The sequence below is a fragment of the Cyprinus carpio genome, chromosome B9 (genome assembly GCF_018340385.1).
Source record: "Cyprinus carpio isolate SPL01 chromosome B9, ASM1834038v1, whole genome shotgun sequence".
NCBI classification, from domain to species: Eukaryota; Metazoa; Chordata; class Actinopteri; order Cypriniformes; family Cyprinidae; genus Cyprinus; species Cyprinus carpio.
This window is the reverse complement of record NC_056605.1, coordinates 27675579-27747667: the sequence shown is the minus strand read 5'-3', so window position 1 is coordinate 27747667 and position 72089 is coordinate 27675579. Positions and strand designations below refer to the sequence as shown.

Genomic DNA, 72089 nt, shown 5'->3' with positions numbered 1-72089 from the left:
CCAAAGATTCTCACTGGGGTAAAGGTCTGACTCTGGACTTTGTTCAATTAAGAGATGAACACATAGGATGGTTTTGTTTGAAGCAAGAGTGAGTGACTCTCAAAAAGTCATAAAAATAAGATCCAATGTCACAGGTAGTCTGAAAATTTGATGCTCAATAATTATCAACTGAAATTATCAGTTGCATCATGATGTAATATGTGAATAAAGATTTATGTTTCAAATTAAAATATGAATATTTATTCAATCAATCAATAAATCATCAATCATTTTCCCATACTTCATGAATTTCCATTACTTATCAAGGCAATGACTATTTTTTCTTTCTTTCAGATTTCATGATTGTGGCCTTTGGGAGCCATATTAGTTAAAGCACTGGCACAGCTTTCTCCACACTCCCTTACACATGAAAAGTATAAAATAATATTAATCATCATCATATGCTCATTTCAAATTCCCCTGCTGCCCTTAGTGTTAAACCCGACTACAATTTGCATGCTCATATAATTTGCATTGTTGTTAGGACAAGTAATTTTGCTTTAAATATGCTGCATTCTCCACAGACTCTTTCTGCGAGACCAACACAAAGGAGCGTCCTTAACAGAAGCCAAATGACCATAATTGCTCATAGCCACAACCCCACAAGATCTGGGAAAAGGTCACGTCTATTGTGGTAAAACTTTAATTTAACTTGATGAGAAGAAGTTGTATAAGAAACAAACTACAAGCATGACAAAATGAGCTGCTGTTTTTGCAGCATTAGATCACTGCAGGAGAAATCAAGAGTGGATGTTCAAGTCATTATACAGAAGAAAGCAAATTAAGGCCAGGTTTTGGCCACAGTTGTGCTGTCTGAGACAATAAGGTTGTTTAAGGTTCACATGCTCTCCGATCATTTGCCTTTACGATGAATCTCAACCTCAAACTAAGTTCTGACAGTGTTTTTGCAGTCAACTAATGAAGACCCAACAGAAGCACATCAATTATTGACATATCCATGTGAAAAAAAGAGATATGTTAATACTAGCTTATCTATATAATAAATATCTTAATATTTAGTTGGACTTTCCCATTGTAATTTAAAAGTAAAAATGCAGATTAACAGTGAGTTCCCTTACTCTATGTGGTGAAAAATTCTGATAGCTATAATGGGACATTTTATACAATTTTACAGTAAAATTACAGTAAAATATTTTATTTTTAGAAGTGAAAAAGAACAAATCATCTTGTAATTTACACTGAAAAAACATAAATTGACATTCCCATAATTCACTGACACCTCACATTTGCTGGTTTTTTCATTGAAATAAAATGTTTCTTCATTTTTTTTTCTTATAACGTAATGTACATTAGGGTTTTGTTACATCTTAGGTTGTTAAATTAATGTTTATTGCATTGTTTCGACGATGATGGTGTTTTGTATTTGTGTTTATGACATTGTAAACCTTCTAAAAAGCATTATTTCAGTTAATTAAATGTTTTTACTGTATATTTAAGCGCAATCTGTAAAAGTTAAACACTAAATAAAGTTTTTATAAAGTTGTAAAGTTCTAGCAACCACAGCTTCTACTTTTTACCATAAATTTCATGGATTTTGATCAAATACACCTCATGTTTACTCTGAAGAGTTCTCTCTTATTCACCCAATCATGACAGACTCCAGACACTCAAAATATTTCCAACATTAGCACAATGCTTTCTTGAGTTTGTGCTGTTATATTTCAGTTTAGCATGTCAAAATGAGGACGTCAGAAAGCCAAGTTGATGCTGTCAGTCATAAAAGCCTTACATCATACAATCTGATATAAAAATTAATGTTGCACAACCTGACTTTTACTCAAGATCTCACTGGAGTCATGAACTTTTTGAGAAGTAAAATATAGAAGAAAGAAAAAACAGTGTAGGACTACACCCAGCGTTAGATGACATAAGGCTTGTTTTATATGTAAATCAACAGCAGTCTGTCAGCGGTGGAAACATCATAAACTTATTACAGGGTTTATGGTCTTCTGTTCATGTACTACACAGACCTTCACACATGATCAGGTCTTCTGCTCTGAGACTCACAATCTGTTCAGAAGGTGTTTCTTTTCTAGTGTTTCAGTTGTTGCCAACCAAGTCAGGCTTTAATCCCACTGCTAAAAAGTAAATGGATTATAAGAACCAGATCACAAAAGGTAAACATGAATGAAAAAGAATGAGACATTTCACGATGCTCAGAGTGTGAGCCAGCTGAACAGACACAAGTCTTGCATAAACAGATTTTTGACATGTGGCATAAAGCCTGGTCCACATTACAGTGTATTCTGTCCCAGAAATGACTACTTAATCAGGAAAAGACTGCTTGATTGACACCTAAAGCGATACACCACGGTCGTTTTTGTGTTTTGTTTAGAGGCGGTTTAATCAGAAGTTGATAGCACAGTAATAGACCTATGTGAAACTCTTCCAATAATTGCAAAGCAGTGTTAGTTTCCGATTAGTTATAGAAAACATAAAACCGACCGTCACCTTCCACCCATTTCCCTTTGCCCGTAGGGCACAGGTTAAACTCAAGAGCGAATCCAAGTACTTTCTGTACATCTGTGGGTGATTTTACATGGCAGCAGGCCTAAGAGTTTACGTCTTGCCAAAAACCTGCATGAATTTCAGCGAAGAGCATACAGTAAGTGAAGGTGAGCTTGTGTGTCGATGTGTGATGATATTGTAATAAAATGCTAATCCTTTGTTGGCTGTAGACTCATGGGGATCATGGCAACAGCGCTTTTTTTCCACCGCCCGACATGCTCTGCTGACTGGTCAAAGGGGAATGTATGTGGGTAACCTACTTTAATGGTGACATTTATGTGAAGTCTGTAATAATTCAGTTTCAAGAAAATGCAAGGAAAACAAACTCTTCAAAAGAAACCGCAAGAGCAAAGAATGCTGCCGAAATGACACTCCAGGATTATTTGCAGTCACATTACGTCAAAAGTGACAGTTACGTGGATACAATAGAAAGAAAACCAACTACAAAGGGATAATATTGCACTTTATAATGCTCAAAAATCTTGAGACACGAAATCAATTGCTGTTTGCTTTGCTTTTTTATTTTTAAAAAGAAATAACTGCATTCAAAACACCTGAAGCTTAAGTGTAAATTGTGCACCACTAGTAAGCACCAAATTGAACTAGAATAACATACTCATATTATTATTTCTACAGTATATAGTATTAATACTGTATTACTCCGTTTCAGTCTGTGTGTTAGTGGGGGGATTTGTTCAGTGATATTTTCTACAGTTTACATCGATGCATGCGCCAGTAGGTGGCGACAAGTGCTGTCTTTATGAGTGAATCACTGAATCATTTGTCAATTGATTAGTTCAAAACACTGATTCATACTGGAATGACTCAAATAATGTCTTTTAAATGAGTCATTGATTCATTCATTCAACTGGGAGATGCCAAATGGTTCAGCTGAAACTATTTGCATTGACGGATCAAAAAACAGGGCTTTCATGTGAAATGTATTCTGTTACTCAATATTAACTCCCTGTTTACTGAACTGTTTTATAAATACAGTATCACACAATTGAGTTTTTTTTTTTTTTTTTTTTTTTTTTTACTCTTGCTCGGGTCAAACTGCTTAAACCTTTGAAACTATGAGTTATATATAACTGGACACAACAAAATGTTTTGAGGTGACAAAAATAGTGAGATAATGTGACCACAATGTAGAATATTGCACCTTGCAAAAAAAAAAAAAATGTAGACAGATTTGTGAGAGTTGACTTGTGACTGTAACCGAGTCTCTTTAATAGACTAGTCAAGTTAGATGTTGTATTTAACAATATGAAACGCAGATGAAAACAAGGTTGTGAGGGGATAAATAACACTGACAGCCGACTTAAAAGTGAGCACTGCGAGAATATAACTTATTTTTCCCATTTTAGTAGTTGTGTTGTTATAGCTTTGTAGTGTGGTACCTTTTGTTAAGGTAAGCATCAAACAAAAGCATTTTGTTGCAGTGCAGTTTCATATACTGAAACTGCATTTGTTATGGTAAGTGCAGGTATGTGAATTGAATTCTTGTTGAAGATCAGAACTATTCACTTCTATTGTGTCTCGGCAGGGTTAAAGGAAGCCTTCGGCCTGCCTGAGTGAGCAGAGGAGAGAGGACTTGGCATCACACCGGCAGAACGTAGAGCAACACCGCTTGGCAAGGCACTGCTCTTTCGGGGGCAATGAAAAATAATTTCCTCCTGAAAAAGCAGCACGAGGGAAGACTTCTTGGACTGGACACGAAGAATATGAGCCATGCTGAAAGAATGCGCGCATGACTGTGACCACCAGACTTAAATGTCAAAGACAGACGGCAATACTGCACATGCATGCCATGAAATGTTTACTCAACCTTGATTAGCATATGAAGAGAGTCGGTGCATCTCAGTGTCTGTCAGCCTGAAACGCTGGGAAAATAATAAAAACCTCAGAAACATACCATATACTGTATTTACAGACATTTAACCTGTGACCTTCCCTAGAGCCCATAAGAGAGTGAATGGGTAAATATATTTGGGTTCATACAAACATGCTATTTTTAATACTTTGTTTCCAAACATCTTACTTTTTTCTAAAAAAATAAATGCATTTCTAAGCAACCATAAGGGTCAGTTTAATCATTATAGAGGAAGGCGAGAAAGGACTGTCTGATCTTAAAGGGATAGTTAACCCCAAAAATAACATTTTGTTGATTTTTTCCCCCTCCTGTCTAACACAAAAGTATATTTTGGAATTTATTTTGCAATGAAAGGCAATATGAAAGCCTTTTTTTCACCATGGGATAAAAAGTCAAATCTGACTTTTTTCTTACAATTCTGAGAAAAAAAGTCAGAATTGCATGCTGTAAACTCAGAGAAAGTCAGAATCGCAAGACATGCCCTCACATCTAACATTTTTCTTTTTTTTGTTTTAGTTTATATCTTGCAATTGTAATTGCAACTTCTTACATTTTATCTCATAATTCCAACTTTTCTTCTAGAATTGTGAGTTTAAAGAAACTCTTTTATATCTTAAAATTCTGACTTGATCTCTCAAAAAAGGAAAAAAAAAATCAAAATTGTGAGAAAGTCTGAATTGTAAGATAAACAGACCCAATTACCCTTTTTTTCTTCTACGGTGAAAACAAGCCTTTGTGCAAGTCATCCAAACTTCTAGAAAAACTCTTCCACATATGCTTTTGTTCTGGTGTCTTTATTCTTTGTCTGGTCTTACATGTAAACGCTAACAGTTAACTTTAATGTCTTTGGTAATAGCATCTTGGTTTATGTTTCTGAGTTATTCTAGATTATCCTAGCAATTGTTTTGTTATATAAAACCGCTGAACTCGGGTTCTCAATCTCTGTGCTGGAGCATTACATTACAATCATGTCATCCGCTGTTATTAAGTCAGAGTTGGATCAAAGTCTTTGTATCTTGTCAAGACTAAAAGTTTTTGATGTGAACCATAGGCTTGCTGCAATCAGCCAGTCCAGGGAAAAGAAGGCACACATTTAAGACAAACACACACATACACACTCCACCTGAAATTATCATTTGAGAGTCTTCTGGGAGCTCGGCTGCCCTTACCCACATACAGAAGAATATTAAAAGCATTGACCTCCACCTGCCCTCCCTTCCCCTAAACATTCACCAAATGCTGCTCTCTCTCATGTCCTGGGCTGCTTTTGAGGACCGTATTTCTAACCTAAATGATCTTGTATGGAAATACGTCTGTCTGAAGTAGCAGACCTGTCTGTGATGGTAACTGGTTTTGACAGAGCAGATTCGAACGCCTGGTAGAGTCTCAAAGTTTGCTGCAGTTAAATCAGATGGACCCTTTAATGCTGGAAAATCATTCCGCAACATTTTCTAAAAGACTCATCCGTGCTCCCTGGAACGACAGCGGTGTGTCTCCAGAGTATGACTTTGGCAAGCAATTGGGAAATGGGATAGCAGATTGTCCTCGCTGATCGTGGAAGAACGCAGTGATCTTTTCGGACCACGTACAAGGTTTGGTCCGAAACGACCCTGACCCTAGAAACCAACGCTCTTTCTCAGAGCCCGTATAACCACGCAACATTCCCAGACGCTCAAAGCCCGTATAATGTCACAGACTTCAAAAGCGACATGAAAGGTGTAGATATCTTCTCAACTACAGTCCCTGCCAGGCTAGAAGGAAAACGGGGCAATCTGGTTCGTATTATTTGATAAGCATCCCATTTTCAGAGGTATTTTAATAGCTGAGAACTATTTCTTTTCAAGGCTGGGATGTTAACTCCATACGGCTGCAAAGGGGGCCCCGGCACGGCAGAGTTTGCAGGGGTCACTGTATCTTTTATTATGTAACGACACCACTCAGCAGGAAACCTGGTTGACGCTTTATGCCACTGCCATGGCTAGGCAGGATCAGCTTTTCCTCTTCCATCGTACTGCTGCTGTTCATTACACCGTCTCCTTTCAGCACTCTGTAAGGGGGTCGAGACAAATACACATGCCTGAAATGATGAAAAGGTGAATTATTATGTTTTTTTTTTTGTAATGTAGTTACAATGAAGTTCTTACACACACACACACACACACATATATAAATATAAAATTCTTTAAATAGTATTTTTAAACATGAATATGAACACGGACATCATTACATTTTTGGGGATTATTCACAATTTGAGAATATTGTCAAATTGTCTGAAAAAATAAGTAACACTGACCTTAACGCAAGATAAAGAGGGTCTTCTTGGTGATGTCATTCCCTGTTTTATGGTTTTATTAACACATTACAACAAATTATGTTTTTTATAATATATATATATATATATATATATATATATAAAACACAAAATTAGGTAATATTATTACAATTTAGAATAATTGTTTTCTATTTGAACATATTTAAAAAATGTAATTTATTTCTGTGATGCAAAGCTGAATTTTCTGAATCATTACTCCAGTCTTCAGTGAATCTTTTAGAAAACAGTTCTTTTAAATTGTAATAATTTTTCACAATTTTTCAGTTTTTACTGTGTTTTTGATTAAAAAAAAAAAAAAAAAATTGCATCCTTGGGTAGCATAAGAGAATGTTTCAAAAACATTAAAACAAATTCCAAACCTTTTCATGCAATATGATGAGGTCATAGTGAGATCATGTGACAAAGTAGCATTTAGCAAACTAGCATAATAATGCGTATTGTTTTTACCATTTAAAAACTGTGGTAGTCAAGCAGAGTCTTCGGTAAATAGTGTAAAAATCAGGCTGTGAAGTCTTGTTGTTTAGCTGTAATATGAGGCCTTTTCTGAACCCCTGCTCTCTGTCTGTTGGGTCAGAGAAGGATCTGCACAAGCAGGATCCATCATCACACTGTGGCGGCAGTGATCAAAATATATCAGCATCAACCACGCCACTCTGAAAATGGACCCTCTTCATTACCAGCCCATCCTTACAATGAAACGCCTGGCTTTTCTCATTCGCTTTGATGCACAAGGCCTCTTTCAGCATAAACTGTCACAACAGGTCAGAGGATCAGCATACGGTGCTGTTGTGCTCAGGGACAAACCACAAACCAAACGCCAGTTTTATTTTGTGCCCCAAATCATAAGTCTTTGGATCATTTACTGACATCAGAGTTTGTTTGCCGGATGAGTTATTGAATTACCCCACGGGTATGTCTTTTGTGGTAATTACAAAGACTTTGTGTGTGGAAACTGTCGCACAGTGCCTCTTTTGTGTTTAGGCAGGAATCGAGAGCTTGGGAAATAAACTTGTGTCAATTCTCAGCTCGTACAAAGTCAAACAATCAGTCGAGTTTACAATACGACAACTCTGGAGTATGTATTGCCCATTACGTTAATGTGTTTTTGTTGAACGGAGGGTTCGAAGATTCATTGTCCTCTTTGGGGAAAGTTAGTCATCGTGCGGTTTACGCGAAAAAATGAAAACCTGATATCTTTGATCCAGTGTAAAATAAATCTAAAACTATCCGTGTCTAGCTTCGCTTAATCTGTCGGATTTTCACTTTTACTTCTTTTACAAAGATGATCCGTTATGAAACTCTGTCAATCGAGTGTAAAACGACAGCGTTTAGGAAATTACGAGCACAGATGGATCACTCTGCAAGTATGCGCTGCGTGCAAAGTGGAGCTCCGGTCCAGTTACCCAGAATCCTCTGACGACGCGTGGCAGATGTCTATGTGATGGAAAAGACCTCACCCTTCAGTAAGATAATGTTGTCTGCTCAGCTGTGAGGCTAAATGAAGCCCATTATGTCAGTCCCTCGCAGCTGTGTTGAAGGATATCTTCGCAATGGTCACCAAATGTTCCTGCCCAGGCTGCGACGCCTTGAGAGCATTACTGACTTCCTGGTGGCCTGCACTTTATAATCGTTTATACGTCCGTGCCAACATCTGTCTTGGAGACCCCCATCTATACATGCATAAACACACACATACGTATTTCCTCAAAGGCTTGATAACAGCGAGTTATGAAAACGGCCCCATGCGCATACGCTCCATAGGAAAGAGCGCAGAGGCGCAAGGCGAGGCCTGCCAACAGTGTCCGCTCCATCAATCCGGTGCAGGCACGCGTTTGCCAGTGATCCGTTCCATGAGATATGTAGTCGGGATGTGGGATTTTTTTTTTTTTTTTTTTTTTTACATTTTTTTATGAAAGGCTCTTTACCCAGAAGGAATGGATTTGCAGGCCTGCTTTGATCCTTCCTTTATGATTCTTTTATTTGTTTTAGCCACATCCCCTCTCAAAGCCGCACTTGGTGAAATGTGCTTTGAATTAGGAGTTGGTGGAAGCAGGCCGTGCAGCATTTTCACTCTGCCGCAGGAGGCAATGTGGTGGGCCAGGGTGCAACTGATCGCCACGCTAGACTGATAATATATATATATATATATATATATATATTAGAATAAATTCTTCCTGCTTTATGGCAGATCGCAGACTTATACATGCATTACCGCCACCTATCTCTCAAATGGACCATTGACACGCCTAATTGAGATTGCAGATAGAGTGTCAATGGTCTATTTGAGAGATAGGTGGTGGTCAGTTATATGACTGATAGACTGCAACAGTTTGAGTTAAAAATCTTTGTTTGTGTCCTACTGAAGAAACAAAGTCACCTACATCTTGGATGCCCTGGGGGTAAGCAGATAAACATCAAATTTTTATTTTTGGATGAATTATCCCTTTAAACCATAAAGTACATAAAATAAAAACTTTTAAAAGTAATGCAGTTAAAATAAAAATTAATGATTCAAAAATCAAGAGAATCACTTTTTGTTTTTGTACTGAACACGTTAAAACTGTTAACAGTGCAATGCAAAGCACCAGTGAAAAAATGCTTCTATTTAGCTTGATTCAAAATCAGTGCAGAAAATTTATATATATATATATAAATGGCTGCCCACTGCTTCGGGTGTGTGTTCATGGTGTGTGTATCTTCACTGCTGTGTGTGTGCACTTTGGATGGGTTAAATGCAGAGCACAAATTCTGAGTATGGGTCACCATACTTGGCTGTATGTCACTTTCACTTTCATACATGCATACACATATATATATATATATATATATATATATATATATATATATATCACAAAACTCTGGACTTTTGATAGTACCTAGGATAGCAAAGTCCACTAAAGGAGGTAGAGCTTTTTCACATTTGGCTCCCAAACTCTGGAATAGCCTTCCTGATAATGTTCGGGGTTCAGACACACTTTCTCTGTTTAAATCTAGATTAAAAACACATATCTTTGGCCAAGCATTCAAATAACGCATCTCATAATCTTGGACTGCAGTTCTGATCAAATGCATTATTAAATTATTTAATTATATACATAATTAAACGCATTATTATTCGTAAGCTTCGGTTAAACAAATAAATTTTACTTGGTTGGAACAGCAGCTACGCTAATTATGTCTCTATTTGTTTCCCTGTTTTGTAACTAGGATTTACGCAAGCTTCAGTCTGGATCCAGAACACCTAAGAAAAGATGATGATAACCCTGAAACAACATACAGAACTACCAAATTTTGCTATAAGTTTGATTGCATCATATGCATATATATATATATATATATATATATATATATATATATATATATATATATAATGCAACTTTAAATATAGTATATATGTATATTATAACTATAAGGCCTATTAAGAATATGTCAACTGCTTGAATCTTTGCAAAATGTAAATATTTTTTTTGGCCCAGCTGTAATCTGCAAAAATGTAACTATAAGGCATGAAGATATTAAGATAATATAAACATTATCATCACGATTTTCTGTAAAACTGTTTGTACCATTGTGCATTGTAAAAAGTGCTATATATAAATGAACTTGACTTATACTGAAATAAAAATAAAAACTTGCAATCAAACACTTTTTTGTAACACTTCAACACTGTTGCTTCTTAAGAAAAACCACTGTTAAAAAGCAACACATTTCAAGTTTGTTACTGATGAATTTGCACTTGAGCCACACTGATGGATCTGTGGGTGTACATGACCAAATAGTTGGAAAACACTTAATTAAAAAAAAAGGCCTAGCTGGTGTTCAGTTCATGCCCCTGTTTGACATGTGTCAGGCCTTTCTGTAATCGCTCCCATCTTAGGAAGTGGTTTGCCATCACAGAGAGCAGCGTGTTTGCCTGCGCATGTGTGTTTACTTCAAAACTGCCCTGTAAACAAAATCATTTCTCAGCGGAAGTGAGCCTCTGGTGGATACTGTACAGACTAAAGAAATAAATAAACAAACTGCGTGTATACACAGACCGAAAAAATAAACCTTACCAAAGAAACACATCGCATCACAACATCTGCCCTTTGTCTGCGGCTGGCGTCCAGACTGTTGGAGAAGGGTAAATGAGAGCATCTGGGAAAGAGCCAAGACCTCGATCGCTCGTCTTCGGTTTCCACCGACTACACCCGGAGAGCTATGAAGTCAGAAAAAGACAAAATGCCATGAGATGCTGCTTTTATCATGGCCTGCTGGGCTTCCAGGCTTTGATGAAGCGGTGCTTTATGATACTGTCATACGCCACATTCTCCAGTGACTAAAATGAAAGAGTTTTAAAACTGGAGGTAAAGAACTTCAGTGGTTCTTGGCAGGGCGTAAATAAAATTTAAATAGGTACTGTTATCCTGAGTGGCTCAAACGTTGTGGCTCTACGCTCAGCGGTACACAAGCGGTGACGTCAGTTCAGTAAAGACAAGTATAGCAAGTTCAAAAGATGTCATTCAGTGTTATGTAACGTGAAAATAAGTACATTTAATTTTGTCCTGATCAGGTGAACTGTCAACATGTCAACTATGACCTTAACCATCTATATTCAAGAAACCCTGAAGCACTCAATCTTGAAGAACAGTCTGATATATGAATAAATAAATAAAAAATCTAATAATTAAAGCCAAATCTTACCTCATGATGCTCCTGATAGAACTGAAAGGAAAAAAAGAAGCAGCAGCAGCAGCGTTCATTAAGCTGAAATAACGATCTCTAAAATGGGAAGTCTGTGTAAACATTGTGAATTTAAAACTTGGAAAATTCTAGTTAACTTCAGAGAAGAGTGGCTTATTCGTGGCTTCAAAACCTAAAATGTATGACAGTATTTTCCCCATAAAATGAAGTCTCTTATGTTCATCAAGGCTGCATTTATTTGACCGAGCTAAAACAGAAAAATTGTGAAATATTATTACAGTTTAAAATAACTGATTAAAATAACTGATCTATTTTAATATTTTTTAAAAAGTAATTTATCCCTGTGATGCAAAACTGAATTTTCAGCATCATTACTCCAGTCACATGATTCTTCAGAAATCATTCTGATATGCTGATTTGCTGCTCAAGAAACATTTCTTATTATCAAATGCTGGAAAAAGTTTTTTATTTTATTTTTAGGAGTTTTATTCTTTGATGAATCAGAAATTCAAAAGAAGCCAATTTATTATTTTTATTTTTTTTGTAACAACATTATAAATGTCTTTACTGTCACTCACATTAATGCATCATTGCTGAACAAAAGTAATGATTTCTATAAAAAAAAAACATACAAAAAAGTACATTAAAAAGATCTGTATAACTTGTGCATTCAAGTTGCTAATAAATTATGTAAATAAATAAAAATTATTAATTTATTCAAAATAAAAATAGTATAATTTAGTATAGTAAATGAGTAAATTAACCCTTTTGGGCAACTGACTAAATTAACTTGTGTTTAATAACAGTATAGGGGTTTAAACCAACATGAGTAAATAATAATAGCATTTCCATTTATGGATAAGTTATTCCTTTAAAACCCCATTAATTCAACATTTAAAGCATATCATTTCATTTTTAGGTAGGACAGCTGCTGTACACAACTGACGCCCATGTACACAAGCCCACTTTAACTTAAAATAGCACTACCATCACCAAAACAGATGATGCATGAACTTCCCTACAGCCTGTCCATATAAATCACACTGGGATCCACCCTACTCCATTAGCTCTCTGGCACAGAGCTGTCCACTTAGCTTTTGTGTATCAAAACAAATCCATACTGAAATAATGAATGAAAGCCGGTTGGAAATGGTCTGTAAAAGTACTTGAGCACCACAAAGCAGGTGCACCACACTGCAGAGGAGGAGGAAGACAGGCTGATTACTCCTGTCTGCCATCAGGATGCTCTCCGAGAGAGAGACGGGGCCGAACCAGACCTGAGCATACATGTGGTACACATTTGAAACTATAAACACACACACACAAGCTCTCTGGCAAACCTCCCACCCATCAAACACCGAGAAAAGAATAACAGTGAGGAGTAGCCTGTTGCATGCAAAGCACACCCCACCTACACCCCGGCCCTCTTCCTCGCCCACTCACTTTTATCAAAGCAACATGCCGCCCGTTCACGGAGGATATGAAAGTGTGCTGTGATAAATAAAACGGCATCAGGGGTTGAAATGTTTATGCACAGAGTTTGGCTAGTTTACTTGTGCCAGACCACAGCTAACGTTTCACCAAACTGTCAGCTCTGACAAAACAATAAATAAATAAATAAAAAAAATAACACACACATATAAGCGCAAATAGGTCAAGAAAATGAACACAAAGCTCTGGTTTATAAAAAAATATTAGCTCTGGTTTATAAATAACATATTTTAATATATAATATATGTGTATGCTGTGTATATTTATTATGTATATATAAATACAAACACATGCATGTATATATTTAAGAAAAATAAGTTTTGTTTGTATATTAAATATATTTAATATAAAATACAATAATATAAATATATAAATGTACATGCATGTAAATATTTCCAAAATATATACTGTGTGTGTGTGTGTGTGTGTGTGTGTGTGTGTGTTTATATATGCATAGTAAATAAACACAGTACACACGTTATGTAAACAAAAACTTTTATTTTGGATGCGATAAATCGCGATTAATCGTTTGACAGCACTAAAATAAACAAAAAATAAACAAATAAATGACATCAAAAGCACAAGGAAAAATAAATGAAAAATAGATAAAATTTAAATAAAAATAATTATTCCCGAAAATTTTTCTAAATATTTCTATTAAGTTGAAATTGAATCTTTTACATACATAGGGTGAATACTGGTAAAGTGGGACACTTTCTGATAATTTATATTCTGCATACTTTTTTATTATGATCCAAATGTCTTAGCCGCTCATATGATACTATTCTAAATAGCTTAGGAGCTCTACTATACTATAGACAATAAAAAAAGAAAGAAACATTAAACACAGAATGGATGACTCTTCCTCAAACACACAATGACCCCAAACCACATTTTTCAAGGCGCTACTGTCAAACTGGGACACCTTTATTGGAAAACTGGGACACTTAAAACACATTCAGTTGTGATTCAAGTGTAGGCCTTATAAATTAAATACACAATAACAATATAAACAACAATATAAACAACAACAACAATAATATAAACATCACTTTTTTTAAGAAGGGGTGCAGGTACAGCAAATTCAACCATCCCCCTCCCTCGCCTACCCACAAAATTTTATATTGGGTTAAATTTATTTCATACAAATTTAAAAAAAAAAAAAAATAACCTTCATTAACATCTCTTCTTGTAGGAATTAATTGATTGCACACAGGCTTAATTTAATTTCTGTATGGTAGGTTAATCTACACGTCAATACAGCCAGTGCAAGTGAACGCCTCCCCGTCTTCAATGAGGCCATTCTCCTCGCCACACGTCTCATGGAACCAGTCCTCGCAAACAATGCACATGATCCAGTCCTCTCTGTCTTCTTTGGATCATTTGCAATCACCAAATTTGGCTTTACAAATATTGCAAATGTCCTGGCCATCCGAGCTTGTACCCTCCATCTTTCTTGTTTTTGGTTTTTTTTTTTTTTTGGTAGGCTTTGTTTTTGTTTTTTTGAGGCAATGTATGAAAAAATGTTCATCACTGGTTAGGTGGTAAGAGGGTGGTTTGGACCTCTTTCTCATCTTGCCTCTCTCTCTCTTTGGAATTGGGATTAGTGTGGCAAAAGACACTCCCTCTAACACCTCTTCTTGGCCTGTGTTAGTGGCATCCTCCCCAACAGCCACTTCTGCCCCAATCCTATCAGGGATCTCTGGCAAATTCAGATTTTCATGTTCCTGTGCACTTTCTTCAGGCTCCAGTGGCCTTTCGGTGGTCAGACTTGGCTCATACACATTGGGGTGTATAGCCATGGGATTTACTGGGTACATCCCAGTCCCCCTGAAGCCAGCTTGGGCAGTCTGGACTGTGCTTGCCCTCCTCCATGCCCTCCCAAACAAGGAAAAAAACTCCCCCCTTAAGGAGCTTTCTCCCTCCTGTTAGCCGCATGAAGCTCCTTCCCTCCTCATTCCAATGATGTTTCAGGGACTTGAAGAGGGACTTGTCGGCTGGTTGCAGACAGTGGGTGGTGTGGGAAGGATAGCACACCACATGTACCCTGTGTGACTGCATGAGCCTCAGGAAATCAATGTTGAATACATGACTGGTGTGGCTGTCCAGCAGCAGCACATGTGGTCTGAGGTCATCCTTAGGGAGCATGTTCACGAATTGCTTCCCCCAATCTAAAAACAGCTCAGTTGTTATCCAGCCATTATCGGACACCTTCACTACTGTGTTGGGAGTAACATTATAAAGCCACTCTGCTTTTAGCCTCTTGGCTTTGAAGATGACCAAGAGAGGACCGTAGTCCCCTGCAGCATTAAAGCTGGCCAAAGCTGTTGTCGTCTCCCCCTTTTCGCCTGACGTTATCTCGTAGCAAGCACTCCCCACCTCTGAAATCACAGTGGCTGATAGAAAATGGTCCTGCATTCCTGTCTCATCGCAATTCCAAATGTAGGAAGGCACATCCTTGATTTCCAGCTCAGTAAGAAGATCTTGATACTGCTGGAACCATTTCTCAATTGCTGTGGGGTTAATCCCTGCTGCTCTTGCAGCAGAGAGGGTCTCCGGTTTCCTTTGGCTGAGGTAAGGATTTCGGCGCATAAAATTTTCAAACCAGTACTGCTCAGCCCTCTTTTTTTTTTCTGAAAATCCAGGCAAGTTGTTTGCTTGTGCGTATTGGTAGGCAAGCAACTGGATCTCCTTTCTTCTAAGTGGGAAACCTCTCTTGGAAAGGGTCTTGATCATCTTAACCAACTCTGCCTCACTCTCTTTAGGTAAGACTGGTTTGCGACCCGAAGCATGCTTGTAGCCTTGTACATGATTCTTGACCCTCCGCTGGAGGGTGCTTTTTGGCACATTCCATGCACGTGCAATCATGCGAAGTTGAGGAGCCTGCCCTGTCTCCACCTGCTCCCTATACTCCATAATCGCACCCTTCATCCTATCCTCACTCCATTGGTTCAACTTTTGCCCTGGCTTCTGACCTAGCCTATTCTTTGCTTTCCTTATCTCCTTTCTCCCTGTCCTCTTTTCTGACATTGGATTCTGAAATATGTAAAAATATAACATTATTCATTCATGTTTTATTTACTATTAGCTAGTAGAGATGATCGGGGTCACGTGGCGCTATAGGGATCTGTCACGTCACATTTACAAGCGCCAAAACGGTATTTATTGTTTGAATTTCGTAATAAAAGTGACAGAATCTGAGAGCAGAATTTTTTTTTATATCATAAGTAAACCCGCTCTGTCTAGTCTGTCGGGTCTCCGTGTCCTCTTTGCTTCGCGATTTTTCTGTGCGTGAGAAAATGGATGTGTGGCGTGAGAGCGTGTGAAAAGTGTTAATTGCGTGTGTCTCACGGTTAATGCGTGAGAGCTGGCGTAGTTTAAGTCAGTCTTTGTTGAAATATCTAGCTAACTAACTATGTATGAGCGACATATAAAAAGGTAACTCAATTCCTCCCATTAGAATGACTTGAATGGCTGTCCCAGTTTGCCAGTAATACCCTGTCCCAATTTAACAATATGCTATTGGCAAACTGGGACAGTGTCAAAATCGCATATAAAAAAACTCCAAGAAGATTAATATGAATGTGATTTTTAAAAATTCTGATTCACCATTACATCCTATAACAAAATATGTAACAATTACGAATGATCCATGAGTTGTTTTATTTTTATAACCTTAACATTATTTACCTCAGAATGCTATGTCATTTTACTTACCATCACAGTTCACTGCAAGGTTGTTAAATATGATGTGCCACACCCCGGAAGTGATGTCATAGCCACAGAATTTTTTATTTTTTTTTATCACATACTTGCTACTGATGAGCTCAGTGTTGATTTTTAGTAAAAAAAACATATCCATGTAAAGATATAAATTATTAAGCTTAACTGTCCCACTTTACCCATTGTCCCACTTTACCAGTATTCACCCTATGATATATATATATATATATATGTATATATGTATATATATGTGTGTATATGTATATACATATATATATATACACACACACACACACATATATATATATATATATAGTATATATATATACACACACACACACTATATAAATATATATATATAATATATATACATATACATATACATATACAGATATATACATATACATATACAATATATATATCTATACATATATAAATATATTATAGAATACATATATATATATAATAACATATATACATATACAAATAGCATAGATAAATATATATACATATATAGATATATACAAATATACATATATATTATATACATATATATATATATCTACATATATATACATATACATATACATATATATACATATATATATAATATATACTATACATATATATATATATACATATATATATATATATATATATTATACATATACATATATATATATAACATATACTATATATATACATATATACATATAATAGATCGTATATACAATATATAGAATCCATATACATATAATACATATATATAACAATACATATATATATATCCTATACATATATATAGTATATACATATACATATAGACTATATACTATATATATATACATATACATATAGCATATATCAATATACATATACTATATATATATATATATACATATACATATACATATATTATATATATATATATATATATATATATATATAACATATACCTATATACATAGATATATATATATATTATATATATACATATATATATATATACATATATACATATATATACATATACATATCTATACATATATATATATATATACATTATATATATATATATATATATAACATATACATATATATACACATATACATATACAATATATTATATATATATATATATATATATTACATATACATATATTATATACATATACATATACATATACATATATATATATATACATATATATATATATACACATATATACATATATATACACACATATATACATATACATATACATATACATATATATACATATACATATACATATTAACTATACATATATATATATATATATAATAGATATATATATATATCTTTACACTTTTCCGCAGACCCCATTTGGAAAGCCCCATTACCACAGCATAATGTACTCTTTTGTATATCACATACGATTTATAATATTGTTTTGTCCACTGAATGGCTCTCTGCTCTCCCATACCACATAAAGCAGCTCTGCATATACACAAAAACACATAAAGTCAAGCTTGAGTGGATACAACTTTATAAAATGTCTGCATGATGTGAGCAGTTTGGACTCGCTCCTGATCATCAGCTTGATTTAGTGATGAGCGAAAAGTCAGATGCTGTTTGGCCACGTCGAGGGACGTCCATCGTGCGAGTGAGATCACAGGCCTGGGGACCACGCACAGTCCAGGCCTGTGAGCAGCTGTTTCTCTAGTTCCTGAAGAGCTGTCCTCCACTTCCTGCTGCAGCCTGTAATGCACTGAGCAGACGGTGCACAGCTTTAGCGAGGCTGCGTTGAAAACAAGCAAACAAACACATCAAATATCACATCCTCCTGAGGGGTAATCAGAGGAAGTCCTGTCAATCAATTCACATTTGCTGCACACTGCTGACATCCTCCTGTCGCTCGGGCCATCACTCACCCTCAAAGACTGTCAGTAAGAAATTCATGGTCTGAAACAATTACTTTTGACAATGTAGAAATGCTGGTTCTTCAATGGTAGAAATGTTTTTTTTTTGCTTCTAGATGAGAGATGACAAAAAAAGTTTATTTAACTCATGAAATATGTTAGTCAAAATCTAAATGAAAATTCACAAAAATAAAAATTAAATAAAATACCTTATTTTAATTACAATTGAGTCAAACAGATTTTGTATTTATTATACAATTCATAAATTTAATGATACCAAACAAATTTAAATATAAAATTCAAATGATCTAAAATATAAAATTTAAATGATGAAATTTGTGTTTGTTTATTTATTACTTTGGTGCATATAAACTAATAAATAAACACAAAATTCATAATTTATAGTTATTTAATTCTATTTATTTGATTATTATTTTTATTTTGATTATGATTATGTATTTTAATTACAACCAAGGCAAGCATATTTTTTTATTAATTATATAAATCATACATTTAATTATAACAAACTAATTTAAATATAAAATTCAAATGATCTAAAATATAATATAACATTTAAATGATTAAATGTGTTTATTTATTTATTTATTAGTTTGGTGCATATAAACTAATAAATAAACAAACGATAAAATTAATAATTTATAGTTATTTCATTATATTTATTTGATTATTGTATTTATTTTGATAATTAACTTTATCAATCACAATAGACAAATTATAAAAATTCAATATCAAAATATATTTTATATATTATTGTACATAGTATAAATTAACTTATATATATATATATATATATATATATATTATATATATATATATATATATAATATATATATATATCTATATACTGTTTGTAAAACAAACTAATAAATGAATAATAAATAAATAATTACAAATTTCATAATTTAAATTTATTTGAATATTAACAGTATAAAACATAATAAAATTAATAAACTATTTTATAAATTAAACTTTTTAATAACAAATATACTTATAAACTATAAACTAATTATAAAAATATTATATCAAAATATGTATACATCATTGTACATAATAGAAATTAACCATACATATTCTTTATGAAAACCAAAGTAATAAATAAACACATAAAAATATATTTTTTTGAATGTTTAAATTAATATAACATTTTATTTATTTGCTTGTTTGTTGGTTTGTTTGTTTTGAGAGTGTGTGTGAGAGAGAAACCAAACTAATGGATAAATAAACACATACAAATTTTAAAAATGTATATTTATTTGAGTATTTATTATAAGAGTATATTCTGTTAATAACGTTTAGATTCCAAAGGAAAAAAGTAATGCAGGTCTTAATGTTCATGATAGCCGGCAGATGATGACAGAATTTTTTTTAGTTGCAAGCAAATGGTAATAATCATTCAGCTCAGTGCAATTATGAAAGATTGAAAGTTGCTTTCAAAATCAACTAAAAGTCATGAGTTTTTAGTACTGATGTTAAACAGGGTCATTTTCAGGCCATCTCGACACCTGACAGCTTCTTTTGCTGAAGGTTCAGGGAGTTTATGCACATTGGCAATAAAAAATATGCCAAAAGATGACAAGCAAAACCAGCTCAGTATACTGGGGATGCTGCCCTCATGATGAGTAAATTACAGAGGATGTGGATACTAATGAGTGTATGAGTTTTTGACGAGAGGGAGGCGCATATCAGGGATGAAACACTGGAGGTTTGGAGCAACCGAGTCATAAAAAAGTGGTTGTTTGTGTCTCCATGTGCAATTGCCTAGGGCATACGGCGAGATACTCATCCACAACCAATCAGGGTGAGTCGGCTCTTCATTAATCATACACTACGGAGTTTCCCTCGCCACTTTGGCTCAAGCATACTGCCAGATACAACACGAGATGACTGCATACTAAAGTCAAATTCTGCTGTGATTAGAAGAGTACATCTACAGCACGTGCCTCGCTGAAGTCAACCCAAAGCTTTGGTGGAAGACTCAGTGCGCTTATTTCTACAGGAAGCATTCATGTCGAATGGGCTTGGAACGCAGGGTCTGTCTCAGCGGAGAGTCATTGTGAAGGATGACATCTGAGATTATAAATCAACAAGCCTCGCCATGACTTCAGAAACCATCTAAAACCACAAGAGCAATATACTTCATGATGGAATTCACCAAGGACCGGATTCTCACTCCGCTGTCACGCAATGCTGACGAGATCCAGCGAGAGATTGCCAGCTTTCTCAAAACACCTAGCAATCATTGCTCCAAATAAACATTCATGCAACTACTACATTCAACCGTCACGGGCTCTGCACTTCGTATTTTAGCACAGCCACCCAAGATAAATGTACCCTGCACTGTTTCAAAACAGGAATGTCAGGTATCTCTTGATTAAACTGGACACAGTTAGCCAAAAAATGAGTTTTGTAATAATATTTGGGTGTCAGGTAGAGGTGGCATCAGGCACACACCTGTCTCTCCTACTTAATGTCAGAAAAAAACAAGAAGCAGACAGGAAATGCGTGAACCTGACAGAAGGCTAAAGAGGTAAGGGCAGTCAGAGGCTTTTAGAGATGGAGCTGAGGTAAACGAGTATGTCTGGACCTCGCTCAGGGAGTATCAGGTTCTGCCACACGGTCAGCTAAGTCGACTTGTGTGTACCTTTCTTTTCATGTGCTGACTCTTCAAGTTTAGAGCCTCGTCACGGCCATCGATCCGATCCATCTGGGTTTCCTCGCAGAAGCCGGGGTCTTAGGATGCATCCAGTTCAATCTCTGCAAAAGGCGAGTGTGTATCTGCTTAAAAAACAAGCATGACATAGACTCTTAAAAATAAAGGTTCCAAAAGAGGGTTCCGGAGTAATGCCACTGAAGAACCATTTTTGGCCTTTCAGTCAAATGTTCTTAAAATAACCTTTTTTCTTCTTGAAAAAGAACCTTTAGTGGAATGGAAAGTTTCCATGAATGTTAAAGATCCTTCATGGACAGTGTTCACCAACTTTGTGACTTTTCAGAGCCCTTTAGTGACTTTTTTTCCAAAAAAGCACCTAGCGACAAATCAGCAGCGCATTCAGTTTAAACAGATATTCTGTTGCTTCTCAACCATTGTCCTTATCTGAATTTGAATTTGATTTCATCAGATGACGGCTCGATTAACATCTTGGAAGGGAGAGCTGGTTATAATCTTAAAAGGCCGCTTTCCGTCACTATTTCATATTCTTCTCATTTTTTTTGTTGTGTGACAGAAGAATAAGTAAGTTGCATCAATGAAAACAGATTTATTGCTGCATTAAAATACAGTATGTGAGCACAGAAAGGCAAACAAATGTAAAAAATGCAATATAATGTCATGAATATGCTAATTAATCTAGCGACATTTAGCGACTTTTTAAGCAGGCTTTAGCTACTTTCCATTAAAAGAAGTTGGAAACACTGTTCATGGAACAATAGATGCCAAACTGCTTTTGATTACAATTTACTTGATTTCTTTCGAATGCTACTGTTAAATCTTCAGCACCAATGCAAAAGAAATCGTATTTGTCCCATAATGGGAATTTGAATTTGAAGTCTGTATTTAATGCTTTGTAATAGAGTGCTCCAGGGATGACGTATTTATGTAGGCCAATACTCGAAAACAAGGTAGGATTATAGCACTTAGGGTTTCATCGTCCCTTGGGTTTGGGTTTTTGGTTGTTTTAATGAATCATTTTAATCAATAACATAGTGGACATTATAGCTGAAATGCGCCAAATCAAATTCGTAATTGTACTGAACTTGGAAATATATTCCCTGAAAAGTCAAAGTCCATTGTTGGAAATGAAGATGGCTGGGGCATGTGTGTCAGTATGCCTTCATTCAGAACAATGTGAGATTGAGGAGAATGTCTCTCGATGCTGAAGAAGAAACACAAGAGGCTTTAGTGGGAAGGAACAATGATGGCCAAAATCATCCTCCACCAGGACTGATCCTCTATACATCTCTTTTTCTCCTTATTGGAGATCTGGGAAGCTCGTCTGAGCCATCCTATCATGGGAGGAAATGGTTGATTTGATGTGGCGTCGGGCCGTGGGCTTGGATCCTTTCCCACCCTCTGTCAGAAGGGTCATACTAGGAGGAAGAGCCAAGGGAATGGCTGCAAGACACCCCATATCCTCGTTCCACGCTGTCCACGGTTCCACTTGGGGGGCACTCAATCCGAACTGCAGAAAGTGACACCGCTTTCAAAGTCTGCAAATGTGCTCAGAGTTACGTAATAGCATGATTCAGAAATCTAAAGGCATGCGGAGGATTTAGTGTCAGGGGTTTCGTGACACATGATGATGCAATCCTGTGAACCAGCACGCATGGTGTTCACAGGCCTCCAGGAAGGCCGCTTTCCACTCGTTTCTGTGCCTGCAGGTTTAACTGTGGGATTCCTGGCTGCAGGAAAACACATTTTACTGCATTTCCATAGTGGTCGTGGAATTGTTATTTTCCTCTTCTTTTCCAGGGCTCCTGCTGATGCTGTTGTCTGATGGCGGTTTGTCAGCCGGGTGACAATTCTTGCTTAATTTCAGGAGGAAGCTCGAATGCCCTCAAACATGTCTGCTGATAGCTTTGTTCCTTGGCCAAGAGCAAACCGTTCAGCTCAGCTGTGGAGCTGCTCCCCAGAGCCAAAGCTTCACAGAGGCAATTAACCATGGGTAGTTTGGCTTAATGAATACTATCAATTACAAATCCTCTGTACTTACAGAGCTGGAAAAACTCTGTGAGTGTGTGGTATTTCAGAGGGAAAAAAAACATACATAAAAACATTCATATTGAGATTATTTTTAGCAGTTTTGTGTTGCTCGAGATTGATGTTTAGCAATAAAACAGCAATCTACAGCTAATCTACATGATCTCTAAATCGACTAAGGTTAATGAGCACAAACCAAAGGCTACAAGGCTGTCGACCTGCAATACGAGTTGGCAAATGTTCTCAAAGATGTTTTCTGTTTGTTTAGTTTGCTTTTTGATTAGTTTCAGATCTGAACACTTCACAGGGCAGGATCTGAGAGTCTGGAACATTCATTTGCGATTCTATCTTCCGCTGTTCACCACAATTCACAACTGCCGGTGCTGTTGGAAAAAAGTCAAATTAAGTGGCATTAAGCAATTTTGGTTTCCTAATTAAAACAGATTTATTGGTAAATTTTCTCCATTCAATATTTCCTGTCTTAAACTAAGCCACGGATTTAAGTGTCGCCTTCCTTTACTGTTAACAGCACAGTCATGCTCTGAGACCAGACACGCAAACGGACGTTTGAGAGGAGAACTGTGCCGGAAATACTTTTGTAATTGATTTTGCATGTGTATGACACAGAAATGAAAAATTACCAATATTTATTTAATCGCTACCCTTCCTGTTATATTGACCTGACACAAAACAAGCAAAAATACTGTTTTACTTGGACTGTATATCAATAGTGTTTAATTTCTAGAAGTCTAGCGTGTTTTTCTGGCAGGAACGGCACAGCTTAAATAATACCTGATCTAAATCACATGTGATATACAAATCAGAAAAGAAAAAATGTGTTCTTTCTTTTCTTTATGTGAAATTCCCCACAGTATGAGAGAGAGAGAGAGAGAGAGAGAGAGCGAGAGAGAGAGAAAACACCACACAACAAAAAGAGCTAGTCAAAGGTAGGCCTATGAGATCACTGTTTCAAAAAATGCAATTAAAGAGGGAAAATAAAGTAAGAGTGCATGTGCAAATTAGTTTGATAGAAGGGGAGATGCGAGATTAAAATGAACTAAACAACATACAGCTGTAACTCAATTTTAACAAAAAGGAAAAAAGTAATTTTAAACCCGACACAAGCACACATGCACTTTTATAAGCTCATATAAAATCTTAAGATGCAGTTAACTGCATTTCCGTTAAAACCAAAATTAAATGCATGAGGAAATTGTCTGTTCGGTTGGAAACTTTTTTCTAATACATTTATAAGACAAGAATGCAATTAGCGGCATCATAAAACAACAGAAAAACTACATCTACAGCTGATCGGTTCAGAGAAAAACAATTCCAAATAACAGGAAAAATAAATGAAACCACACTTTCATCGATATATCCGACTGCATCTGAATCCCTGTTTTGGGAATCTGAAGGCAGCTAATGTACAAAACTTACAAAAAAAAGAAAAAGACCAAACAAAATTGTAAATTGCACTGGTTTGTTATAATATCAGCAAATTAACCTACATTTGGTGAATGCAAATGAGAGCAGAGGTATTGGTAAAGAAAAAAAAAACTCTGATGACCCCTAAAATAATGATATTTGTATGGATAAATGTTAGTTAAATAAATATATTTGTCAGATAATTAATTAATAAAAATGATGAAGAGTAGTTGTTTTTTGTTAGTTATTTTTTTTATGTGTCTGTGGAGAGAAAGAAGCCATGAGATGGTGAGGCTTCACATGAAGATAGTGCCATCTAGAGCCATCCTTCAGACAGCACTGAATCAATAAACCCATTAAACTTAAACTACTGCAGACAAATCATGTCTAGACAAAGTAAAAAGCACAATCCATCATCCACAGTGCACTTTAATCTTGACTGAACAAATAATGATATTTAATAATAAAATGAATTTTGCTGACAATTTGCTGACAAACACCTTCAGATTCTGAGAAAATGAGCATTTACATTGCTCCTCTGCGGTAAATGGGTGTCATCAGGATGAGAGTCCAAGCAGCTGATGAAAACATCACAACAATCCACAAGTGATCCACACGACTCCAGTTCATCAATTAAAGTCTGTGAATTAAAAGCTCTGTCGCCTCTGGACAAAATACCAATCCATAATTCATAATAACACTTCCTCCAGTTACAAAGACCATCCCCTGTTGTCTTCTCACATCGAAATCCACAGAGATTTTTGGACTGTTTAACCTGTAAATGTTGCTTGATCTGCGCATATTTCTCTCCTGATTCAGACTAAACTACGTTTTCATATGAAAAGCAACATTATGGATAGAGCGTAGAGGATAAAGGATTTATATTTTTATTGGTGGATGGAGTCATGTGGATTATTGTGATGTTTTTATCAGCTGTTTGGACTCTCATTCTGACGGTAACCATTCACTGCAGAGGATCTTTTGGTGAGCAAGTGCTAAATTTCTCCAAATCTTTTCCTACAAGGAAACAAACTCATCTACATCTTGGATGGTCTGAGAGTGAGTATATTTTCAACAAATTTTCTTTTTTGAGTTAACAATTCCAAGTTCCACGAAAAGTAAATAGGGACACTAGGGACAAAGAAAACTGATACTTGTAGGCCATATCATAAAGTGTACTTACATATTTATTTTGGATGGGAAATATCCAAATGAGTCTGTCATTTCTTGACATGGTTTCCCAACTCCAGTTCAAACCAAGGAGGTCATATTGGGTTTTAAAGAGGATCCCACCTCTGCCTTGGGAGATGGCCAATCACAGGTTAGAATTTTGAGATGACACCTGGACTGGCCAATCAAACTTTAGGGATTTAGTGCCCACCTATCTGGATACGCATCCTACTCTTGGAGTTTTGGGGTTGCTAAATGGCCTCCTTCCAGATCCGCTGTTGAAAACAATCGGAAAAAGATGACAGTCACGATCTGCTGCTGACATATTGACATTAAACATAGGGAGCTTTGATGAGGATTTTGATGGCAGCGTAACAGCAAAAATGCACCGAGGGGAGATTATTACAGAGTACCCACGTACAAGAGTGCACTTAGTAGTGTGTGAACCCACCTTTCCCCCAGATGCAGATAGAGGGACTGCAGTTCTCTACGAGCCCACTGGTGATTCGTTGGCAGAGTCCGGCCTTTCCCAGGCTTTGCTTTTTCCACAGTTTGTGGTTTTCAACAAGATGTGGTTTTAATGTCACAGCACACTAAAGTTATAGTCTGACAAGGAAAAAAGGCAGTTGTACCCAGAGAGTGATCCTGATGTATGAAGCCTGGGAAATCTGCGATATGGTTGAAAACCTCAGTGAAATCAGTGCACATCAGGGGTTATTATAGGATGGTGAGATGTGATAGCTTAACATGATATCTACTAAGATCCCTGAGAAACTTGTGGGCAGGGCCTCTGTGAAGACAGGCTCAGTCTTACAGGAAGTATAGATCACTTCCTGCGCTGAATGATAATTACATTTTTAATTTAGCAATAATTTAAACGCTCAGAGTAAAGAACAATAATGACCCATTAGGGTAAAGAAAAAAACATACAGCTAAATACAAACAATTAAAAAGCCAATGTAAGCATAGTGCTGTGTGCATATCAGTGTAATAAATAAAAGATACCGCATCAGTAAATTACTAAGTTATATTTTAATGCAAGACTTTTACTTAAATAAAACATAATACACACCTCGGGTTTCCTGTGTTGGAAAGCAATATTAGCGAGTACAGGTCAGCCCTCAAAGACCTTTAGAAATCAAACTGTAACTTGACAGTCACGAAAAGAATCATATTTGAAGTTATACCCTTAAATAAAAGAATCAAGTAATTTTGAATCTCCTAAATTTCCTGCATTGCCTTTTTCAAGTTCAATGTTTTACAGAATATTCTCCTGTTAAAAACATAACCTCGAAAAAATGTTCTTATCCTGTGTATGCCATAAAGTGCAGAATTCATTAAATCCGTTGATAATACTCACTAATGTCTGAGCTCTTGTTTTCCCTCCAAAATGATGTCACTTAAGGAAGTGGCTGTTGTTAGTTAAAATGATTTTACAGAAGACTAAAAATATGAAAAATAAGGTCAAAGACACATGGAAAAACTATGAATCCATAACAACTGAAAAAAACATTTCCAAAGAAAACAATTATCATTTAAAACCAGTGTTAACATTTTGAAATAGAATTAAATTTTCAGTTTTCATTTAAATTTTAGCTTTAGCTTTACTAATTTTATGTGCTTTGGCCATTTTGTTAGCTTTTATATTTTTATATAGCTTTGATTTTTTAATGTCATTTTATTATTATGATTATTTAATTTAAGACAAAAAATCTGGAATAATAACGATTTTTTAAAATGTTTTTGAAAGAAGTATGTTTTGCTCACCAAAACTTAATTTATTTGATCAAAACAGTAAAACACAAAACACAGTTTTCTATTTGAATATATTTAAAAATGAATTTATTCCTGTGATGCAGTGCTGTATTTTCAGCATCATTACTCCAGTTTTCAGTGTCACATGATCCTTCAGAAATCATTCTAATATGCTGATTTAGCGCTCAAGATTTCTTAGCAATGTTTATCAATGTTGGAAAAAGTTATCATACTAGATCAACATACTAGAATGATTTCTGAAGGATCATGTGATACTGAAATTAATTCAGCATGGTGAGCATTATTCCAAACTTTTGGCCGCCAGTGTAGAGTTGTAACTGAACTCCATTTTCAATCTAGTAATTATAGAATTTGCAAGATATATCCCCACCTGATCAGCTCTAATAGAATCGGCCCACTTGTACAGCGTGGTATATTGGGGTGCTCAACATGGTTTTACGTTAAACCAAAAAAAAAAAAAAAAAACACACATGGTTACTATAGTTTAACCATGGCAACCGCAAATTAACCATGGTCTTGCTACACTAACCATAGTTTAACTATGTAACTTATACAAATGGTAGGCTAATAAATGTGCTAAAAACCATGGTTACTACACTTTTACTATAATAAAACCATGGTTAAATTGTTTACTTGTTTATTGTCGTGTCTCTATATAAGAAAAAAAAAATATTTTAGTAAGTGTGTGTGAATTTTGTTTCAGTATAATTTCAGAAGTGTTTCTAAGAAGCTTTTCAGCGACCACACAAACTATCATACAGATTTACCCTTCGGAAAATTAACCTGGGTTTATTATAGTAAAAGTGTAGTAACCATGGTTTTTTGGCGTACTGATTACCATTTGTATAACCACAGTTTTACTACAAAAACCAGTTAGTGTAGCAAAACCATGCTTAATTTGTGGTTATCATGGTTTAACTATAGTAACCATGTTTTTTTGGTTTAATTTGTAGTAAAACCACAACTAATTTTTAAGCAATGAAATATGTTATGAAAATAATATGTTCTTGTACATAAAGCCTATAGCTGCACATATCCTAGGAAGTGTTTCTGGCTATAATGTGTAAAATTCCAACGTCATTCGGTGTTCCCCGAGAAACTGCTCGCAAAAACTTTGCAGTAGAACGCAAAGATTCTTTGGCGTTAACGTTAGGCCTACGGTACTTGCTTCAAAAAAGTAAATCTAGTTTCAGTAATTCAAGTGTTTTGAATATAAATATTGAGGCTTTTCAACATTTGTTCCTTCTGATGTAAATGTTTTGACATTTTTGTATTATATTATAAATATCAATAATTAGCTAATATAATATTTAGCTAATAATTAAAATGTTATCTTTTTAATTTTGTTTATAGTATTTATTTACACACACACACATATAAACAGTAATTATTAGTTATTAAATGCCATTTCAATAACAAATTATTAAATGATTAATAATTTAGCATTTCGATTATTAAATATATTTTCTTTTTTTGAATGATCGTTTTAGCTTTTTGAGTGGGGAGTCCTGAACATCAACATTTTTGACAGTTTTCTTGGGATGCATCCATATACTGTACTCACAGACCTTCTGCTCATTCGTTGAGAGACGTGATGAGACCCAGAGCAGAAGAGGTGAGTGTAGATCTCAGTCCAGTCTCTTGAGGTCGAAGACAAAGCTTGAATGTCTTTAACTGTGGTAGGTGACTTGAGTCTGTCATTGTTGGAAGTTTATATTGAAGAGCCGCAGACGCATGCCGTATTGCTGCATGACGACAGCTGAACCATGAGCACTGGCCTACAGGCCTGAAAAATAAACAGCGAGCCTGACGGCCTCATGTGTCTCTGAAGAGAACTGGACCGCAGGGAGATACAACACTCAACCCTCTAAAAAGTGTTCGGAGTGATTTGAACAAGTTGCTAGGGGACTTTGGGTGATTTTGAACATGGCTGAGGTGTTCTAAATTATTCTTTTTTTTAGGATTGTTATGCAGTTGCTTGTGCACTGCTACAGTGTTCTTGGGTAGTTACTAGGTGGTTTTTAGATCAGACTCTACTTTATGGTCTGCCAAGTCAAAAACTCTAACAGCTCCTTTGAACATGTCATGCAATTTGAGAACATGCTGAATTACATGCCTAAGTTTAATGCTTATGGTTAGTGGTTTGTTTAAACCCCTAACCCTGAATATGAGCAATAGCAATAACGAATTGAGTTTTGCTTTGTTAATAGCATTTTAATGACGGACTGGCTCTTCCTGGAGGTCACACACTAAAGCGTTTTCCTTGTTGGTTATGGTGCATTGAGCTCCTTTTGACCATAAGTCCCATTAATAAGGCATAAAATGAAAAAAGGATTTATTTTAATATAGGAAACACAAGTTCCACCTGTTCACTGTTTCTCTTGCTATAGCAGCACAATGATTTCTGACAGTCCCAAGGACCCTCAGGCTGGGGTTTTCTCCAGGGCCCACAGCGGGAGAACGCTCAGACAAAAGAGCCCCGCAGGGCACAGCCTGCTCACTCTGGTCTTATCCAAACGTTCGCTCAGGGATCTCAGGCAGGTGCCCAGGTTTTCAAGGGCCTCCGAATCCTGATCTGTTACTCAATAGGCTTTCAATAGGAGTGCTCCTGCAGTATGTGCGTGTAAGCCTGCGGTGCAGCTGTTTCAAGCTCTGCCAGAATAAAAATCAAAACTGATGTGCTGATACAGGCTTTTAAAATGTTATTCAATGTTTTCGCTGCGTCCCACCGGGTCAGCTTTCCAGAGCGTGGTGTGTGACACATTAAACACGTCCAGGCCTTTTTGTGAACTCATCAGAAACATTCACTTGGCATGTTTACCGCTGCTCTGAAATGCAAATCAAAACAGTCATTAAAATGTCGCAATGTTTACTTAACGGTGACGTGTGTAATTTTTGTGTCACTGGCGCCACCAAACAGAATTGGAAAAATAGTGGCAATATTCTCCGAACCGCATGCACTGTAAAATGGTCACAATTGACACTTTTAACAGAAATTTAACTGTTTATTAGACTTCACTACAAAATTAATATTCATTTGTGGACTATGATACAAACAACATATACATAAAATGTACAGCAAATGGTAAAAATCGTATACAGTGTAAATGGTCCGCTCTTTTACAAAGTAAATGGAAACGCAAATATATTTTATCGACATTAAGAAGCCGATTTTACTTAAATAGCAAACTGTATTTTGTGTCATGTTGCACAGCTGATAATACTGATGTAGTATAAGATCTGTATATTGAAGTCTGATTCTACTGACATTCATGCTGTGTAGTTTAGATGTAAAATTCATCTGGACACTGGTACAGTAACACAGTATCCATAAAGTGTGACTGGATATACATGCTGAAGATTTTCTAAATGTTGTGCTTGAGCAGCGGATTCAACTATTGCTTCATCTAACACAGTTTTTCCTCATAACCTTATCAAAATAGAAATAATAATTAATGTAATAATTGCTTCATGGATCTCAGTTTGCAGTAGAAAACGCTCTCAACAGCCCTCTAAAAAATTTCTCAGTCATGTTTCCTCAAATGAAATATCATTATTGATATGAATTTGAAATACACATACAGTTGATCAAGGTACATTTCTTGACTTAATAGACATTTATGCAATCTCATCTCGTTTCTTTGAACATTTATTAAGCTAACTGAGCGGTTTTGGATGTGTACAGGTAAATGATGCGCTGCATTACAGTTTCATTCTTCAAAGTGCAGAGGTGCGCGTGTAGTGTGTCTCTATTTTTTGGCAATTCTAATGCTCATCTGTAAAATTCTATTGCTTACTAGCAGCTTTAGAAAGTTACATGAAAATATATCTATACATATATATGTCATATTTCCATGAAAGCTTGTTTCAGCCACAGCATAAATAAATAAATAAAAAAATATAAATGTGACTTTTTATCTCCAAAAAAATTTCCCTCACAATTTTGAGAATTCTGACTTACTTTCTCGCTATTCCTTTTATCTGAATTCTAAATCTCGCAACTGTTTTTTTTTTGCGCTAAATAAAAAAACCTTAACTTTCTCACAATTCTGACTCCAATTGCAAGTTTATATCTTACATTCTGCCTTCTCAGAATTTCATGAAAAACTTCAAACTGTGAGATAAAAAGTTGTAATTACCTATTTTATTATTTAATCCCAGAAAAAAAAAATGGCAGAAACAAGCTTCCATAGTTTCTATGCACACATATACATATATAAATAATTATATGTACATATATGATATATTGCCAATGTTCTCCTGTGAGACAAAAACACCTGTCAGTCTGAATGGAAAAAAGCTAAATAAAAAAAATAATTAAAATAAACCAGCCAGTCTGTTTTCCTAAGAAAACATGGAAAGCACTTAAAGTCCTATTTAAAAAATACAGGACACATCAGTATGGTGACCACACACATTTATCTTTCAAGCAAGTGACGAGTGCAAATCTACTGCAGACGTGCGAGTGTGTTTGAGAATCCCAATGGACCAGCGCAAACAGATCCTGGGTCTAACAGAAGGCACCTTACATGAAGGGGGTTTGAGGAGAGTGACTCCTGACTGTACCTGCACCTTCTGAACTCTTTCCAGTGCGGCTCAAAGACATCGGGGTCTATTAACAGGAGTTCTCCCTGCTGCTCAGTGCTTCAGGTTTCTTTTGGGATGTGCTGGTATTCACGTTTGTGAGGAGAAGCTAATGCTGGATACCATCTTCTGGATCTTCTCCTCGTTCTTCAGGATGTTGGACTTGACTGCGCAGGTCTTGTCCTGCTGGTCTTTGATTAACTGCTCCAGTTCAGCGAGCTCAGCCTTCAGAGGTTCCATAACGCTGTCTGTGATTCTGAGATATAGACAGAGAAACGGATTGACGCACAAGAACAAGACTACTCAAGAGTAGCTGGATATCTCAATCATGATAAATACTGGGATGCATCCATAGAGCATTATTATGGCTGATCTTGACAATAATTATTGTCTATTGTTTAAATTATTACCAATTTTATTAATAAAATGCAAATTGTAAAATGTAAATTGCACTTAGTATGACTTTTGTGTTCCAAATCAATCACTTAAGAAGCTTCACTTCAGTTAGGATGCCGTCTATGTAGGCAGTAGGCAGCAAGGCAGCTTACTAGGGTTAGGGACAGAGCTAATATGCATGTGCACCTTTGCTCCTGTAGCAGAGCCTGTGCGTTCCCCTTGTTCTCTCTGCGCCAGGTCTGCAGTTCGTTCTGCATGGAGTCCATATCCTCCTGGATGTAGTCCATGATCTTGCCCAGAGGCAGAGCGCTGCGACACACTGTCTGTATGGACGAACGCAGTCGCTCGATCTCCTTCGCCACCAATTCACGTTCCTTCTTACGAGACGACTCCGACACTAGTGACCGATCCTGCAGAAAGACAGAAACAGATCAACACTAGTCTCAAAACAATGTCACACCTCCTGACTGCTTTTACTGAAATCTCACCCTGTTCTCTTATAAACAGGATGCTAAACGACTGCCTGATTTTTCTTCGATCTGTTGTCATTTATGGCCCATTTTGGCAGTCTTTTAAAATAAAGCTATGGTTTGTAGGATTACCCAATCATCATACACTCACAGAAAAAAAAGGTACAAAAGTCCAAAGTGCAAATTCAAGTAAACAAATGTTAATTTTTGTCTGGACACTGGGGAAAATAAGTGCAGAAGCTGTCACTGGGGTGTACCTTATTTCCCTAAAAGGTGCATATTTAGTACCTCAAGTGTACATATTAGCACCTTTTGAAAGGGTAAAGTCCCAGTGACAGCTTTTGTAAATTTTTTCAGTATGTATACGACAGTTAGCCTTTGTAAACATGGCTTTGCACTTGGATGAGCATTTTATACTCGTCGTCATTTCAAACTTGTATGACCTACTTCTGTAGAATATTTTAAAATATGTGGGTTTTTTTTTTTGTCCATACAATAAGAGTCAGTGGGGTCCAAAAAACAACCACAACATTGGAACCCACTGACTTATTGTATGGACAACAAAAAAAAAGTGTCAGTGTCACTTTCAATTAGAATTACAACTTAATTTCTACTATAAAGCAGCTCTTTAGTGTGTTTATATTTTTACTCACATCTGACCTCAAAGGAACAAACAAACTAACTGAACTAGAGAAGGTTTCAATGTCAAATAAGGTGAAGACCCAGAGCACAAGGACCAATGGTAGTTTGAAGGTGCTTACCAGTGTGAAAACATTTCTGGAAAGTTTGCTTTGGCAATCTGTCATGAGCTCAACAAACTTCATTTTGGAGATTTGGAGAAACTGATTTTGTTAAAAATTACACCACGCCAAATCATTCTCCTATTTCCCTTGAAGTATATCAAGGCCGCAAGTTGAGTTGAATCTCAAGTGCTGTTAATGGCCAATCGTGTCCTCTGATTCTCAAATGACTAAGTAATGAAGCGTACAACTGAAAAATGCTGAAAAATGACTAATGGGAAGTCACTCCCATAGGGGAGCACTTCAGATGAATGCTATAAATGAGGTTAGAGGAAATCTATACCTACCAACAATATACTTTAGGGAAAAAAAGCATCAGGGAAAAGTCTGCATTTAGTGGTTTTTAATGTCAAGGCTACAAATGTTTAGAATTTCAAGGCAGGAATTATACAAACCTTGCAATGTATATAAAGATCAAAACGAAAGAGACATGGGATCCATAATGTGAGTAAGTGGTTACTGAAGGCCTCCACTGTATGCGGTGTGGTTGGGGGGTCCTCGTCTGCCCCAGCCACCCTTCAGCCGAGCGTAAGAAGGCCCCCCCAGCACACAGGGCCCGTGTCTATTTGTTTAGCTGGGGCCACAGGCTGTGTGTGGCACTAGGCCAAACAGGCTTTACTCTTACTGCCTCTGTCCCACTCAGACACGCACACACACACACCCTCGCGCAAGACCTGACTTTGTTTATTTTAGTAACAGGCTATGGCAGTGAAGTTATTTTACAACAGTATTCGGTAACAACTACTTCACATTTACCTCGTTTCAAGCTGAACTCCTCAAGCAATTCATGTCAGTCTGGCTATAAACACCAACAACTTCCTTTCTAAGGTGGGACATGTCAAACCTGAACTACATGACAATACAATAACCAGAAACTTCCTTATCAAAATAGGCTGAGTATGAACTAAAAAAAAAAAAAAAAAAAATGTTTAAGATATATTTGCAATGATTTTCCAGCCAAAAATGGTGTTAAGAGTTGGAAAGTTTGATTCATTTTATGTGATTCAAATTCCTCACTTCCCGATTATACAAAAGAAAAATAAATATGTGAAAACATAAATAGGTAAAATATTGACATTTATTTCCATGCATAGTTACAATGGTGTGTAAAAATAATACTTAATATTAATAATGGTAACAAAGTTCTGTGTATTATGAAACTAATAAATCATAAAATGTTTGGAAGGTGGGCTTGGAAAGTTGGTAGTAACTGATTACATCTAATCTAGATTATGCCAAAAATTAAGTACTTGTAATTAGATTAAATGTATGTATTTTTATATATATATAACTTTATTTATAAAATATATAAAACTTGCACACCTAGTCCTACACAGACATACAGCTAGTCAAACACTATTAAGATTTGAAATCCGAAATTATTTTCATAAGAGCCGGTCTCTAATCATCTGTGTTCTGAAACGTAAAGTTTATTGTTATAACTTTACAGAGTTCGGTAACTATATTACAAACACTTCAAAGGTTAACTACGCCGCTTTGCTCTAGAACTCAAACACGTGAGAAGAAAGACTAACTTAATTTTTTTTCCCCTCTCTCTGTGGTTTACAAGTGTGTTCGGATTGAAATGTCTAATAGTTGTCTGCAATGTGGGTGGTTTCCCTGGCCCCTAAACACCCCCCTACACAAACACCAGCCAGCACATTCGGCCCACTGTTCGTGGAGCGCGAAGGCCAGGCTGGATTCGCTCTGTTTGCCGTCCTCCTGCACCTCACCCCTTAGTCGAAAAGAAAAGAAAAACCCCAGCTTTCTGTCTCAGAGGACATAAATCAATCGTTTATAGGGGCTCTCATTTTTCCCTCTTTTCACTCGACCCAAGAAAAATATTTGTTTTGCACGAGGCAGCTAAGGACAGGTTTTCCCATTATCTCAGACAGTGACACAAGTGGGACGTGGAGTCGGTGTGCCTGGGGCAGGTGGCTTCCAGAGACGATGATGCATTGGGCCGAAACCCCTTGCACCAGGACGCCTCATTACCTCGCTATGTGGATCTGAGCCTTCAGCTGCAAGCCCAATTTGCTTAATGAAGTAATGCATGCAAAATGCATGATTTATAGAGTGCTAATAAAGAACTATGAAAAGAAGCAGAACAGCACTGTTCAAATTAGAGCTCTGGAAAGGAAAATCAAGAGTCTTGCAGTCCTCCTGAGAATGATAAACTTCAGAAACATCCACTTTGACGCTGTGGTGCCGTGTCACGGTTCTGTGGATCTGAAATGTTCAGTTCAAACATGATTCATGAGATAAACTGGGCTTACATTAATACAAACAAGAACAGTTTTTCCTTTTTAATTTGTGGTTAGGACAACGATGACAAACTTTAAGGATCCACTCGAACCAGTCAGAAATGATCTTACATAAGGTTTCATGTGCCTTTAGTAGAGTTGCGAAAGTGTGGAAAATTTCCTGTAAATTTTGGAAACATTCCAGGATTTTTTTGGAATCTTCCAGGAATTTTTTGAAAATTTCCAGTAAATTTACCAGAAATTTTCCACCCGTTTGCAACCCTAGCTTTAAGCACACAAAATTGGCTTAATTTCGAAACAGACATCACTGAAAGTACAAAAACTTGCACTTCAGTGAGTGAGTCAGATGTTGATTCAGTAACTGTTTTTGACAGATTTATTCAAACCAGCAACATGAGTGAAAATGAATCATTAAAAGAAGCTGCTCAAATGAATCATTTGTTCATGAATCAGACTAGCGGTGTGTTTGTTTTTGTCTGCAGCCCCTGAGGACAGGACAAATCAGCAGACAGAATCACTATTCAAAAATGTAATATTTCTAACAGTTTATAATTTTTACTGGTATATCGCTCACCCCTAGTTTGCCTTCATTAACCTTTTTTGATTAGTCTTCAGTTGGGAAGAGAATTACTACCTGGTCACTTGAAAGTGACATCAATGATCAATCCAAAAAAAAAACTTTTTGACTGGTGACAGCAGCATATTGGGCTGTACCCTACATTCTGATTTTCTACATTGGCACTTTTTGATTACATTTAAAAAATATTCCACATATGTATCAAAATTATTTTACCTTCACATGGTATGAATACACAGAAAGCAGTTAAAATGTCCAATACACTTTTTTTTTTTTCAGAAAAACTTGTTTAAACTTCATGGTTAAAGAATTAAACATGGGCACTGGTCCTTTTTAGACTGCCACTACTGGTATAAAAAAACACCATGGTGGGTCTTTGCGTCCAACACTGACTCAAAGGGTAGAGATTAATTGTTTAGCAATGTTTAGGGGTTTCCTCCTTGGGGAAAACATGGGCCCCGTCCAGCAACATCATAAAAATAGCTGGGATGAAGTGAAGTGCAGAGAGGCAGAGTCATGTACACAGGATGGAAGGGTCAGTTTGGCCCCGTGGGGGTCACCGCTGAGATCACCGTCCTGCACTTGCATGCTGAGTGGATCACCACAGAACCACAGAATATGACAGTTCAGCTTATGAGAACCAGACAGCGGTAGGACTGAAATAATAGGTTAAAATGCAACCAATTACACTATCAGACCTCAGAGACCCTTACCGTGGTATTTCACCGTAACCTCCGGGGTTATTCCACAGAGATGTCAATCGTCTCTCTGTGAGGGCAAAATGTTAAGGAATGCAACGAGAGTCATTTCCTTAACATTTCCAACAAGAAGGTAGATGTTTACAAAGACACGGGGCTGAAGGGATGACTATTTATTTTCCTGCCTGTTCTGCAGAGCGCAAGCTGGCGTGGTGTTCACTCAACATCCATCCATTTGTGTGCCATGGGGTTTATTTATACATTGCAAACCTTCATCAGGCTAATTTGATGGCGCAAAAGAGGGAAAAGGAAGGAGGAAAAAAAAAAAGCTTATGAAAACGCAGCTGCTGTCAGGGGCCAATACTCTCAAAACAAAAAAGACACCCTACAAGAAGTATACACATGATATACACATGATCTGGAGGGTCACAGCATAACGTACGACAAAATGATGGTGAAACGGCCCTTCGCAATATTGCATCTGTCCTGTCATTTCAGTCAAATGAAAAAAATAATGGCCTAGCAGATATAAATAAATGAAGTTCTGTCGACCCTGGCAAGGTAAATCTTCACTTACGAAGCGGAACGGAAAGCTCAAGCTAATAAAGCCACAGAATGAGTCATTGGCTCAGTTTCACCTTTGGAATTACTAAACAGTCAAAATTCTAAATTCTGTGGTTGTTCCGATGAGATTAAGTCATACGTAGTTGATGTGGTGATCTCCGTAAACTCAAAATCCTGGAGAGATCTGAGAGCGAAAGCTCATATTTGTACAATGAGTTATGAGCGCTGTAACTTCAAACCTGTCGGGGAGGATAAGGAAGCTCAATATTTATATTTTTAACCCTGGATGTTACACTGTGATTACAGGAGAGCAGCCGCTTTATTGCGGTGACCTTCACCCCTCTTTCAATGCAGGAAGGAAGTCATTATAGATTTTTTTCAATACAGCTGACTAGACAGGAGAGGTGCGGTGTGCCGGTTAACATGTACAGCCCTGAAAACACACGCCCATTTCATGCACCGCAATTAAGAAGGAGAATTTAGAGAGCTGATGAGGCTAAATTAAGTCAATTAGGAAAGCGCGGCCAGCAGCGCTCAGATTCCAGCCTGGAGTCGGCTTGTGTTTGATGGGGGAAATCTAATTTGATTATTTGGGATTGAAAGGAAATCCAGTCTGATTGTTTTGAAATCAAGAACACAGGAGGGAGAAGCGCTGGCTGTAAGGGCCAGCTGGCAGCAGCTCACTGTGTGCGGCTGAGGTTGAACACCAAATAAGAAGTTCTATGAACAAAATACTGCAACTGAATGAACTAAATGAAACCTTTGTGAAAACTTACCGTCATGTCATTCCAAATCTGGAACATTTTCTTTCTTCCATGCAACACATATGGAGAAAAGTTGATGAACTTATTAATCACTCTTTTCTATATGGGGACTCAATCAAGCTCAAAAAAGATGTGCCACTTCAGTTTTGACATCAACCCTACTTGACATTGCTCATTTACTTTCATTATACAACAAAATGACAAATTAATTTTTAAATATAAGAACTTCTAATTCTTATATTTAAGCTTTTGAATTAATGAGGTAAAGAAAGAAAAAAAAATCATATCCTATACACTACTGATAGAAAGTTCAGAATCAGTAAGCATTTATTTGACCAAAAATACAGTAAAAACAGTAATAATTTGAAATGTCATTACAATTTAAAATAAAATAAAATTGTTTTCTATTTTATTTTAAAATGTAATGTATTGAATAAGTGATGCAGTGCTGAATTTTCAGCATCATTGCCCCAGTCTTCAGTGTCAGATGATCCTTCAGAAATCATACTAATATGCTGATTTGCTACTCAAGAAACATTTATTTATTAATGCTGAAAACAGTTGTGCTGCTTAATGGATTTTGTGGAAAGCATCTTCTTTCAAGAATCATTGATAAATATAAAGTAGAAAAGACAGCATTTACTAATTTTATAACACTGAATTTTCTAAGAATAAAAGGCACCTTTAGACTGCAATATATGCAAAATGGTTATAACTTTTTATTATTAATAACAGTATTAATATTATAAAAGTTCCTTTGAAATCTGAAATTTCAGTACAAGTACAAGACAGTTTCTAGCTGAGAAAATCTTAAATAAAAATGTTCTTACTGCCACAAAATTGCTAAATAAAATTAAAAAAATAAAAATTATGAATCATTAACAAACTAGAACTGTTACATGAAATTCCTTACAATTCCCACTGCCAACTCGCTCTCTGAGCATGTGACTAATGTGGGAAGTGGAGGTGAAAGAGCGGGGGTTCTGCATGAAGGCCACCACCAAACACTGCATCCATCAGGCCTACAGCCAGTGACGGACAGATAGACCGGAGCATCTGTTCCGGCTAGAGCGGACCACCCAGTGCACATGGCCGCTTCCACCAGGGCATGGACAGGATGGCTTCAAAACTCAAATCACATTGTTCTCATCTTCACTGGCTCACAACCAGCACAATTCAAGCTAAAATATGGGAAGACATTGATAAAGTGCCACTTTGGATTGACAATCATATTCCAGCCATCCTGAAAAATCGTTCCAGAAATCTTCTGGCCAGAGAAGAAAAGTACATAGCTTGAACCACACTGAAACTGTGCCCGAAGAGTGAAATCGGTTTTATTGCTTTTTGGAAATGAAATACTATCTTAATATTAATCTATATTCCATTGATGAATCTTTATACTCTCATGGGCCAAAGGACACTTCAGATAAAATCCCCCAAAAATGTTAATCTTAAAACAATTCAGACCTAAACGAAATTCAAAAGCAAGCTCCAAATCCAAGCCACCAGCACATTCTGCTTTTCAATTTGCAATTCAGAAACCAAAACCAACAAAATTCACAAATAAACAGGGCACAATAGTTAACCATGTAAAATATCTAAACAGCATGAACGGTGCCATCATGCTTGTTTTGCCCTAATTATTTAAGCTCCGCTGAAGAAAATAACACTTGAGGGACCGCAATTACATTTCTCCACTCCATTTGCAAAGTTGCTTTCTTTAGTAAACTGAAGGTGCACTGGGTCAGGTATCCCTGAGGTATTGTAGAGCACAAAAATGCTCATTCCCTTGATGAAGAGATTTTGAAATGCATTTACTCACCTTACTGGAATTTTGTTGTGAAAAAAAAACAAAACTTGGACCACATAAGATGGAATAGTACTGCCACCTAGTGGTATTAGTGGGAACAAAATATAACATCATACCTGTTCTTTTGACTTTGTGGATGGAGATGATTCATAGTCTTTCTTTGTCTCTAGGATTTTTTTCACAAGTCCACCTATGAATAAATGAAAATCATTCAATGATTTCTGATCTGAAGTGTGCCTTTAAAGGGTTATTTCACATAATTCAACATTTTTGGCAAAATTTTAATTTCAGGATCAGAGTTCTTTTGTACATGACTCACCGTGTTTGTCGTCCCCTTGCAGTTCATGTGAATTACGCTGCAATGAAACATAAGTCAATTAGTCCAAATCATGACATTTTTTTTTTTTTATCTGAATACTACATAAACATATAGAGCGTCTATATTACCTCAACTTCATGTATGTCAGGAGGAGGTGCAGCTGCCTCCTCCACCACAAACTGCCCATCTTCATCATCCTCATCTTCAGAGAGCCTCTTGCCATCCAAAATGACAGTCGCAGGGGTCTTGCCACTGCCCAGCCTGAGAAAAACCCAGTCATGCTTAATTACGTTTTTTTTTTTTTCTTGAACAATAATATCTTTTATCATAAGTTACTAAAGTTTGGAGTCAGTGTAACTTTTATAAAAAATAAATAAATAGTTTGAATTTAGCAAGGATGCACCAAAGTGATAGCAGACATATACAATTAAAAAAATATATATCTAAGAATTTTTTTTTTTAACTGTCAGTTCATTAAAGAATCCTGAAAATAAATGTATCATGGTTCACAAAAAAATATTAATCAGCACAGCTATTTTCAACATTGAAAATACTAAGAAATTAAAACTGAATTATTAATTAAAAGAAAATTCTGTCGGACACCAAAGACACTGAAAATTCACCTTTGTCATCATGGAATAAATTATATTTTATAATAATAAATTAAAACAAAAATAATTCTTTTAAATTGCAATGATATTTCACAATAACACTGTTTTTACTGTATTTTAATCAAATAAATACAGTCTTGGTATTTATTTCTTTCAAAAAACAGAAAACATTTTTGCCATGCCCAAATTTTGAATGTTAAAGTATATCTCTATTACAGAATGTTAAGGGGGAATTACAGGTAAGAACCCCCTACCTGAAGTAAAATCACTGTAATGCAGCCCGCTTGTGGCTTACTTCTTTAATATAAAGTGAGAAACTGTGAGCCTGATGAGCGAGATCTCTCACCTCTCTGCTGGGGTCACATGATCATTGTAGCTCTCCTGTCGTTTGACGCGGGGGGCTGCCGGTCGTGCGCTGCTAGGACGCGGTAACCGTCTACTCACATAAACATTTAAATCAAAGAAGAACAAATACGTTCACACGGGAAATACACAAGCACTTTTTGTAAAGTATGCATGCGACTTTATGCGTGGGGAGTTTAAGTAACAGAAAGTTCCTATATGGCTAAATGCTTACAAAAACAGTCTCGAGAACCAAGAGTAATGATCTGGATGAGAGTGATATCTTGTGGTTAGATCTTGCGGTACAGTGCAGTGAAAGCGAGGGATTTGCATCAGTGGCTTCCACTGCCAGACAGTCTCTCACGGGGGCATATATGATACACTCCATCCACCCACAAACACCTCAGCACATTATCACACTGGCTTACTTTGTTATAATTGGATGGAAATGTAGCCATTTTTATCTTTAAATCAACACACTTATGGGATCATTACCACAAATTAAAAAAAAGAGAAAGAAAGAACAAACCTATGTGTTGTTTGAGGTGGCACAGAATCCGTTGTGTCTCCATTCTCAATGGGGACTGGTTTCTCTGCTGAAGGGGCTTCCCCTTCTGGAAGAAAGAAAAATTAGAATAGATACTAACTAAAGTGGAGGGAGATTTTATGAACTATATTTTTTGACAAAAAATAATAAAAAAATAAAAATAATCACAATATGATTTTCAGGTTAAAACATGCAGCTTTTCATACAATCGTTATGAATTGTGATTGTAATTTCTATTAGAGAGGAGAAAAAACAATTACAGTAGATTTATTTGTTTCATTTGTTAGAGTTCAATACAGTTTCCTTGCTGGTAAAAATATTTAGTATATAATTCTTAGTATAAATGAAAGTGCCCAGCCACCGGCAGGTATAGCAAAAAGATCGATTTGGACCATGGTACGAGGTGCTCACAAAAGAAAACAACACTCACCTCCTTCACTGTCAGTCTCATCTGAAACAGAGATACACAATCCATGTCATTATTTAAGACTAATCACATTAAACAATATCTGACGTGCTGCTAGAAACATCTAAACAGATCAAGCTGGATACGCAACAATGCATTAATGCACTGTACATCTATAATTAATAGGGTCTGTTATGAAAAACATTTAGTACCTTGACCTCCTGTTTTGGGCCACCGCCGCTGTCCTTTGGCCGATGAGGGCCTTGGGATCCGGGAAGGACTCTCAGTCTGAAAGGAACGAGGAAAGACATTAGTTTCCTTGCATTTCCACTAGGAGTTCCTCTCCTGGGGAGCACTTAATTTGACATTAGCCAATAAACACGTGAGCCCTGTTTCTATACAAACCCTCTAAGACAAACAATCTCACATGAAATATGATCAGAGTTGGGCAATAAGAAAATGCAGGAAAAAGATTTCACTTCTTGGGGCAAACACAAATTACCTGGATTTCAGAGAGATCTGTAGGCTGAATGAAGACAAAACAAAAAGCGCAATAAGGGCCTTAACACTTCAACATTTATGTAGTACACTTATAGCAACTAGCCCCAAAAAAAAAATATTAAAAAAATGCTTACTACTCTAAATAAGAAGCTGCAGAGACACATGGACATGAAGCGACAAAACTACAGTCGGGAAATAATATACAAAGCTACAATTTCAGACAGTGCAGAGGGTATGTAAGGGCACTTTCTAAAGTAAAACACTTTCAGGGATTTGAACAGACCCTTGAACAGACAATACCCAAAAAACAAAACTGTGAGAACTGCGAGAAAGTTTGTGACCAAAGAAGTTCATGTGACTTAAAACTGACAGTTAAAAAATAGCAGGATTATGTAAGGTGTACTGCTGATGTGACAACGAGCAAGCATCTTGTTTTCTATTGTCTGTGCACAAAAAGCTCCATGTAAGTTAACATTTTCTAGAAATGCAATATCCAAGCATGTGATGCACTGTTGCCTATGTTTTGTTGTTGTTGTTGTTATTTATAGCATTTTGTGATAAATATAAATACCATAATAAAATAATATAAATAATATAAATGCCTCGTCACAGAAAAAAAAAAAAAAAATCTGTCCAAAGGCTTTTCCATATACTTATTTTATTTTAAGCACTTTGGCCAACTATACACATCAAATGTAGCTTCGGTTTACAAAATGCTGGAGGTCAAGAAGTTTTGTGAATTTATGCTTAATGGTCCTGTAGATAGCTATACTGACACTTTATTTGTCTATAAAATTTGAAAATTATTGAACTTTTAAAAAAACTGACATTTGTCTTGAAATGAAATGTCAATGTTTATTGAAAATGTATTTGCTTCTCATACACACTACCATTCAAAAGTATGGGGTCAGTAAAAAAAAAAAAAAGAATATTTTTATTCAACAAGGATGTATTACACTTTTCAAAAGTGACAGTAAAGACTTTAACATTATTACAAAAAAAAATCCAAACTATTTTATTCATCAAAGAATACTTTTAAAAAACTGCATCAAGGTGTCCATGAAAATATTAAGCAGCACAACTGTTTACAACACTGTTAATAGTAAAAATGTGAAAATTTCTGAAGGATCATGTAACACTGAAGAATGGAGTACTGACACAAAACTTTTGAAGTAGTAGTGCATATTGACACTTTTAAAACTTTAAAATGAATATATATATATAATATATTATATATATATATATATATATATATATATATATATATATATATATATATATATATATATATATATATATATATATATATATAGATATATATATATATATACACATATTCAGGACCAGAGAAAATGTTACCATGGCAGGTAAAATTCTTTACTAATGTCTCAACCTGGGAATCAGAAAAAATTCCTAACTGTTGAAGCCTACTAAGAAAACCTCCACCATCAAGACTGTCTTTGCGCAATGCCAAATATGCAAAACACCCATTATTCTACAGCGAAGCAAACAAGCACTGACGTCACAACAGACTCGTACCTCCAGTTCACCACCCTCGGCCTCCAATTCAGAGGAACAAAGACAAGTACAATAAACTATGAGGAATGCTACATCAACAAGCCTTGATGATGGCCCATTCTTACAGAACAAACGTAAAGGGCGTAAACAGAGGTTATGAGAGAAATCAATCTTACCTCATCTGCTTCGGCTTCATGTGTTTTACTCGCAACCTCTGGGTGAGGCTTTGGTTTGTTGATCTCTGCTGCTTTGATCTATGGAAGAAGACAAGCTGTTATTTAGTATTGAAAGCTGAGACTTAAGGTCCTTGCACACTGAGTCCGAAATTTTCATGTGTTTTTTTTTTATTGTATTCGTCATCCTTTCCAATCAAAATGCTTGCTACGGAAACGAAAATGCAAAAAAAAAGATTTTTTATGACGGACAAAAGTTTCAGTGTCAGAGTCAGTGTGTAAACATGATTGACACAACGTGAGGTCGTATTTTTATTTTATTTTTAACATTTCGGATGAAAATTTCAGACTCAGTGTGCAAAGGCCTTCAGAGTTTAAATGTTACAGGAATTTGCTTTAAGGTCTAGAAATAGTGCATCATGCTTGATATTTCTTAATTTCAGTTTGTGTTAAAATTTTCACTATTTTAAAACGTAATTTCTAGGTTTAAATGGGATTTTAAGTGCAAGAGAGTTAATCTGATTTGGATAAATACTAGTAAAATTGGTCATTCATCTGTCACTGTGGCTGGTGAGCAAAGCTACAGGATCATAAAATCATGTGATCAAACCTTTCTATCGCCTCTGTCCTTTAGCTTCTGGTCAGTCTCTCTGTGTCGTTCTTTTTCTTTTTCTCTTTCTCTCTCCCGTCTTTTCTCGCGCTCTCTCTCCTTGTCTCGTTCTCTGTCTCTGTCTTTGTGAGATTCTCGTTCCTTTTTCTTATCCCTCTCTTTATCCTTGTCCCTGTTGCGGTCCTTATCCTTTTCCTTTTCCCGTTCCTTCTCTCTGGTCTTGTCTTTCTCCCGATCCCGGCTCTTGTCCTTGTCTCTGTCTCTGTCTTTTGTCCTCTCTTTTTCGCGTGCCTTGTCTGACCTCTCAGCATCTCGTCGGCGGTCCTTGTCATCCCTCTTGCTTTCTTGATCTTTTGGTTGATCTGGATCTTTGTGCTCTCGGCTCCCGCTGCTCTCCTTGATGCCCTTCCTCTCCTGGACAACAGCCAGAGTCTACATTAAATTATAACTTTCATAACAATAAACCTAACAGCTCCGTCAGCACCCAAAAGTCTTAATAACAGATTTCATGAGTATAAAACAAAGGCACAATAAAAAAAGCCAACATAGTGATATAATAGTGATATAAAACAACAGGAAATTCTGGTTCAGATGAAAATGTCAAAGCCTCAAGCATGTCTCACCTCACGGTCTCGGTGGCGCTCCCTGCCCTCTCTGTTCTCCTTGTCCTGGGACCTGGAGGTACTGGGCTTCCCCTTCTGCTCCACCTTGTCTCCTGCTAATACCCGTCTAACAGCCTCATCACTGGAGAGCTGGAACAAGGACAGAACACGCTGTTTTACAAGAGCTTAATATAATAAACACAAGACCCAAGCAAACCTCAGTAGGATCTCACACCAAACAAAAATGGATTCAGAAACAGATGGGGTAGCACGGTGGTTAATGATCTGGGCCGGTGATGAAAAAAAAAGTGTAGGTTGCTAATGCAATCCATGAACAATTCATGAGGATTCTCCCTGGAATTAATGGACTATTAGTCACTCTGGATAAAAAACATCAGCTAAATATAGCTGCAGCAATTACGGGCCAAGCACTACAGAAGCAAACCTTAGACCATACAAAAACTGTTTCGTTTATCGACAAGAAATCCATTACTTTTTATCACCACAGTCTGAAGATCATCTGACTCGGTTTTGGTGAAAATCTAACCAACGGTTGATGAGAAGTTAAAAAAAGTAGGTTTTCAACATAAATCAAAATGGCGGACAGGAAGTTTGGCTGACTATGGCAAAATTGGTATCTATGTTGTCGGCATGAACCTAGGAATATTTTCATACCAGTTTCATTACAATAGGCTAATGCAATCAAAAGTTATTAGCATTTTTGGAAATTTAATAATTAACCGTTAATGAATGGTTTATTAGTCTTGACCAATAGGTGGCGCTGTTACCAAATGAATGTGGCATGGTCAGGGTGAGGTGATAATGGCACATACAAAGTTTGGTATCAATATGTCAAATATTTGCAGTGATACAGCCTCAGATGCAGTTTGGCACTGTGCCTAAAATTTGTAGCAGCGCTGTACGAAAACGGTTACGCTTATCGACACAAAATCCATAACGTTTTGCCAGCATGGTCTGAAGAAGTCAAATTTATTGAATATCGGACTGACAGTCTAGGAGGAGTTCGAAAAAGTAGGTTTTCAACATAAATCAAAATGGTGGACAGGAAGTTCCGTCCATTATGGCAAAAATTGGTATCGAAGTTCTCGGCATGATCCAAGGAATCTATCAACATCAGTCCCATTACAATAAGCTAATGTAAGCACAAGTTATTAGCATTTTTATAAATTTCATTATAACTTTTGAACCCAAACTTTTTGAGTACCATCAGGGCATGGTGTCAAAGATGCTTACCGAGTTTTGTAACAATTCGTCAATGTATTTGTAAATTATAGCATTTTATGACAAAATTCAAAATGGCCGACGCCCAAAATGACATGGGAAAATTGGATATCATTCAACTTGGCATGATGCATCGAATCTAGAGACCAGTTTTGTCATTTTTGGCCCAACCATTTTTTGAACCCAAACATTTGTGTTTGGGTCTGTTGTGAGCGCGTTCACAACACTGCAGTGACGCCGCTGACGTACGACGCTGCTAACGTATTATCTTTGTTATTGGGCGCAACAGAAAACACGTCAGCAGTGTCGTACGTCAACAGTCACAGCAGTCGCGTTCACAACAGACCCAGAAGAGAAGACAATCCTGAGTCAAGTCGTAATTTTATTTTTTTTTTTGACCAAAATGTATTTTCGATGCTTCAACAAATTCTAACGGACCCTCTGATGTCACATGGACTACTTTGATGATGTTTTTATTACTTTTCTGGACATGGACAGTATACTGTACATACATTTCCAATGGAGGGACAGAAAGCTCTCGGACTAAATCTAAAATATCTTAAACTGTGTTCCGAAGATGGGAGGTGTTATTGGTTTTTTGGGACGTGATGGTGTGTGTTTAATGACATAATTTTAATATTTGGGTGAACTAACCCTTTAAAATCCTAACCAATTCTGAAATCTGGTTGCAGCACACACATAAGGAGAATCTTTGCAGATTATCTTCCCTCATATCTTAAACACGCACAAACTAAAAGATTTTAAAATCGTGGCACATTACACACTACAAGATCTTATTAAGTTTATCATGCCAGAGGGAGCGTCTCACGTGATCTCAGGCAGCAGTCTGTCACTGATATTTCAGTGATGTTAACATATGTTAACTAGCATGCTAGCACCTTTCTAGACTCACCCGGTACATTCAAAACTGAGGCGATTTCACCCCACCGCTTCTCTTTCTCCTTACACTTGTGATACGTTTTCGAAACATTATACAGACAGTTGTGTTATTACAAAACTTCAAGGAGCAGTTTCCTCTGTCTCCACTATCCAACGGAGCCATACAGCAGCTGTTTTGCAGTCGCGCATTAGCAATTGTGAAAGTACTGACGTAATCAAATAGCCGTCATCGTCCCGATTTAAATCCTAAATATCAAATATGTTTGATATGATTGAATCAGATCGGGATGTGCAAGATTCGATCGATGAACGTTTCACATTACCAGATAATCTGTGCCGAACATCGGGACCGATCGAGGTGCTCGATAAGATTTTTGCTCTCGGGAGGGCTAAAAATACTGTAGTATGAGCCAGGCTTAAGTTGTTTTTGTTTTTTAAGTTTAAGGTTTTTTTAACGGAGGACAATAAAATAAAATTGGGCAGGAAAAAAAATCCCATTGACTTGAGCCAATTAGCAAAACCCTAGCAACTGTAAATCAACGGAGGCTCCAGGTCTAAAACTAAAAATGAACAGCACCTCTCCTCAACAAAACATATAATTTATGTACAATTTATTAATAATTTATATCCACAGCAAAATGTAAGGGTTAATTTATTTTAATTAATTAATTTATTTTAATATTGATTCCAATGCCAAAAAATTGCTCAATATGCTGTTCACAAATGGATAAGAGATTTAAGAGCTGGGCACCTGGAAAGATTGTCAGTGAAAAATGACTTTGCCTGTTCTTCACAGAAAGCTATCATTTGACTTCTGAAGACTTGGGTGTATTGCTCCTGAAGCAATAAAAGGTCAAATGTTTTGCTCAAAGACTCTAAGGTGACAGAGCAGGATTGTTGATTTTCCACTACCTGGGTCACCCTTATAATCTTTAGCTATCCAGCAATTTTGAACACTGTGGCACTCTGATGTCTTTTTCTCTTGCAACCAATGAAATATCCCAATGTGCTGTAGAGCAGCAGCAGAGCTGTCATTCAGCCCAATGTTTCGCACCTGCTCTTTGCCCTATAGGCATCAGTGGGTTCCCCTGATAACGCTGCTGGCGATGTTCCATCACTCCTTAACCTTCAGAACAGCTCAAGGGTGCAATTAAATGAATATGTCTATAAATTACCCCCTGCTTGTACATCATTAGTCTTCAGTCATTCACTAGTTAAATGGCTTTGAGGGAATCCTGCAGTATAGAAGTAGAGTAACTGAGTGGTCTTTAATCACAGGACTGACCTTGTTGAGACAGCACTTAGCAATGACCTGCAGCAGCTCGTTGGTCTTCTCTGGTTCATATCCGGCTACGATTCGAGCGGGTTTAGCAGCCAAGGGCTCTCCACTAACCAGCATCACCACATCGATGGCCTTCTGAAGGAACACTATTTTTGAGTCTTTGTCCTGAAGGGAACATGAAGAGAAAAGAGTAGTTGAAACTGCTATTTACTTTCATTAATGTGATAAAAACATTATTAACTTCTACAAAGAGGAGCATTATTGGGCCATATAATCTTAAAATAATATAATAATAAATAATCATATATATTAAGAATTCTATACATTTTAAAAGATATAGGAAATACACTCATTTCTTAAAGAAAATCTTTGGGGTCAGTAAGATTTTTTAAAAAGAAATAAATACTTTTATGGAGCATGAATGCATTAAACTGACCATTAAAACATAAAACTGAACATTAAAATGACAATAAAAGAGATTTGTAATGTTACAAATGCTAAATATTTCTACTTCAAATAAATGATGTTCTTTTGAACTTTCTATTAACAAAATATCTAAATAAAAGAAAATGTATCACAGTTTCCACAAAAATATTAAGCAGCCCAACCGCTGATAAAAAAAAGAAAAAAAGAAATGTTTTATGATCACCAAATTAGAATTACACATTTTAAAGTAACAAGATGATCAAGAGTTATCAAAATTTAAATCAAGTAATCAAGATGATCTGTAACTTTATCTTATATAAATCATTTGTGGTGTCTAATTCTGTAAATACTTTATAAAACACGTGTGGCACTTGGACATGTTTAGAACCTTCCGACAGAATATCAGTATCAGATTCTCTGACTAAATGTTGCATAAACATGTTACCTTAAGAAAATAATATTTTTCTAATAAGAATTAAACTTAAAGAACAGAAGAGGCTTCATAATTTTGGTCACAACCAAATGTTTTTTTTTTATTTTGGTATAGCCGAGTTATTTTAGGTTTAGGCTTAATTGCACTCTACACAAAGAACCTAAAGTTATCCTGATGCTTTGAAGATAACAGTACATACATCATAACCAGCAGCTTTATGATGTGTCCACTCCATTAAACCCTCTTTTTCTGTATTTCTGCTTTGGTAGTTGTGATGAAGTGCAACTGTCCATATTGTCATTTAATGCTTTCATACTTCATGAGGTTCCTAATGAGGTCCCAGCGGCAGAACAACCTCTATGCTGATGGGATCTTTTATGATTTTACACACTCAGCAGTGTTTAATATCCAACTACTGGCTACACAATATCCATGTGATAGGAATGTTTCATAAAGCTAATCACTAAAATCAGGCAAATTTTAAGAAAACGTCACATACATTGCAAAAAAAATAACTGAATAATAATAATAATCTATTTTGCATTAAATGAAGCTCATTTTAGGATGATTAAGATGCATTAATGACTTTATGGATTATGACAATTTAGCACATTCAACAGTAAAAACAATAATATTGTGAAATATTATTACAATTTAATATTAAGTTCAATATATTTGAAAACATAATTTATTCCTGTGACAGCAAAATTAAATTCTCAGCATCATTACTCCAGTCTTTCAGTGTCTCATGACCCTTCAGAAATCATTCTAATACACAAATTTGATGAAAACATATTCATGTCACTTGCATTTCAACACAAAAAAAAGAAATTGATTTTGCATCAGATGAAGCACATTTTAGGACCATTAAGATTGTATGCCTTGTGCCTTTAAAGCAAGTTTTCCCTCTATATTTTCTTAAGCATAATGGGTCCAGACACTTAATATTTTGAGCATTTAATTCCCATTAATCTCAATGGTGAAATTCCTTAATGCTACACAATGTAATTCACAATTATTTTTTTATTTATTTTAAATCAGCATAAATCAGAATCAGAAAGGCAATACAAAACTACAATAATCATACATTTATATACAATGAAATAATATAATTATTATGATTGTTACAAAATAGGTGTATTTTCTTTGTAATTTTTGGTATCAAAATACTTCCCTCTGTCCCAGTTATCATGTAAAGACAGCTATAAGTAAGCTATCTGTAGATAGATTCCCCTGAAAAGTGTTCAAACTGTGGTGCCATCAAAATATTATAATGTCTAGGTATACTTTCAGGCCGTCCTGCTTCGCACAGGTGTGGGGAGGTCATTTATTATGCATGCTTTCAGCACTGACCCACGTTTGGAGAAGGATCAGACATGAACTCCTCACCTTGCACACAGAGTGCTGTGGTGAGCTAGCATCTCTCACAGGGTCACTGATACTGATCCAAGTAAAGCTAGTTAAAGGCACGAAGCTTTTAACAGGGAGATTTATCACACCTCATGACTTACCATGATGTGGGACTTTGGCACGCTAATTAAATGGAGAGTCAAGTTACACTTAGTTATCTGATCAACGTCAACACCTTAACAGCAAAAAAACACAGCAGAGTGGAAGTCTGAGATACCGTGGCTATAGAATCCAATAACACTCAATGAGGCAGAAGATCAGGTAGATACGAGAGGTCAACTGTAACATGATGCATCACTGCCAAGAAGCTGGATTAATTGGCAAGGAACATAAAACTGTCATATGATTGTAAGGTAGTACTGTAATAAGCAAGAAACAAGGGTCTAGTTTGCACATTTTCATATGCACATATATAGCCTTAAAGGTGCACTCAGTAATTTTTCCCCTTGTTAAAATAAGTTTTACACGAATAAATTACAGATTTGACTAATATGATTCAAGCTTTGACAAAATATGATTCTACTTTTAAAACGTTTAGGCTTGTAAGATTTTGCAATGTACGAAGTCTCTGCATTTACTTGATTGAAAATACAGCAAAAACAGTAATACTGTGAAATATGATTACAATTTAATTTATTTTAAAATGTAATTTATTCCTTATTATTAATGTTAAAAGTAGTTTAATTAACCATGACATGTTTTTTCTGTGTTCTTTGATGAATTGTTCCAGTTCAAGTTCAAAAAAACAAAACATCTTTTGTAACACTATAAACATCTTGACTGCCACTTTTAATCAAGTAATGCTTGATGAATAAAAGTATAAATTTCTTACTGACTCCATACTTTTGAACGGTAGTGTACATCAAACATGACCACTGGAATGAAGAAGAGCCAGCCAAAAATAACTTACAAAAACTGCGCACATGAACATTCCTCTAAAAACTGCAAATTTTTTATTGGTAACTTACCTTCACATTATCTGACTTCATCTCTGCTTCTCCATAAAGTCCTTTCATAAAGCCTGTGGAACGTATTACCTAAAAAAATGGGAAAACAAGATTTTACAACCAAATTTTTAATCCAAAAAAATAAAGACTGCCTTGTTGTCAACGACCTTCTAAGAGCATTCAAACTGAAATAAAACCTCATAAGTGATTGATTTGGAACACTCTATGTAGGCAGCAACTCAAAGCACTACAAAGTTATCATCACTTTTGTAAACTGTTCACATTAATGACAACATATAATGATGGAGAAATAATTTACAAAATATTTAGGATAAAAACAAAATGTGATTTAACACAACATTACACGATGACAAGCATAACTCAAGAGGTGTATAGAGTATGCATACAGTGGACAGACGGTCTAGCTAATCTTAGCTGAGCTTAGAAACCTTGGGCCTATCCCGGGACACAAACACACCCACACATCCTTAACTGTCCTCTTCCTTTACATAAGGAAGTTAATCACTTACCCCCATGTCTCCCTGGGCGCCGCAGCATACATGGCTGCCCACTGCTTCGGGTGTGTGTTCACGGTGTGTGTGTGTTCACTGCTGTGTGTGTGCACTTTGGATGGGTTAAATGCAGAGCACGAATTCTGAGTATGGGTCACTATACTTGGCTGTATGTCACGTCACTTTCACTTTTTCACTTTCAAAGCCGTAAAAGCTTCGTTCGTCTTCGGAACACAATTTAAGATATTTTGGATGAAAACCGGAAGGCTTGTGACTGTCCCATTAACTGCCAAGTAAATAACAGTGTCAAGGTCCATAAAAAGCATGAACGACATCGTCAGAATAGTCCATCTGAAATCAGTGGTTCAACCGTAACGTTATGAAGCGACGAGAATACTTTTTGTGTGCAAAGAAAACAAAAATAATGACTTTATTCAACAATTCATCTCCTCCGAATAAAGTCGTTATTTTTGTTTTCTTTGCATATAAAAAGTATTCTCGTCACTTCATAACGTTACGGTTGAACCACTGATGTCAGATGGACTATTCTGATGATGCTTTTCATACTTTTCTGGACCTTGACACTATTATTTATTTGGCAGTCTATGGGACAGTCTCAAGCCTCCCTGTTTTCATCCAAAATATCTTAAATTGTGTTCTGAAGATGAACAAAGCTTTTACGGGTTTGGAATGACATGGGGGTAAGTGAATAATGACAAAATTTTTATAACCCTTTAAATACTACAAATTAATTTTGACATATATAAATTGTGCACATATATGAATTTCTGCATAAAATGGCATTAATGGCATACAAATGACATTAGATAAACAAACAAAGATAAATCAATTAAATTAAATTATTATTAATATTCATTATCATTTCATTTCTGGCCTACTGCCTACTGTATATCCCATCATGAATGTCAAGATCATCTACATGTACACTTAGATTGCAAAACCGTTTTGTTTGCATAACTATGTGGAGCTATGTAGTAACGTTAACCAGGTAAACAGCTCAACAAGAGCTCTGAACGTATTGACAGTAAACTCAGACAGAAGAAAGATGATATTGCTGAAATTAAATAAATATAATGATATTGCTGAAAGTGTGTTAACGGTTATTGTATCAGTAAATATATTAGCTTACTAGCTACCATTAAAACACCAACATCTAAACCCTAAAAACTAAAGCAAAGCTCTAGCCATTCAAACACTAGCGTTACAGCTAATATGAGATATTTAACGTTACCCATCAGACAAACACATATTGAGATTTATCTGTAATATTTTGCCGACTATGCGCAGGCTACATTAGCGGGCTAGCGTTTTGAGATCTATAAACTGGATTTAAAGCGAATAAAGGTAAATATGTAGACGGTGAACGAAATAAAACAGCACTTATGTCACAGACATAATGTTTTTAATAACTCACCTCACTGAAGATATCGTGCAGGTATCGAAACGGCGGTTTGCTGAGCAGCTTTTCTGTCAGAGGAGGCTTTTTGATCACTTTTCCCAGAGTCAGCTGAAGTCTGTTTTGGCGACAGGATATCGTCAAATGCAATGCAAACAAAACTAAAACGTATTTAATTTTTTTTTTTTGGTGTAAAGAAGCTTTTCTTTCAATAATTATCGCCCGTTATTGTAACGGCTAGCAGCATATTTTCCGCTCGCTCAAACTCTGCTGTTGCCCTGGCGCTATAGCTTGGCTAATCCCACAATCCTCCCTGGTGAGCACAATCCTCCGCTGTGCTGATTCTGCGCTTGCGCGGAACACTCGTCAAAGGCTACAGGTGTCCATGACAACAGTAGAACACTGTAGCTGTCCAAACTTATGTCAGATCTTAAACATCCATTTTACCTTCACAAACAAAGAAACAAATACATTATAATATAAAAAAAAAAAAAATACAGATTAGATTACGGAATCCAAATAATATTTTTTTAAACTAATGTATTCATATACATTACATTTATGCCTCAGTTAATATTAACAATATAGAAAGGTTATCATTTTAATAGTAAATGTACAAAAAAATGAACCAAAACAAAAATAAATAAATGGATTAATTAAACACTTTGTAAAAATAAATAAATAATTAAAAAGAGATTTAAATAAATACGATTTAAATGAATCAATTACTCTAAAAAGAAGCAAATACATGATATAACAAAAATAAATAAATGGATTAAGATATTACATCATTAGATTATAAAATGCTTATATTAATTTTTAAATAATTATTATTTTTAAATAATTAATAGCAACTGATGAATAGATAATAACTAGGACTGTGAAATAACAATTGGTATAAATAAATAAATAAATAAAAAGAAATTTAAATAAATAGATTTAAATTAACCCCAATTACTTTCCAAAGAAGCAAACGATTGATATTAACAATAATTAAACTAAAACGATTATACATATTACATATAACATTATTAAAAAATCAAATATGATTAATTCATACATTAGTTAAAATGGCATATAAGAATAATAAGAATAATATTAAAATATTATTAATGATATACATAGGTTAAAAATAATCAGAATTTAAAATCATAAATAATTTTAAAACAAACACTTTTCTGATTTGTAATTTTTATTTGCTCAAAAAGGGTAGGGGTTTTCAAACTGATGGCCAAAAAAAGAGTTTTAGGGGCTCTATAGAAAAGTTTAGAGAAAAACTAAACTAAACTAAATTAAAATAGACAAATACAAATAAACAAAGCTACTCATCTCAGCTGCCAAGTCTTTAGATAGAGAGATCAATACTTTTAAAACTGATAGCACTGAGCCTCCAATATTAATATCCTCAAATCACACAAATACAGAAAGAGGTTAATGAATAAGTATACAGGACTCCACCTAAAACTGACATGTTGCTGAGGTTGTTGCATAACCGTGTGCATATGTGATTTCACCAGCTCACTCCTGGAAGACCGTAAAACAGCATGTGGCAAAGCATATTCTTCTATAATGAAGTGACCTTAGAACACCACATTAGATCCTTGCGCATACCTGAAAACTATCTGGTTGGCTCAGGTTTCTGTGAACCATGGCAAAATAAACGCTGGAATAGGAATTCTCGTATAATAAGCCTGCCTGCAAAACCTCGTTTGGGAGGTTACACCATAGTGTACTATAAAAAAAATGCCTGACATACTAACGTAACAGTTGCTTCCGACGTAGAGAGAGGGACAGTAAATCTGGTTTCACCTGTTTTCACTCAGGGAGGGCTCTCTTTTACTTACTATTTTTCTTCTTTTTCTTGGAATTATTTGAGAATTAATCTGAAGAATGTATGAATCCGTATATAATGGTGGTTTGGTGTTTGTTGGAGCACTGAGAACTTAGGTTTTCACATCACTCTCATTTGACATGCTTGGAGTTTTCTTTTGCATTTCACTCCAAACTGCCAAGAATCAAAATATTTTTGGTTTAGAGACTGCAAAAAACTGTAACTGTAACTATTATTATTAGAATATCAAACGAAACTTTACTTCAGTTTGTTATTGCTTAATCAGATATTATTGTCTGTAAAGGACCGAGTCGTATTTCTCATTAACTAATCATAAGTTAAAATAAGTTATGCAAGTTAAATTTATAGAAAGTGATGAGTTTCTCAAATTAAAAATGCCCTGTAATAGTCGTGTGACCATTTTTCACCCTCCGTTGCTGAGCAAAGCAAATTTTGCAAGCACTTTTGTCCAGTTGAACACCCCTGTAATCTATTTAACAGAATGTCACGCAATGTCCAGTAAGGTTTGGAACCCAACCTTAAAACAGTCGAATAAACAGAGCATTAGTCACGTTTGACTTCCCCTTTTTATCCTCTCTGTTTTTCTCTCAGGACACATAACACATACGATAATCATGCAGCACTGGATGATCTGCGTATTACTTTTCTTTCTTGCGTTCTGTGGCGTCTCCTACTCAAGGAAAAAAAAGACAGTCCAAACTCTGTCCGAGAGGTATCAGATCAAGTGCATGCACATAAACAGACCCAAATAAGATTCATTTTGATCTAATGCTATGGAAAACTGATCACAGAAAAATGTCAAGAATTTCCTTTTCAGGTTGGGGCGATGATATCAGTTGGGTTCAGACGTATGAAGAAGGACTGTCTAAAGCGTTGAAGGTACCTTAAGATTGCATCAATGCCATTCTCGCCTTGTTGTGCTTGCATGATCAGATTTTTAATATCGGTTTTTTTTTATCTGTTTTTATCATAAGTAAGAAGCCCCTGATCATTTCATTCCTCATTTGGAAGGACGCATCCGCCTGACGTAAGGTTTCATCTTTGCACATTCTTATCATGATCTGTTAATGAAATAATATAGATGAATTCTTCTTGTCATTGCTCCATGTTAAAGTGTTTCCAATAAATAGTTAACCCAAAGTAACAGGTTCAGACACGTATAGTAAAGTAACAGATTGCGCTGTGTCAGCGCTTTAATCAGGGGAGTTTTTCAAGATGCCATTGATTCCCAAAATCGCATAGATCCATGAATTGAGGGAATCCCATCAATTAAAAATAACAACAAAATAATGAATATTAAATTTAAAATATAATGTAAATAGATATATTTATATTTATTTCAATATTATTATAGAAAATATTCGTTTTTGTCATGTTTGTCTAAAATCGAATTTTTTTTATTTATCAATTTTATTCTTGTAATTATATATATATATATATATATTATTATTAACATTATTATTATTATTATTATTAGTACGTATTGTTATTTATGTTCAGTTTTTACAATGTTTTTCAAACCCTGGTTTAAATCACACAATCCACGAAAGTAACAGTGTTTGATTTGGAATTGCATGTTTGCATAAAATGCTATTGGATGTCAATGTATTAATCTCTTTCTGTACTCTATTTGCTTTCTTTTAGCTCTGAAAAAGGCTTTTGCTGAACATCAAACTATTCAAAGGCTGGCCAATGTCAGATTTCATCATGCTCAACTTAGAGGGTACAGTTATTATTATAATTATTATTGTTTATTATTATATAAAGTCAGCATCAGCATCAGCAGACATTGAAATGAGAAATGTATCTGAAAATGTAGGAACAAGCTAATGGATCGCTGGATTGTGTTTTTCAGCATGAGACCACCGATACTAACTTGAACGCCTGATGGCTTCTATGTCCCCAGGATCTTGTTTTGTTGGTGAGTTTTCACATATTTCCTGATAAACTGTTCAGGTGTAAGTTTACTGAAGTTGGGGATTAACAGATCATATTTGTATAATCGTAACTCTGTAATTAATGGGTTTTTTCAATAGCGAGAAGCAAAAATATTGTGGTGTCATTAGGACAGTGCACAGTCTCTGAAAGCAAAAATTTAAAAGTTTAGAAATAATTCCGATTCAGTTTTATTGATTTTTGAGGCAAGAAGACTATCATGCTTACCAAAGCTGCCTTTATTTGATGCATATATTTTACAATTGTAAAATATTATTACAATTTAAAATAGCTGTCTTTTATTATAAAAAAATTTCAAATGTAATTTATTTCTATGATGGCAAAATTGAATTTTAACCATTACTCCAGTCTTCAGGTGTCAAATGAGGAAATTAATATTTTTTTTATTTAACTAGGACATGTTTAATTACAAAGACATTTGTAATGTTGTTACACTTTATAATAAGGTTCCATTTGTAAACTATATTTAATGCATTAGCTAACATTAACTAACAATGGGCATTGTTACAGCAGTAGTTATTCATCTTTGTTAACGGTAGTTGAAAAAATATATATAACTGTTCTTTGTTCGTTCATGTTAGAATTATGTTGTATCATTAATAGATACACTGTTTAAATACATTTAAATATGTATTAGTAAATGTTGGAATCAACATTAACTAAGATTATATAAATGCTTTAGAAGTATTTTTCATTGTTAGTTAATGTTAATGAATGTAGTTAACTAATGTTAACAAATGAAACCCTAATTGTAAGTGCTACCGATTTTTATTTGTAATAAATACATAAGTTTATAAGTTCATCAAAGAATCCTGAAACACTGTACATCATGATCTGAACAAAAAATAGTAAAGCAGCACAACCATTTTCACATTGATAATGATTCAGCATTGGTTAGAATATGACATATATATATTAAGCCTCTTTGTTGCATTGCCTTTAAAATCTGGTAGCCCTTGTTTCATATTCTCTATGTAAAAAAATATCATTTGAATTATTTTTTTGGGTTTTGTGAGATTCACTCTTCTCCCTCTTCTCTCCTCTTCCACCCAGATCCGTCACTGACTGTGCGAGCTGACATTGCTGGAAAATACGCCAACCGAATGTACACGTACGAGCAGAGCGACGTGGACTTCTGTGAGTGTCTCTCTGTCTAATGAGCTCCGCTGAGAGGCTCCAGCTCTATATTGTCAAGATCTTTCTGACTCGCAGCAGCAGAACCGAGCTGTTCATTTGTTTATTCACACTCAACACATTCTCTTCTACTTTATATGCATGGCAGTGTGCTAATGTTGATAATGAATATTTGATTTACTGCGGTCATTAGTTAGTCATGTCCTTTCCTATATCTTTTTCTTTGTGCGCAGTGGCAGAGAACATGATGAAAGCCAAGATCCTGCTCAAGGATGAACACGAGGATCATGATGATCTTGATGGATAGATGACAGCTTACCCTCTTTTTAAGACTTGTACACAACATACAGGTTTTTCTTTGTGCAACTAACACTATTTAACTTTGAATAAAGTCTGTTAGTTGTAGTAATGTTTCTGTGTGCATTCCTTTAACAGCAATAAATTGTGCAAAGGTATGAAGGGAGAGGGAACGTAGGCTATGCGGGGAAACAGTCAGGGTTTATTTTTGCCTCTGGCAACACTTGAGGCCCTTTAGACAACATCCAGGTGAAATGAAGCGATCTCTACTTGAATGGGATCAGCAGGAATAAACAGTTTCTTGAGTCCGCATTATCTAGTATGCAAGGCAAATCCATCCTCCATCATACAAAGATTCCAGAGGCCTAACTTGTCTGTGATTTGGTAAAAAGGACAAGGAAGCAAAATAAATCAATGTTTGAGCGGCAAAGAGAAAGATGCAAAGATCTCCATTATTCAGTGCCACAGAGTTAAACACAGATTGCAAAACACCTGTGTACAGCGAAGTGCCATTTCAGACCTTCAATTTAATGCTCTTAATGAGCATAAGCGGCCAAGTAAATTACCAAGCATACTATATCATTTTTACTAAATTTATTCCCATTAATATTTAAAAAAAAAAACACATTCATTTTAAAAAAGACTTTCAGCAGATAAATATTCAAAAATGACTGCCCAAAAAAACCATATAAGATTTTGTGTAATTTCCAATTTCTGTGCAAGTAAAAAAAAATGTGAGTTATAAAATCACTTGGTGGAGGTGGGGGGTACAATTATACCGCAATACTTGAAAACAAACTGAAAAAAAAGTTTGATGCACAAACAAGACACGCAATTTCTTTCCGATTTCAGGCTTCCTTCCTAAACCAAAACTATGCAAAAAAAAAACACCGCTACAAACCACTGATTTAAAAGCAAGTAAAAGCAAGCAAAATAAAATTAATTCATGGATGTAATTAAAATAAATTTTGGGTTGGGGATAAATGGGGGGGACAGGGGGACAGCGGGGGGGGGGGCCCCAGACAGGACAGATAAGGGGACACCCCAGGCATACAGCGGGGGACAGATAGGACAGATAGGGGGGAAGTAGATTAGAATAAGATTAAAGATAGCATAGATAGGATAAAGATAGATAGATAGGATAGATAGATAGATAGATAGATAAGATAATTATAAAAATTAGGGAAAAAAAAAAAAAAAATCAAAAATTGCAAAACTGGGGGACAAAAAAACAACAAAAAAATTGCCAAATCGGTGGGGCTTTTTCTTTCGGTTCCTGGTTGGCTGTCTATGTTCTTTAAAAAAAATAACCGCTGAACCAAAAAAATCAAAACAAACTTTGTAGTTTTTCCGTTACTGCGAGCACATTGGTCTGGAGCCTACAATAAGAGTGCTTCCAAAAAAAAAGGTCAAATATCTTGTAATGTTAGGACTAACGGTTAGAAATAGCATGTAAATATAACTACTTTTGGACTCCTTTTACTACTCTGTGAAGTTATTAGTTAAACCACACCAACAGCATCTAAAACAAAAAGGCTCTTCTGCCAAAACAATGGCATTTAATTGCCATGGCAGTATGATCTGTCATGAGGGGTGCTTGAAAGCGCTTCAGGAAACCACGGCTGGGGGGAACCAAAAAATTTCAAAAACAGGATTTTGAAAAAAAAAGCAGAAATTTTATGGGGGAACTATTGAGTTCCAGGAGGTTGCTGAGTGTGCTGAATGAAGGGGAGGGGACAGGTGAAGGAGACCTAAAAATTCCTGTGGCCATCCTCCCGATGCGTCACGGAGAGTTAAATGGAAGCGAAGCAGGATGGGTCATTTTTTTCTTCCTCCCAGGGAACAGAGTTGAATTTATTGCTGAAAAAACGGCCTGGTTACAACTCTGAACTGAACAGGGGCCCGCATGGTTGGTCACCCCCCACACAAGGGGGGGGGGGGGACGCAGGAACCAGTGCCTTATTAAACGCCCAACAGATGAGGGGCAACACACCCTCTTTTTTCCACCCTCACCCCAATTAAGGGGGTAACTGCCAAGCTCTAGGAAGGCTGGCTTGTCCAATACCCAAAACACACCAACACACCACACACCCACACACTAACAACACCCACACACCCAACCCACACACCACCACCACACACAAACACACCACACCACACACAAACACTCACACACCACACAGGGGGGGAGTAAACCCTTGACCCAAAAAGGGACCAAGCAAGGGGGATTTGGGTCAGGGTCAAACCCAAAGAAATAATGCTCACAAATAAATAAATGTTTGTTAAGTTAGATAATTTTAAAAGTATTATATCAAAAAAAAATCAAATTAAATAAATAACTCATTATTTTTTATTTTTTTTGTGATTTTCTGGATATATATATATATATATGTATAGTATAATATATATATAATATATATATATGATATATATGGGTTTGTGCGTGTGTGTGGGTGTGTGGGTGTGGTAGATCCATATATATATGAATATATATATATATATATATATATATATGTGTGTGTGTGTGTTTGTGTGGTGTGGTTGGTGGTTGTGTGTGGTTGTGTGGTGTTGTAGATTAATATAAGATTGTAAAAAGCTGGAAACAAGGCAGTGTAGTCAGAAAAACTGTAAATAAAAAAAAATATATAATTTATTATAGATGTTTTATTGGGGCATTTTCCAGGGCCATAAAAAAAATTTGCAATTTTATTTTCTCTTTATTCACGATATTTCCCACCTAAAACAAAGAAATCACTTAAAACCTCCCAATTTATAATTATAACCAGCAACCACACGCAAAAGGTCGGGGGGTCAATTAAAAATTTGTAAGAAAACAAAAAAAAATTTAAATTACTTTTATTAAAGGAGGGGGGGAACACATGTTTCATTTATTTCAAAAAAAAAAAAATTGACATTTCAAGGGACATTTATCATATTACAACAAAAGATTTATTAATTTTTGGGAAATAAAAAATTTCGTTCTTTTTAACTAAAGGGGCAAAAAAAAACAGTTTTTAAAAACATTGATGATTAAAATTAATTAATGTTTTTCTTCAAAATCAGATAATGATTAAATTGTAAAACCTATAATTAAATATAGAAAAGGGGTTGGTTTTAAAACTGGAAAATAAATTTATTAACGCAAACATTTACTGTTGTTACCTTAATTCCTAAAAAAAAAAAAAATAAAATAAATAAAAAAAATAAATTTTGAAAAAAAATTCTTCCAGGAAGACTTCATTCAAAAAAAAAAAACACATTTAAGACCGGCAAACTGTTGACAAAAAATAAAAACTGGTCTAAACGGGGGCCAAAAAAAAAAAAAAATAAAAAAAAATTCAAAAATACATAAATAATTATTCTTCTTGTTAGGACAACAAAATGTCTGTTTACTTCAGAAGGAAAGACTGCACATTTAAAAATTGTACTTTAAAAAAGCCTAAAAAAAACGTCCAATTTTTTTGATGTTTGGTATCTTCAAGGGGGGAGGTATTTACCCAATTTTTCCTGATTATTTCCAGTGGTTTTCTTTTGAATGTAGGATCCCCAAAAAATATTATTCGGGAAGTATCCTGAAGGGAGGGCAAGGAGAAGAATTAAATTACAATAAAAAAAATAAACTTAACAACAAATACAATGCATGATAAAACAAAGTGGACAACAAATTAAAAGGGGTTCGGTGTCCGAACAGGAGGAAAAAACCAAAAACCCATTCAGCAAGTCCGCCGGTTGCCTTAAAGTCTTAATTCCTCAACCGCCGGAAAAAGAAATGATGTTCATGGTCGCTTCGCATGCCTGGATACAACAAAAAAAAAAAACGCCCAAGGGGGGATTCTTGTGGGGAAACCTGCTGTATTGGCTCAAATCACAACCAGCACCCATCTTTTCAAAAAAAAAAAAAAAAAACAAAACTGAAATGGTCTCAAACAAACCAGCACTCCCCACAAACAGTAACAGTTCAAGACGAAGCCCATGCGTTTTCATATTCAACTGGCAGCTGCTCTCAACTGGGCTCTGGCTGTGATAATTAAGTACACAAGCACCAACTCAGGAAAAAAAAAAACTGTTGTTGTACTATTTGTGGAAAAGTGTTATTCTTCCCGAAGGGGCCATATCAAAATCATTTTCCAAATTAATTTTTCGCCTTGTGGAACTATTTCATTTCACCGGTGAGAGGGGGGGGACATGTATTTTGCACCAGAGGAAAGGAATCATACTACCACTCGGGTTTGTCTATATTAAGTTATTTTAATTGGGCGAATTGCCAGGCGAATTGGTCGTGAAATTTTTTCCGGAGGGATGGTTTTTTTGAGAGCTCTGCTGTTTTACTCAGGGGGGACGATGGGTGTTGATACAATCTGAAGGGGGGCCAAGCCTTTAAAATTTTTCCCAAAGCATAGAGGGTTTTTGAGAGCTTTTATTAACTTACTCAAGGGCCTGAACTTTGATTTGTAATCCCAAACAACATTATGGGATGGTGTAAAAATGTGTAAAAAAAAAAAACATATAATGGGAAGAATTGTAAAAACAAAAAAAATATAAATGACTAAACAAAAAAAAAAAATGTTTCAAAAAATAAAATGGGTAGTAATATATAAAAATAAAAGTTAATAACAATTTAAAAAATTAGAAAAAGCTCCTATATAACCCATAATTCAGGGCTTATGAAGAAAAATAAAATAGTTTTGGTATAAAAAAAGATTAGAGGCGGAAAATGCTATTTGCAAAACCCCAAGTATAAACCACTAACAAATAAAAAGATAAGAATATTTTAAAATAAAAAACAATGAAAATAATAACAATAATATTAATCCTTATATTAAATAAATGATATAATATAATATATATAGTATAGACTATAATATATATATTATTATAAGATATTTATTAATATTATTATATAAGTATTATATTATATATATAAATATAAACATTAAAACAATATGGGGCAAAAATAGGTTAAAAAACAAACGTTAATTGGGTGAACAATTTTGTTTGGGTCCAGGAAACAAACATACATATTCCAATATATTATTCCTTGTAAAAAACTTGCATCAATAATCTTTGTTTTATTTAAACAATTCAGATTTTTGTTTGTTTGGCCTTACAAATTGTAAAATTATTTACAAAAATCAGGTTTGGGAGTTGTCAAGTTATGGGCAAATCTCTGTGTTTTCCTCTGTGGTGTTTTTTTTTGTCATGTTATTTTTACACTACTGACCATTGGCGGCATTGTTGTCCACCAAAAATGATCATGTGGTGTTGAATCAATGTTTTTTTTTTCTCGCAATAATGGTGTTAAATATTCAACACCGCCATTTTTGTTTTTTGTAGCCAGTCCAAAAGGCTTTTGGATCTATTAACATAGATCAAATTTAAAACATTAACCCATCCAAAAAAAGGGGGCCCTTTTTTTGCTTGAAAGTAAAAAAAATAAACTAAAATAATAAACAAAAGGATGGCAAACTAGGCCTAGTACCCAAGTCTTTCTATTTTCTATTTACTGTCCCAAGGGTCCCACAAACAGGGCAACCTATTCTATATATTGTATTGCCAAATAACATTACGTTGTTATAAATAGGTAGGGCATTATTACTATATTGTGCCAATTTTTTGAGGAAAAATAGCAATATTAGGTAAGGTAGTTTGAGGAGTAAGCTGTTGCAATAGTTTAGGGCCATACACATTTAAACTCAGTGGAAAAATCTTGGCACTCGTTTTTTGGGACACTGGTGAAATCTGACAAGGGGGGGACAAAAGAAACCCATTAGCTGCCATTTTTCCAGGACTCGGCAGGGGGACCAATTTAGATATTTCAAAAAAATATGCCCCCCTCGCTTTGTGAAAAAAAAACAAATGGGTTTGCAATGGAGAAGCTGAATAGGTAATGTGGGGGGACATTAATTCTCCTCTCTCTTCTGCATTTATCCCCCATAAATTTGGCAAAAACCTTTGCCAGCAGGGGGGGCTAGGTCTATGATGTCCCTCTTTGAGTCCACCATTGTTGCCCTGGAAAGAAAGGGGGGCAATCCGTGCCCATTGAAACATGGAAGGTTCAAAAAAAAATGCTTTTAAATTCGGGGTTTTCTCATTCTTTTTCATCGTCCTCAAACGGGTTCTCCCTCACCCATCAAATAGAGGGCCGGGGTTCGATGTTTTTTAATTATTCTTGTCATGTCTTCAAAAAGAAATTGTCCTTGTTGTCAGGAACTTTTTGCGGGCTCTCCGGGCCCGAAGGTTCTGGAGCTCCTTCATGTAATATGTTATCCATTCCTGTGGACGGTTGTATCTCTTCGGTGGGCCTCTCAGGTCGTAACCTCCAGAAGTAAAATTTACTATAGATCAATTATTTTGCTTAGGGTTTGGCAAGGAACAGGGCCAATTACTCTCGAGACATTAGCTACAATGTCGTATGAAGTGAACGGCGTGTAGTGATTTACTGAACAGCGAGAACCAATGTAATCACAAGTTCGGCTAATCTAGCAGTGACAAACACCAATCAGATTCTCTGTTGTTATGTTGAGGCTCTGTTCTCGGGAAAAATGCAGACACACAATCGGTTTGCAACGTAACAGGCCGGCAGTCATACATCTGAGAAGATTTGCAAACAGATCACAATTTGCATGTAAAAAACAACTTATATTATCTCGATTTCTGTGAAGAAATGTTGGGGGAGTTTGGCCATGTTACACTCACTGCTAACTTCTATAGGCTAGTGTTGATGGGTTGCCTAGGCCACTGCTAAAAAACTGATAGGTGTTCTGAGTGGTTTTAGCTTGTTTGCTAGGACTAGATCGTTAGATAATAGCCAAAAAGAGTAAAAGGTTTCTGCAGTCCTCTAAAACCATTGAAAGTAAAATTTTTTGCTCCATGTTAAAAGATGCAAGGCTAATATCTTGGGGCTTAAAAAATTAAAGTACACTTCCCGTTAACAAGCGGCATAATGTGAATTTACGATTTCGAAGGGAAAAAAAAAATGTGGAGTTGGTTGTTTTTGTCCAATGTTACCCTCACTGCTAAACGGCTATAGGGGGCCTGAGTGTTGGTTTGGGGGTTTGCCCAGGACAACTTGTATATGGCTGATAAGGTGTTCGGAGTGGTTTTAGGCTTGTTGCTAAGGGGGGACTAGATCGTTAGATAATAGCCAAAAAACGAGTAAAAAAAAAAAAAAAGTCAGAAAAGGTCTCTTCCCTCTTCAATTGGTAAACATTTTTGGCCTCCAATGTTATTTACTGGGCCAACACAGGCTAAATTTTACATCTTGTTAACTTAAAAAAAAAAAAAAAATTTAATGCAACCCTTCTCCTAAACAAAGGATGCATAATTGAAAAGGTGCTTATCAACATTCAACAAACTTTGAAACAAAAAAAACTTAAAAAATTAATGCACACTCCAATTTAACAAGCATCATAATATGGATTTGTTATCCACATCAACAACATAAACAAACTAAAATATAACAATAATACATGAAAAAATTATCAAAGGCCCCACCAATAGGAAAATTATAAGCCACATAGGCGATAGTTTCAGTTTATAAAAAAAATGTTAAAGGCATCTGTAATGTTTCTGTATAAAACCCCAAAAATATATTTTACTTTAGAAAAAAAGTATATTAAGGAAAAAAATGTCGTAAATATTATTATTATTTAATTTGTGGAAAAAATATTTAATTTCTATAAAGTTACACCAATTAACAGGAAACTTTATTAATTATTAACTTATTTATTTTAACTATTACTTTTTATTTAAAGGTTAGTTTTACTTAACCTGTATTTTAATCTTTTAATTTTTTTTGTGTTTTTAAATTATTACAATGTTAATTTTTGCCATTTTTATTTTTTTGTTATTTTGGAATCTTCTATTTTATATTAATGTTTGTACATTGCATTTTTACTTTTAGTTTTTTACATTTGTTATGTCATTTTTTTAAAAAGGGTTTATTAATAACCTAAGGTTTATTTGCTGGGTAGTTTTTATCTTTAATTTATTTATGTATTATTTTTACATTTTTAAATTGCTTGTAATATTCCTTTGTTACTGGATTTGGTTTTTATTCTCATTTTTTATTTTTTAATAAAAAAAAAAAATATTTATTTCAATGTTTTAAAAAACCTAAAAATGTTTTTTTTGTTAAATCTTTAATTGTTCATTCATTCATTCATTTCCTTTTTGTAACAATGTTTCCATGGGGCACGGGGGGGAAACCCCTAGCACCTCGACAATGCCAATAAACAAACGGGGATAACCAACAAAAAAATAACGACCCAAAACAAATATGGCTTCATGCTCAATCCCGCAACCATATAATAGTCAGAAAAAGCGCGCGACAAATTTTTCTTTCATCCACTTCGCCCTGCATTTGTCTTCTCCACGGTGGGAGAGTGAAAGTACAAGTTTAAAAAAACAAAACTTGAGAAATGGGGCCCCAAGGAATGCAGGGTCCAGGACTTTAGGGAAAAAACAAAAAATGGAAGTGTTTTTGCTGGATTAAGAATAAGTGTAAATAAGTTCCTGGGGTTTTTTTTGGCGGCTCGGGGCTCGGCTTGATACGGTGGGGGACAGGGCAGGGGTGGGGTTCAGGCGAGGGGAAGGGAAAAAAGGTACCCAACCGGATGTTACAGGTAAAAATGGGTTTTTGAAGAGGAACGGGGCGGTTGGAAGGAGGCGAAGGACTGTTGGAGGTGCGATTCGCCAACATTACACATCAAACCCCACTGAGCAGGAAAAAAATTGGGAAAAATGGAAAAATCGGGGGCTTGAAGAGTTTGCAAGAATCCCAAATTGTTCCCAGAATGCAAAAATCTGGGATGGATGTATGATATCTTTTAAAGGCCGGGCGGGTTTTACCTGATTTAGCCGCTTTCTCATTTTTGGACAAAAACCAACAAAACTCGGGAAAGGTGAGTCATGTGAACAAACACCTTTTTGCCAGGGGGCGTTATGAATTGGGAGGTTTCCCCAGACAGAGTTGATGGGGGGGTCTCCTCAGTGAAAACAAGTTGAGTTAAGATATATAAGCGCATATGGATTTTCTTGCAGGATTTTCAAGATGGATGTCTCCAGGGAGTAAAAAAAACTTACATTGATGGTTATATAAAAGCAGCAGAAATGTGTGTTAAACAACTCTGAGGGCTCGGATAGCGATGCTGAGAAAAACAATAAATGCAATACATAAATCACAAGCCCCACTGATACAAAAAATCACAATCTCAACACCGAACATTTAGGCATAAATCAACGTAAAAATTTGGCAATCACAGGAAAATACAGTAACCGTTTGAGTTGTGAATATGAGTTTGGCAAACGTGTGGTTGGGATGCGGGATGCAATGCAAAAAACCCAACGTAAAACTTTCTGTTGAATTGTCAACGTGAGTTGCGCATAAGGAACGAACACACAATACGGCCAGTGTAGCACTTTTATTCCCGGAACATATGATTCTCAGGACCCGGTTCTTGTGGACAAATGAAAGTTTGCATATGTGACCAGTACTATAGTCCGATTGCAGAATGAATGGCAATGCTGAGCCGTTCCTTTTTAGTGAATCAAACATACGCGGCCAAAATGGTCTGATTACCGAACAAATGACTTCAGTCAAGTTAGGTTTGCGGCATTAAAAACCAAAAAACGAAAAAAAACACCCAACCCCAACCAAACACGCCCAGGTAGGGCAACGATTTGCCCGAACTTTATTGGAAATTCCTGAACAAATTAGTATTGATTCAAATTTCTTTTGGTGATCCAAAAACATAAAGCACAACAATGTGGTCTGATTTCCAAACAAAGATTCTTATAAACCGGTTCTTAAATCGATACAAAAACATCCCTAATGTAGCCTGATTAATGACTGACTTTTTATGAGCAGATTCTTTTTATGGATAACTCATTAAAGCCGGTTTCCGGATTGAACCAGTTTGATTCCTTAACTGAACTGAACGAGAAGAGCTAATAAATATAGGCTATATTTCACTTACGTAAAGAACGTCAGCTGCGCTGTAGTTTTTGATTAATCTTAAAATAACCGGCTCTTGGGCTCAGAAGAGTCATTCGCTCTGGAATCGGACTATACTGGTCGCGCTGTCTGACTTTGATTCAGTAAATAGAACCAGCTCATGAGAATCATTCGTTAGGGAATCGCTACACTGGCCGCGTTGTGTGTTCTAGTAGTGTTCACAGGTTGGAAAGAGTTTCAGATAGCTTTCAACAGCTTTCATTTTGTCAGATGAGCAAGGATGGAAGAAAGAAACATCTATAAAAAAGTAATCATCAGCATCTTTTCGTCCATCATATGCCAATACAAACACAAGGGCAGGTGAAAGCTCCTTACTTGAAAATGATTTAATATATATACACATATATAAGTATATATATGTATGTGTATCTCTCTCTCTCTCTCTCTCTCTATATATATATATATATAATTTGAAAAACATTCAAATTGAAAAATAATTATACAAATATATTGCACTTTTAAAAATAAAATCATATATATGCAAAATATATTTTATTTTTTATTTTGGGATGAAGTGGGATCTTAACAATTCTGTGAGATTTCCAAAATGAGTTTGAGAAGTACCTGTAGTTTTCTACACAGACAGGACTGCTGCAGCAGTGATAGCAGGTGGAGGTGTTAATGGAATAACTCCATCTGTTGAGGAACACGGTGTCTGAACCAGCAGCTTCGGCTCCATTAAGCAGATCAAAAGAAAGGCCACGCAGGGAGGAGAAAAGCAAAAAAAAAACTAATGGCCAAGGTAACTTCCATTATGTATGGACCAAAAAAACTCTGTGGGTTCTCTCAGAGAAAGTGGATTATCTGGGGGGAATCCGGGGATGTAACTTTATTACACCAAAATTAGAACAATCTAACACCTTTAAAAAAATTAAAACCAAAATCTTCTCGCCCCAAAATTATGTTTCAAGTAACCACATGGCATGTTTGGCTGTTTGCATTAACCTGTGTCTGCAGAGGGGAGAATTATGAGTTCCATTTTGGTGTTTTTCCTGAAAACAATTAGTCCTGGGGTTTCCAATCTTTCAATGGGGGGGATGAATGATCTAAATGTAATGATCAAGACTGGAAGCATCATTGGAAAAAGATTTTTGTCTAGAAAAACTCATTTTTGAGATTGCTTTCAAAATAAAGTTGCAAAAAAAAAAAAACTAAGTAAAGTTTTTCAAAGCCTGTCAGGAGGTCAAAGTATTCAGTTTTAAACAAATCTATATCATTGGGTCTTGAAGAATATTAAAAAAATAAAATTCCATGTTCAAATTTATTTTGGGCAAAAAAAAGATTAACCATGAAAATGAATTCAATTTGAAGTGTTTTCTCTGGAGCTGTGGGGAGTCAGAGCTCATGGTCACATAAGCGTTTGGCCATATTTCTTTGAAGAATCAGAAGTGCTAGCAAAGAGAAACCAACCATTCGAAGAAAATGATCAATGCTTTCTCCCATGAAGTTATGCATTGGACATACCTCAGCTTCACAAAAGGTGTGAGAAATGCAAGGAAGGAATAAAGTTTCATATTTCTCTGCAACCTTCATTTTTTTTTTTTTATTCTAACACTGAAAAACAAAATGTTGAGAATTGTTAACTTTAAGGAATGCATCGAAGACAAATTGGTAACATCTAAATCAATATCTAAGTTATTAATCAAGCCAAAACTATTATTTAACATCGGTAAACTAATCTATAGACACTAATTTATAATATCATGGATTAAATCCGGTAGAAATAGTTTTTTAAGGTAGCTTAAAGTAACCATTGTGTAAGATTACATTCCAACTACATATTTTAAATCAGTTTTTGTCTTATAAAGCAATACAATGTGGCCAAGTCGTCATTGGACTACTTTTTAAAAGAGTTGTATTTCTATGTGTGTGTTATAGACATTTTTCTATTCCAGTTGACTGACATCCTGACATATAATTTAGTTTTATATCTTGTTTCTTCTTAACTAGAGGATTTACAACATCTTTCTGTCATCATTTACTTCCCCGTCATAGTGTTGCAAACCTGTATGACTTCTTTTCATCTGCAAAACACAAAAGAGGATATTTT

The 72089-nt window shown here is 35.6% G+C and overlaps 1 protein-coding gene and 1 pseudogene across 1 annotated transcript; one reads left to right on the top strand and one right to left on the bottom strand.

Annotated features, from left to right (window-relative positions):
* Positions 1 to 30644: 30644 nt before the first annotated feature.
* Positions 30645 to 56758, bottom strand: LOC109075654 (TRAF3-interacting protein 1-like). Its single transcript, XM_042730441.1, has 17 exons — positions 56746 to 56758; positions 54804 to 54946; positions 52878 to 52946; positions 49644 to 49805; positions 46238 to 46366; positions 45615 to 46028; positions 45008 to 45085; positions 43315 to 43338; positions 43025 to 43100; positions 42837 to 42857; positions 42389 to 42473; positions 41864 to 41953; positions 41035 to 41167; positions 40907 to 40943; positions 40704 to 40777; positions 32827 to 33050; positions 30645 to 32500 (listed from the first exon to the last, which is right to left on the bottom strand). The coding sequence occupies exons 1-17, from the start codon at positions 56756 to 56758 to the stop codon at positions 32335 to 32337; spliced, it is 1938 nt and encodes a 645-aa protein (XP_042586375.1). The 3' UTR covers positions 30645 to 32334.
* Positions 56759 to 57224: 466 nt separating this feature from the next.
* On the top strand, positions 57225 to 60034 carry LOC122138357 (annotated as a pseudogene).
* The last annotated feature ends 12055 nt before the right edge of the window (positions 60035 to 72089 follow it).

What these genes read in the sequence shown, in the direction of transcription:
- LOC109075654 (XM_042730441.1), bottom strand. An exon ending in TGCACGATATCTTCAGTGAG is followed by an intron (nt 52,947 to 54,803) that starts GTGAGTTATTAA and finishes CCATTTTTTTAG; the next exon opens with GTAATACGTTCCACAGGCTT. An exon ending in ATGAAGCCGAAGCAGATGAG is followed by an intron (nt 43,339 to 45,007) that starts GTAAGATTGATT and finishes GTCTTCATTCAG; the next exon opens with CCTACAGATCTCTCTGAAAT.